The 72,089-nt window shown below is 35.4% G+C and overlaps 1 protein-coding gene across 1 annotated transcript; it reads right to left on the bottom strand.

Moving 5' to 3' along the window:
• Positions 1-16,832: 16,832 nt before the first annotated feature.
• Positions 16,833-68,207, bottom strand: LOC136027279 (LIM/homeobox protein Lhx9-like). The gene is made up of 6 exons (XM_065704371.1): positions 68,074-68,207; positions 47,389-47,735; positions 39,075-39,261; positions 37,253-37,520; positions 32,804-33,006; positions 16,833-17,107 (listed from the first exon to the last, which is right to left on the bottom strand). Exons 1-6 carry the CDS (start codon positions 68,113-68,115, stop codon positions 16,937-16,939), a joined length of 1,218 nt encoding a protein of 405 aa, XP_065560443.1. The 5' UTR covers positions 68,116-68,207; the 3' UTR covers positions 16,833-16,936.
• Between the last annotated feature and the right edge of the window lie 3,882 nt (positions 68,208-72,089).

Below are 72,089 nucleotides of genomic sequence, written 5' to 3'. Positions count from 1 at the left end.
CCGAAATACGGAGTAAAAAAATTACCTATTAATTGTTTTTAGTACCTGGCTGAATGGTCTTGCACGTGATTGTAACCTTGTAGGTGTGGTAACTTTAAATCTTCAAGAATTCTAAAGGGACCAAGCGCAGAAACCATTTTATGTTCTCTCTTGGACATTAGAGCCGATAAATTTTTCAGCAGGTATGATGGCAAAATACCCTAAAGTTAAATGGTTAAAATTTTTCATTGCTAAATAAAGCTGTTTTATTTGCCCCACTATGCAGAAACCTTGTTATAATACAGAACCCCCTACTTCTTCCCTTTATTTTTTTCCTGCAAAAGGGCTATATGTGCTAAAGGGCCCTAATGAAGGGGTTAAGGAGGGAGATAACCGCCCCGGGCACCAGCCTCGTAGGGGTGACAAAAACTTGATGCAAGAAGGCTCTTTTTTCTTCTGCTTTTTTAGTTTAATAGTCAGTTTGTCATCTTCGCAAAACGTTGCTTTCAAAATAGTTTTATTATCACCCCTTAGTCGTTTTAACATGGATCATAGCAATAGTAGCTTGAATTAGCTAAAAAATTTTTAACATACCTCTTAATAACCCATTAATCCTTCTACCATGATCAAAATTACTATAACATTGATAAATAATAATGTTAATAGGATTATCGTTATTAAAAATATTTTATTTTGTGGTTGGTGGGTGCAGTGAAGATGCAAAAAGTAAAATACCCAAGGTCTGGTTTGTTTTTCCACTGTTGAAACAAAAAATTGGAAGAATAGGAAGATAAGTCTGCGAACCAAGATTATAATATTAGAATTCGGCTTTCTAGGGCTATGACAAGAGAAAGAAAAATATGACTAGGACACGCCCTACGAATGAAGGATGGCAGATTTCCAAAAATTGTCCTTGCTAATCAACCGTCTAGGGCCAAACGAAAAGTAGGTCGTCCCTGAATTGGGTGGGAAGATTCATGAGAAAAGATTTAAGGGAAATGAAGCTTCCTGGGAGGGGTTGAATAGGGAGGCTTTTAGGAGATCAGGATGGAGGAGGAGCTTTTGTAGCTGTGTTTGTCTTAGGTGGCCTGGTGCTGCAGTGAGTTGTTAGCAATAGTAGTTATCACGTGATAAGTGATTTCCATAGAAATATTTACTTACAAATCCTTTGAAACGCATTATTTACTTTTCCTTTCACTTCTTGTTTCCATAATGCAAATATTATAAATGATGCTTGTTATTTCTATGTTTAACATGCTGAGGGGAATATCTAAAAGAAAGGGAGACAAGTTGAAATACCACCCCGGGTTTCAGAAGACCTTCCCAGGGCACTGGGTTCTCAGCAAAAAACAAAGGTTAAAATGCAAAAAAAAAATATCATGGAAACGAATTTGAATTGGGAACAAATTACTTACATGGGCGGGTTATATTTAGAAAACATCAAGTAAAAAATGTCCAACAGTTGATTTTACCCAAGTAAAGTAATAACATGTTCAGCAATGACTATTATATTTCATTGTATGGGAAATACATTACAAAACTTTAAGTGCCCGTCTGTTTAAGCGCTCCTTAATAATGACTGTGAAACTTTTTTTTTTTCAAGTTTTTGATTTTCTTTGAGACACCGTTTTCAAATGATGTCTTTATCCGAGCCTTTTGGGAAACAAGTGACACTTGCGTCGCTCCTTTAAAATCGCTAAATCATAATCTGAAATATTAATCTTCATACACCTGTACGACATAAAAAAAAAAACAACAAAAAAGAGCTCTGTTTTCGTTCGCACGGTACTTTGCATCTGACCAATCCGAGGGGATACTTACGAAGTAGCTTTTCGTATGGTAGAGGTATAAAGAAAGTAGCAGAGGTATGGATGCTGAATCAGTTGTAAGCTTGGGGTTTAATATGAAATGATTCAAGGCCCAGAAGGCCAGGACACGGATGAGTAAAGTCATAGCTCCGCGTCTACATTTGATAGACAGTGTGTAACCCTTGGACGGTACTTCCAATCTGACCGGTTACTGTTAGCTTGATCCATCATCTGTGGGTAAGCATAACACTTGAAAAGAACGATCATGTTTTTGAAGAAGAAAAGAAGGCAATTTATCAAGTCAAACTGCCTGGTTTTTCACAAAAAAGGCTTGAATCTCATTGAAATATCAAATAACGAAAAATGTAACATATGTGATTTAGAGCCTCTGTTTTTTAATATTTCTTGTTCAGCTCTGACCTATATTGGATGCTTTATGACGGGTAGATACAATAATAGTAAATCAGAAACATATTCCTAGCCTCATTCCTTTTCATTTCATGTGTTTAATATCAAACCTTAAGGTTGGTCTCACCCGGTGGTCAAGTGGTGGGAGTAGTGATGCCTCAATCTATTCCACGTGATGCCTATCACAGGATTCCACGATAGGCCTGCTTTTCACGGGAACCCTACCCTGTCATTCCAACGACAGCCAATAAGTGCATGTTACGTCATAAAGAATGTTTACTTTTGCTGTGTTACGTCATAGGGAATGTTTTCTAAGAGATGCAGGTGTCTGTTACGTACTAGGGAGGGTTTTTCAGCGTTAATGATGACGCAGTCCTGTGTGACTTGATGGATTTATTGGAAGTGACACAATCTCGCGTGACTTGCTAGACTTGGGGCCCGTGGCAAACCCCTGCTGGTAACTGACCACGGCCCACACGAACATGCCAAGTAATGGCGGTGTACACGCGAGATGTCACGAAATGGCAGCGCACATTTGGGCTGTTATGTAATGACGGTGAACAAGTGGGATGTAACGCAATCTTACACGTGGGTGTTATGTAATGACGGGAGTCACAGGTGGGATGTTACGTAATGACAGCACACTCGTGGGAATGTTACTTAATGAAGGTACACACATCGGTGTTGCATAATACTTTAAGAAATTCTTTTGTCTTCAGAATTTTTTCTTTTTCAATGCGTTGTTTTCTTTCAATGCGCTTTTTTTCTTCGAGATTTCACTTTTTTCAATGCGTTTTTTCTTTCAAGGTGTTTTTCTTTAGATTTCATTTTCTTTCACAAGGTTTTTCTCAGGGAACCTTTATATTCTAATGATTTTTCTCCCAATTAGGATTCGAAAGGGCCATTTCCATCCAATGGAATTTTCGTCCTAGACAGCTGGACCAGCAATCTATTTTTAATATTATGATTCAGAAAATAGATTCTACTAAACAACAAATTTCACACGCAGAGAAATCCCATGTCCTGCTTACTGGAATGATTAAGTTGTTGATTACGTGTTTCCTATGACTGCAATATGCTGAGGAGAAAATCGATTTCTAGAGTTTGGTTATATTGGAAGCGCACCTGCTTTCTAAGTAATGCTTAAGAAGGGTATTATAAATCCAGACAAAACAATACTTCCCTTCTTAGCGATATGATCCTAGCATTTTGGAGGGTTCTTCATAGAGAATTTCTAGAGATGTTTACTTAGAAAATAATAGAAACTTTCTCAAACATAGGAAAATATTCTGTCTTAGAGAATGTTTAAGGGTGTTTTCTTAGAGAATGATCTAAGTTTGCTTAAAATATAGGAAAATTGGGGCACAAGGCATGTCACTAAATTCCACATTTTGTTAATTTTTTCTTGGTATTATTTTCTCTCAATTCACAACCTGTGACACTCAATGTCTGACCTAACCCTTAGCCAGCAATTCCGGGGGGGCTAGCAACCAATCCTAGAGGGGGGTATGTTATTAGAGATAAATTTACACCAAATTAAGAGTTATTTCTAAGAGGTTTTAATGAAAATTTTTCTTCGTTTCTTTGAGCCATGGCTATGCATATTCATGCCACCATGACACTAGGTAGCTGATGTGCCCCCTAGCAAGCAATTCCTGTTGACCCCCAACCATCCAATTCACTAGGGAGCCTAGAAACCAATTGCAATGGGAACCTAGCAACGAATTCCAGCCGGAACCTCGAGCATCCAATTCCACTGGGGCCCTAGCAACCAATTCCATAGGAGGATGGTAAATTTCAACACCAGCTGATATCTAGAAAGATTCGATTCTCTTTTTAGAGGCAACAGGAAAAGGTGATAGAAAGGGATGCTTATTTTATCCATAATTTATTCTACCAACACGGTATACAGCGCTTCGTCGATTTTAGACTAGTCATCGCGGTGTAGAGATGCTGAAAGACCAAGAGATGTACTATGATAACCGAAATATGGCGAAGTGATTGAGCAGGCTATGGGATGATGATCAGACCATTGATAATCAAACATTACCTTTACTGTAGTGGCTTGCAAATCACTCGATACAGTAACATAAGCCAAGTTGGAAGTTTGCAAGGACTTATAACATATGTAAAATCCCACGCTTAATCCAAACAATGAAGAAATCACTCAATATACTCTTAATTAGCGTTGTACGTGGCGACGCTTGAAAATTTGGCTACGTACATCTGAAGATTCACCAAGAACTAGAAGCACACCTTTGGACGCTTAAGGCAAACTACTCCCCCAACTTGCACAAAGAACCACCAGCCCTTCTCCATAATAGCCGAAGCTCTATTATATAAAACTGTACACAATTTTTTCAAGCTTCAACCGAATCATTCACTCATATGAAGCGTCAAAATAAATTTCTATGTTGCCGTTTATTTTGTAGGACTGCCGTCATATTCAGAAACAAATACGCTACCTTAAGGAATTACTGCCTCTGAAACTGGGATTCAATATGAGTATATATTTTTAATAATTCTAAGTTAATTGACCATCTCAGAATTTTCACACAATAGCTTTTTGGACTCCTTCTGGCTGGAATTGTTGTTTTGCACGACGAAATAACTGAAAACGTCGCTTTGCTGTGGGACAGTCTTTCTGGCTAAAATAAACTTCTATGTTAACCGTTATTTAGTAGGACTATCTGCACATTTAGAAACCCAAGCGTGACCCCATGGCATTACTGCCCCTGAAACAGGAGGCTCAACATGCCTACGGTTTTTTCAGTAATTCTAAATCAATTCAACATCTCATAATTTTCACACAATAACTTTTTGGCCTTCTTTCGGCTAGAATTATTGTTTTGCACCAGAAAATGCTTGAAAACGCCACTTTGCTGTGGGACAGTCTGTTAGGTCAAAACGAATATTTATGTCAACCGTTAATTTTGTAGGACTACCTGCACCTTTAGAAACGAATGCGCCACCGTACACCGTTACTGACCTTCTGAAATAGGAGGCTCAATACAGGTATAGTTTTTTTTCGATAATTCTAAATCAATTGATTATTTCAGAATTTTCACAAAATAGCTTTTTGGCATTCTTTTGGTTAGAATCATTGTTTTGCACCACAAAATGCTTGAAAACGCCGCTTTGCTGTGGGACAGGCTTTTTGGCCAACATAAATATCTATGTTAACCGTTTATTTTGTAGGACTACCTGCATTTTCAGAAACAAATGCGCCACCGTACAGCATTATTGACCCTCTGAAAGAGGAGGCTTAATACGCGTATAATATCCCGTCATTATTCCTAAGCAATTTTTTCAAATATTATTTTAGTAAATTGATATCTAATTCAACTTACCTCGCTCCTGAACCCCGGTTACAACAGTTCCACCTCCGATTCTGTCGGTTTCAACCCCGGTTCAACCGATTCCAAATCTGGCTCCGGTTATATCAGTTCCATTTCCCCCACTAGCTTCCCCTATTTCCGCAATTTCGATTCTGCCAATTCCACTCCAAGTTCTGTCAATTCCAAGATTTTTTATGCAGCTGCCTCCGTGGTAATCTGTGGCTGGTCATTGACAATAGCTTTAGATCAGATTTGTATGTTTTCGATCAGCATAGTTTTACATTGAAAGAATAAACACTCACATGGGACTTGTTGCATGCTGATTTTTCTCTTCGTGAAACTCGTAAATTGATTTTTCTCCTCGTGAAAGTGATCTTAATCATGGAACTTCTTGTGTGCTGATTTTTGTTCGTGGAACTTGTTTGAAATTTGTTGCATGTAGATTTTTCTTTTCTTGAAACTTGTACATTGATTTTGGTTCTCGTGAAACTGATTTGGTCCTGAAACCTGTTGTGCGCTGATTTTTACTCGTGGAATTTGTTGCGTGCTGATTCTTGTTCGTGGAACTTGTCACGCACCGATTTTTGTTCGTCAAACTTCGTGCATGTTCACTTTTCTCTTCGTGAAACTTGTACGTTGATTTTTCTCCTCCTGAAACTGATTTTCTTCATGGAACTCTTTGTGTGCTGGTTTTTTTCCTGGAACTTGTGGCGTGCTGATTTTTGTTCGTGAAACTTGTTACTTGTTGTTTTTTCACTTGGTGAAACTTGTACATGGATTTTTCTCATCGTGAAACTGGTTTTGTTCATAGAACTTTTTGCGTGCTGATTTTTGTTCATGAAACTTGTTGCACGTTGATTTTTCTCTTCGGAAAACCTGTGCATTCTTAGTTCTCTTCGTGATACTGATTTTGTTCATGAACTTCTTGCGTTCTGGTTTTTGTTCTTGGAACTTGTTGAGTGCTTATTTCTGTTGGTCAGACTTGTTAAATGTTAATTTTCATCTTCATTAACTTTGTACATTGATTTTTCTCCTCGTGAAACAGATTTTATTCATGAAAATCGTTGCGTGTTGATTTTTGCTCGTGAAACTTGTAGCATGTTGTTTTTCCTCTTCGGGAAACTTGTACATTTATTTTTTTTTCTTCTCGTGAAGCCAATTTTATTTATGGAACTATGCAGATTTTTGTTTGTGTAACTTGTCGCATTCTCAATTTTGCTAGTGAAACTTGTTGCAAGTTGATTTTTTTTTTCTCTTCGTGAAACTAGTATATAGATTTTTCTCCTTGTGAAACTGATTTTGTTCATAGAAATTTTACTGTTCTGATTTTTGTTCATGGAGCTTGTTGCACCCTGATTTTTGTTCGTAAATTTTTTGTATGCTGATTATTGTTCGTGATTTATTGTATGTTGGTTTTTCTTCGTGAAACAAGTATATTAATTTTTCTCTTTGTGGAATTGATTTTGTTCATGGAACTTGTTGCGCGATGATTTTCGTTTTGAAACTTGTTGCTTGTTGATTTTCTCTCCAGAAAAATTGTGCATTGATTGTTTCTCCTCGTGAAACTTATTTTATTCATAGAGCTTGTTGTGTGATGATTTTCGTTCGTGAATAAAATCAGTTTCAAAAGGAGAAAAACCAATATACTAGTTTCATCAAGAGCAAAATCAATATGTTAATAAGTTTCATGAACCGAAATCAGCATACAAAAAGTTCCACGGATAAAAATCAGCATGCAGCAAGTCCCATGAAAATAATCAGTTTCGTGAGGAGAAAAATCATTGTACAAGTTTCACGAAGAGAAAAATCAACATGCAACAAGTTTCACAAACAAAAATCAGCGATCAACGAGTTCCACGAAGAAAAATCAGCACGCAACAAGTTCCATTCAACAAAATCAGTTCCACAATGTGAAAAATAAATAAATAAGTTTCACGAAAAGAAAAATCAACCTGCAACAAGTTATACAGACAAAAAATAAGCACGCTGCAAGCTCCACGAACAAAAATCAACAGGCAACAAGACCATTAACAAAATTAGTTTCACGAGAAAATCAACATGTAACAAGTTGCACGAACAAAAATCAGCCGGCAACAAATTACAAGAACAAAAACAAGCCTGAAACAAGCTCCACGAACAAAATCAGTTTTACGAGAAGAAAAATCAATGTACAAGTTCCATGAAGAGAAAATCAAAATACAACAAGTTTAACGAGGAAACAATAAGAACGCAGCAATTTCCATGAACAAGAATCGGCAAGCATCAAGTTCCATGAGCAAAATCAGTTTCACGAGGACAAGAAATCAATTTACTAAACGTTACACGAAAAAAAATCAGCACGCGACACGTTCCACGAGCAAAAACCAGCTTGCAACAAGTTCCATGTACAAATCAGTTTCACGAGGAGAAAAAATCATTGTTAAAGTTTCACGATAAGAAAAATCAACATGCAAAAAGTTTCATGAACATAAATCAGCGCACAACAAGTTGCACGAACAAAAATCAACATGCAACAAGTTCCATGAACAAAGTAAATTTCACGAAGAGAAACACTCAATTTTAAAGTTTCACGAAGTGAAAAATAAACATGGGACGAGTTTCATAAGCAAAAAAAAGTTAGCATGCAGCCAGTTCCATGAACAAAATCAATTTCACGAGGAAAATATGCTTTATACAAATTTCACGAAGAGAAAAACCAGCAAAGAACCATGTGAAAAAACCAGCAAAGAACCAAAGTTCCATGTGAGTATTTATTCTTCCAATATAAAATGATACCGATTAAAAACGTTTAATAAACTAGCTATTGTCAATGACCAGCCTTAGATAACCACGGAGGCAGCTACATAAAAAATCTTGTAATTGACAGAACTTGGAGCAGAAATAGTGGAAATAGAATTGTGGAATTGGTAACAGAAGTAGGGGAACTGGAACTGACGCAGTCAGAGCCAGATTTGGAATCGGTTGAACCGGGGTTGAAACCGACAGAATCGGAGTGTACGGTGGCGCATTCGTAGAAATAGAAAACATACAATCTGATCTAAAGCTATTGTCAATGACCAGCCACAGATTACCACGGAGGCAGCTGCATAAAAAATCTTGGAATTGACAAAAATTGGAGTGGAATTGGCAGAATCGAAATTGTGGAAATAGTGGAATTTGAATATCAATTGTCTGATCATCATCCCATAGCCTGCTTAATCACTTTGCCTTCTTTTGGTCATCATTGTACATCTTTAACTCCTTCAGCACCTCTACACCGTCATGACTAGTCGAAAATCGATCAAGCACTTTTTACAATGTCGGTAGATTGAATTCTGGACAAAATAAGCATACCTTTTTATCACCCTTTCCGGTTGCCTCAAAAAGAGAATCGAATCTTACTAGATATGCGCTGGCGCTGAAATTTGCCATCCGCCAGTGGAATTGGTTTCTAGGACCCCAGTGAAATGGGAAGTTAGGGGCTCCTACCGTGATTGTCCGTTAGGGTCCGAATGGAATTGATTTCTAGGTCCCCAGTGGAATTAGATGGTAGGGAGGGGGCTGCTGGAATCGCTCTCTAGTGGCTGGGTCAGCCGCATAATGTCATGATGTGGTGAAAATGCATAGCCATGGCTCAATGGAACGTATCATTTTCATTAAGACCTCTCAGAAAATAACTTTCAATTTCGTTTAAATTTATCTTTAATAATGAATCTCCCTTCTGGTGTTGGTTATTAGGCCCTCCCTTTTAAATTGCTCGCTAGCGGGTGGGTAAGCAATTGAGTGTCACTAGGCTGGGAATTGAGAGAAAATAATACCAAGAAAAAATAAACTAAATATAGAATTAAGTCGCATGTCTTGTGCCCCCATTTTGCTATATTTTGAACAAACTTAGATCATTCTCTAAGAAAACATCTCTAGAAATTCTCTAAGAAGGACCCCCCGAAAGGCTAGGATCAGATCGCTACGAAGTGAAGAATTGCTTTGTCTGGGTCTATAATACCCTTCTAAAGCATAACTTAGCAGGCAGGTGCACTTCAAATATAGCCCTCAGCATCTCAATTATTGTAGTCATAGGAAACAAGAAATCAATAGCTTAATTATTCAAGTCAGCGGAACATGGAAACTCTCGGCATGTGGAATTGGTTATTTCTTAGAATCTATTTCCCTAATCATAATATTCGAAATAGATTGCTGGTCCAGCTATCTAGGGTGCAGTTCTATTGGATGGAAATAGCCCTTTCGAATCCTAATGGGGAGAAAGATCATTAGAATATAAAGGCTCCTGTGATAAACGTTGTGAACGAAAATGAAATCTAAAAAAAACACCATGAAAGAAAAAGAAATCCCAAAGAAAAAGTTTCTTAAAGTATTGTGTAACAACGATGCGTTTACCGTCATTACGCAACATTCCCATGTGTGTGCTGTCATTATATAATACCCAAGTGTGCCCCCCCGTGATTACGCAACACCCACGTATAATATTGCGTGACATCCCACGTTTGCACCGTCATTACGTAACACCTCATATGTGCACTGGCATTACGTGACATTTCACATGTGCGCCGCCATTACGTGACACCCATGTATGCACCGCTGTTACGTAAAACCTGTGTGTGTACCGCAATTACATAACACCCGCTTGTGCACCGTGCGCAGTTACAAGCGGGGCCCCAAACGGGCCCCAAGTCGAGCATGTCACGTGAGATTGCGTAACTCCGAATAAATCCATCAAGCAACGCAAGATTACATCATCCTCAACGTAGAAAAACCCTCCTTGTTACATAAGAGACACCTGCATCTTTAAGAAAACATTCCCTATGACGTAACAAAGCAAAGATAAACACTTGCTGTGACGCAACATGCACCTGCTGGCTGTTGTTGGAATGACGGGATAGGACTCCCATGAAAAGCATGGCTCCTGTGGAATCCATGGATAGGGCTCCCGTGGATTGCAGGGGTAGGGCTCCCGTAGAATAGATTGTGAGGCATCACTACTGGTGGGTGAGTGGGATGACAGGTGGAAGGACAGCCTGGACATATTTTTGGGTACGGCGACCATCCTTATTGCTGAATTGAAGAGTCAAAACAGCTTCAATAAAACAACATCTAACTATGGGCTATTAAAGATTAATACAAAAAGTCACATTTATTTATCTCGATTCCGAGATTGTACACACAACGCCATTGCCAAGGGGGTAGGGGGTTTGAACCCCCCCCCTTCCCCAAAAATAATTGGACGACTCGTAAAAACGTAGCAAAAATGGACATAAACACATCTTTAATGCGTTTTTTCAGTTTTTTTGTGTACCCCCCCCAAAAAAAAAATCCTTCTGTTAAACACCCCCGGAGGAAAATCCTGGATATGGCCCTGTGTACACATAGGTTTGTTTTTTATTGGCAGTGTAGAATAGGTATTGTTAGTTACGCTGTGCGGATACATGAATATGAAGCTGTCAAAAATATTGTTTTTAAGCAAACCCACCGGGGTCAAACAAAAAAAAACGTTGTCCTCAGATGGAATTGGAAGTAGTTATGTGAAAGATTTAAAGAAATTTGAAATTCATGGGTGTGACATTGAAATTCAAGAGCGTAAAAATTAAAGAGTGTAAAAAATTCTGTTCTATCTTCTTTTCTGAAGAAAAGAAGATACCTTCTTTTCTGAAGAAAAGAAGATACCTTCTTTTCTGAAGACTTACCTCTGTTAGAATTGATTAGGATTAACGTTTATTATTATATTTTTTTTTTAATTAACAAATATCCTTAACTAAATTTCAGAATAAAGTATAACATTAAAAAGAGTAAAAGTTTATGTGTGGATAAGACTAAGATAATAAAAAGTCAAACACAAATAATATCAATGTTCTCTGTGTGTTACAATTGTTTCATTGGCAAAACTTTGGTTTTATCAAGTATGACATCAAAGAATATAACCAAGAATCCTTAAACGTATTCAGATGCTGCAAAATTCATAAGCATGAACGGATGATCACAAGCCTATACATACCAAAACCAAGAATCTAGCCCTCCTAAGCTAAAAACGTGCATTCAAAATGACCGTTTTAATCCAGTCAAAAGTCACTTGAGATCAGAGAATCAAAATAGAAGACCATTCGGACAGGGTACTGTAGCGCTAGTTTCCGGCTTGTCTAACGCGGAAAGGTTTTGGCGATTGACACTAATCTATGTTAAATACATACAAGTTTCATCGATCTTCAATGGTCCTTTAAGGAAAAGGTGATTTTGAGTTTGAAAGCCCAATGATTGGAAAAAGCAACTATTAGCCCTTTATAGCTTTAATATCTCTATACTGGATATCAAACAGTTCGTGGTAAAAAAAAAAAAAAAAAAAAAAAAAAAAAAAACTATAAGGAGCGACTCGGCCCAACAGTCCCCGAAACTATAAAAATATACTTTTCACAACGATAGATACAACAAAAGATTAGGATTTTTATGCTGGTTTAAAATGCATGAAATTCATTAAGTTCAATTTTGCCCATCAAAAGCTACGAGTATGAGAAAATTTGCCTGATTTTCGCAAAAGGGGGAAAACAACCCTAAAAAGTCGAGCGATCTTAATGAAAATCACACTATAAGATTGACCATATCTAACAACCTTACTGTACAAACCCTATTCAAACTAACAACCCTATTCAAGCTACTATCTACAAAAATGTGGAATTTTGTATTTTTTTGGCAGAAGAAAGATCACGGATGCGTGTTTTTTTTTTTTCGATGGACTATTGCATTGAAACAATGGTCCTGGAGTGATCCCGGGAGAGAGCTCGTTCAAACGAAAGCAAAAAGTTCTTGTGTCGTTTTTAAGAGAAAAAAGATTGGAGGGCAGCCCCCTCCCGAGCCCATTTTTCCCCAGAGACTTCCGATCAAAATTTTAAGATAGCCGTTTGACTCAGCACAGTAGTAAGGTCCAATAACTGTTCTCTATGGGATGACTTGACCCTCCATAGTCCTTGGGGAAAGGACTGTAAGTTACACAATTTGCCCATGGACTATTGTTCACACATAGTATTTGGTATTGGGAAATACACGGAAATCTTTGTGGTAATTTTCTGCGGGGACGGGGGAAGGAGTTTCCATGAGGAGAATTTCTCGTGGAGAGTACAGTTTCCTGGAGAAACTCTCCAGGAGAAAAGGTATACGGGGGGGGCTGGAAGAAGCAGGCTGGGAAACAGGGATTTCCTGGCATGAATAAAAAAATGGTCAATTTTTTTCAACTGAAAATAAGGAGCAAGAGTAAAACTTACAATGAACAGAAATTAGGCTATATTTTAGATTAACTGCCCTTCCTTTACCTTCGGTCTGTTTATTTTGAATGAGAAGCATTAAAAAAAATATTTAAGACTTTAACGTAAAGTGTGAGGGTCGAGGAAGGGTCAGCCTCACTCATATATAAAATCATTTCTGTTCGTTTGAACTTTAATATAGCTCCTTACTTTCAGCTGAAAAAACTGATTTTTTTTATTAATCTATTATAAGCTTCGTAAAATATCGCAGTTAATTTTTGATAGTCTTTTATGTCTAGCATAGATTTTTTACCATAGAAAGAGGATGATTGTTTTCTCGGGGTTTTCAGCGTGGAAATACTAAAAATAGGAGAAAAAACTTCCTAATAAGCTTAGAATACATAATAGCAGAAAGATACTCAACGTTCATATGCATGAGTCAATGAAATGTCTTCCACTAGAAAAAATACCGCGGATTTAGCATCAAAGGAAGCTCATAACGGCGTTCAAACTGGAAACGCTGTCTTTGACAATACGAAAGATATAACTAAAGATAGCTTATAAAAAGAGCACTTTTTGAGAGCTGAATCTAAAAGCGAGATGAATTTAAAAGAGTTTAGTTAATATTTGAATTGATTTCTGAACGTTTAGTCACATAGCTTGTCTAGTTTCTTTTAAAAATTAAAGAGAACTGACCCAGAAAGTAGTTTTTGAAGTATGGGACATCTGGATATAGTAAACTGATCCCAAGCTTTAGGCGGCCAAGGATAGGCATTTCCTTTCTGCACGGATTCTTTTTAATATTAAATAAAAAAAACAAGTTTTTTTTAATGAAAGTAAGGAGCGACATTAAAACTTAAAACGAACAGAAATTACTCCGTATATGAAAGGGGCTTTTCCTCCTCGACACCCCGCTCCTTACGCTAAAGTTTTTGATTGTTTTAAAAAGTAGAGTTGCGAGAAAGAATCAAACTTTAGCGCAAGGAGCGGGGTGTCGAGGAGGAAAAGCCCCTTTCATATACGGAGTAATTGCTGTTCGTTTTAAGTTTTAATGTCGCTCCTTACTTTCATTAAAAAAAACTTGTTTTTTTTTATTTAATTTCTGAAAGTTTTTGAATTAATGCATGTCTGATTTTGGCTCTCCGTACATAAATTACTAAAATGAAATTTGCATATTAATTCTTTTTTTGGCTAAATGGCTTTCTCTTAGTTTTGATCAGACGATTTTGAGAAATAAGGGGTGGGGAAGGAGGTCTAGTTGCCATCCAATTTTTCGGTTACTCAAAAAGGCAACTAGATCTTTTAATTTTTAACGAACGTTTTATTAGTAAAAAAAAAACGTAACTTAAGAATTAACTTACGTAACAAACGTACATAACTTACGTAACTTACGTTACGTTTTATCCCAATTCTTTAAGAATGACCCCTGAATCAGAAAGGCCGTAGAATAAATAGTTGAAATTATTTACAAAAATTTTTTAGCATAAACAGCGAAGTATTTATCTCCTCCTAAATACCTCGCTCTTTATGCTAAAGTATTTTTAGAACCCTTCATATGCGTAATAATCTCTGTTCGTTTTAAGTTTTAATGCTTCTCCTTACTTTCAATTGAAAAAACTTTTTCATGTTTATATTTTCATTGTTTTTTTTATAGTAATGCTAGAAAGTCCTGCGCCCTTTTCACTGAATTTCTCTTCCCCCATGAAATACTCCTCCAAGGAAAGATCCTCCCATATAGCCCCCTCCTCTGAACCCCACACCCAAACCAAAAAAATCCCCCTGATAACGTCGGTACACTTCCCAGTAACCATTACTGTATGTAAACATTGGTCAAAGTTTGTAACTTGCAGCCCCTCCCCCAGGGACTGTGGGGGGTAAGTCATCCCGAAAGATATAGTTATTATGGTTTTCGACTATGCGGAACAAAATGGCTATCTCAAAATTTTGATCCGTTGACTTTGGGAAAAAAAAATGAGTGTGGGAGGGGGCCTAGGTGCCCTCCAATTTTTTTGGTCACTTAAAAAGGGCACTAGAACTTTTCATTTCCGTTAGAATGAGCCCTCTTGCAACACTCTAGGACCACTTGGTCGATACGATGACCCCTGGGAAAAAAAACAACAAAAAACAAATAAACACGCACCCGTGATTTGTCTTCTGGCAAAAATTACGAAATTCCACATTTCTGTAGATTGGACCTTGGAATTTTTTATATAGAGTTCTCTGATACGCTGAATGCGATGGTGTAATTTTCGTTAAGATCCTATGACTTTTAGGGGGTGTTACCCCCTATTTTCCAAAATAAGGCAAATTTTCTCAGGCTCGTAACTTTTGATGACAAAGATTAAATTTGATGAAACTTATATATTTAAAATCAGCATAAAAATCCGATTCTTTTGATATATCTTTTAGTATCGAAATTCCGTTTTTTAGAGTTTCGTTTACTATTGAGCCGGGTCGCTCCTTACTACAGTTCGTTACCACGAACTGTTTGATTACCACGAACTGTTTGATCCCAAAGAAAGTAGCTGAGTAGTAGGTGAATAGTTGAGTAGTAAGTCAAAGGTCAAATAAAAGATACAAGTCAAGCATTCACTTTAAGATGCATGTTTTGAGAGCCTCTCCATAAAATTCCTTATCAAATATACTTTGAAACTTGCATCTTCTCAAATAATATTTACAACTGGCTTGTTTCAATATATATGTTTTATATGTTTTTTATTTTTTTTATGTTTTATATGTTTTAATCTATATTTACAGCTGAATTTAGACTAAAGACAAATTGTATCTGTTTTACCACATGCTCATAGAACAAGTTTAATCCCTCTCTTGGGGGTCAGGTTTTCTATGTCTACCCCAACCAGTGGGCCATTTCAACAACCTATATTTTTACCTTGTTTCGCCATGGCTATGGCAGTCTAATTTAGCTTCAAAGAAAATATACGTACGCTTCGAATTTTTCATTGCCACTGGAACAACTTACGACACAGCAGGACGGAGGTGTACCACTGGGTCTCGTTTGTCGGCAAGAACCTGGACAGGATTTTCTTCCTGTAGCTTGTCACATAAAGAAAACATTCCGGTTTTTAGACTAGTAAACCTTTGTGCAAGAGAACTGTTTACATAGATCACAAAGTTGCTGACAGATTTGATGAGATCATGCCGCTGCACTGTATATTATTTTTTTGATTTTTTCCCTGACGACTTCTAGCAAAAATCCTAGAAAATAGAAGCTTGGTTGGTCTATGCTATCGCTCAAGATTAAATAGCCTACAATGAGGAAGGAATTCATGTCGATTATAATCTTCCCCGATAGCCAGTTGTCTTCCAGCTAAATCATCATCTCAAGGTTTCTTTGTGATTAAGGTCAGTAAAGAATAACTTTTATTTAATATTTTAATTGGCACGAATTCAATGAAGCTTGAGCTTCAAGTCAGGGCAACACACGCCTTTCCTAAAATACCACTTTTCAGGATACAAAAAAAGAGCCCGACAATATAATTTTTAATTATAATTTTATATAGCTATAATTTATAATTTTAGGTCCATTTGTCGCAGTGTTATACTCCGCTAGACAAAAAACTGGCGAGGATTGCTCCTTTATTCTCCGCGATCTGAACTAGATAAGTTTTTAATCATCATAATAATCATATTCATAAGAATAATAATTATAATTATAATAATAATAGTAATAATAACAATAATAATAATAATAATAATAATAATTATAATAATAATAATAATAATCATATTCCACCTTTTTCTGGAACATCCTGGTTTTATATTAAATCTCATGTAGGCAATTAGCAAAACTGTTCAATGATTGATTGACATTTGCAAACTGAGAACATGTCAAAGCCGTCTAAGTCGTTCTGATGCAAATACTAAGTATACAAATACCGAACCACAAACACTGAACTACAACGTTATCTGTTTCCACGCTCTTTGAAAGTGTTTCGTTTTAAGATGTTATTCAAACTTTTTTCTTGATAATCCTATATGACAAGATTGTACTTGTAACTTATTATGGCAAAATCGCACATATTCTGATATCTTTTTCTAGTCCTAAGAGATAAGAATTTCAAATAAGTCTTGTATTCATCCAAAATCATAACATATAACATATCTATACCTAATCGCGTTATACTAAATTAAATAAATGAAAAAGTGGTGTCTATAAATATTAGCTGAGATATTCACAGGAGTTTGAAATTTCGTCTCGACTTTGATCATCGCTAAATACAACATAGGTTCCTTCATCTCCCGACTGATTTTCCGATGAGTTTTCATCTGGTTTAGGGTCTGTTTTATGAACTAGTCTTCGCCACTTAGCCCTGGCGTTTTGAAACCAGACCTAAAGAGAAAAATATTTATATATTACTATAGCCTTCATGCTATTCACGCTTAGCCATGACACATTTCTTAATATACAACAGAAGTTCCCAGCTCTTTTACACCCTCTCTTAGAACGGGCCACATATGTTTTGCTGAAATAATACATTGTGCCTGTGCAACACCATCTAAGAAGAAGCCCAACCAGACAGATTGTCCTGGGTGCGTAGCTGAGAGAGGTGCCCGAACCAAGATTCTTTTTTAATCAGTAGCTAGTCTGCATACATTTTTTCAGGGAAGAAGGTAATTTTCCCCAGTGCGGACCCGAACCTATGAAAGGCCCTGTGCACATGTCTGGTTAAGTAATAATGTATGATTAGATTAAACCATATTAAAACCATATTAAAGATATGTTTATATATGTGTACATATATTTAATATGTGTATACACATATTAAACCATATTAAAGATATGTTTAGAATAAACATATCTTTTTCTTGCACCCCTTGTCAGAGACCCTTGCCATACAGTATGAACTGCGTGGCCTTCACGAAACAAGATGTAGGGTTCTGCTTGGTAAACAACACAAAGCAAAAACCCAGTTTAGACCAAGGCATTAAAAAAAATATTTAAGCTTCAAAAGATGTGCTGAAAGAAAAAAAATAATCATTAGAAGAAATCTGAAGACATCGGGACCAGCTATAGGAAGTTGAAAATCTGACATCCTTCCGAGCCCAAAATACTACTTTGTGAGTGTGCTCCCATAATAAAAGCGTATCGATTATACTCGGAATTCGAAACTATTTACTTTTGATATATCCGAGTAAATTCATTTGCCTAGTACTTGAGCAATTTTTACAGATGGGTACCAGCATCTTCCAGAAAAACTTAACTTTGGTACCGAAAGGTGTATAGCAAGATTGACCAGAAAAAAATCAGCATTATCACTTTCATGTCTCTTTGACACTAAAAAAAAAAGTTGAAATATATATAGAAAATTGGACACATCCAAAAGTTGGCTCAAAAGTGGGGGTATAGGGGAGGCTAGCAACAAAAAGGGAATCAAACTTAGTTTTTATCGAATATAGCGGTTTTTAAATAGTCAGAACTATTGATTGCTCTTTGTCACTGAACAAAAAAGTATGCATAAGACTAAGAGCACAATTAGAAAATTAGCACCAAGTTGAGGAGTAAGTGTGATAATTATCCAAGCCCCGATTCTTGGTGGTTGGGTTTCCTTTTCTGGAACGTTTTTACGAATTAGTTAAGCAAAAAAAAGGAGGATTTTTTTCTATGAGTTTTATTTTTATTTTTGTAGTTTTATTTTTATTATGGTTAACACCAAAACAGAAAACAATTCAACTGAAGTAAAGATTAAAAAAAAAACAGAAAGGAAGAAAAAAAAGGAGAAGATAAAATAAGCTTGACTTAGCGTTGTTTTTTTCTTTATTGGTGTTTATCTTTAGTACATTTTCCTTTTTTTTTACTCCACTTGTAATTTTGTATCTTTAAAGTGGCAATCGAACACACACACTCACACACATATATATATCTATATATATAAAAATAAGTTGTCTGTGTGTCGAGTGACGTCATGTCTAAGAAAATCGTTCAAAGACAAATTTTTAATTGTAAGAAGATCGTGGACGGAAAAATGTTTAATTGTAAAATGACTGAAGAACCTACAATGGCAACAGCCGAGGAAGCTCCTCAAAAGACAAATTTTTAATTGTAAGAAGATCGTGGACGGAAAAATGTTTAATTGTAAAATGACTGAAGAACCTACAATGGCAACAGCCGAGGAAGCTGCTCAAAGAGTCTATGCCAAAAAACTTGCGGCTGATAGAGAAAGTAAGAAAAGAAAGCGTGCCGAGGAAAAAATTAAAAAAGGAAAAAAACTGAAAAATAAAGGAGAAAAACAAAACTAAAAAAATAAAAATAAAAAAACTAAAAAGGTAAAAACTACAAAAAAAACTAAAAAGAAAAAAAAACTAAAAAAACTAAAAAAAAAGGTAAAAACAAAAAAAAAAAACTAAAAAGAAAAAAAGGGAAAAACACAAAAATTTATTTCATCATATACCAATTCAAAAACGAATGTATATACAGACCGGGACACCGGGACACAAATGACGACCGGGACACAGGGAATATAAATGACGACCGGGACACAGGGACACAACTACAACGGGGACGCTGGGGACACAGGGGGATATATAAATGACGACGGGGACACAGGGAATGTTCGATTAGCAATCACCATCAACAAAGCTCAAGGGCAATCATTAGAATCATGAGGTATAACTAAAAAAAAAAACTAAAAAAAGGTAAAAAACTAAGAAAAAGACCAATTCAAAAACGAATGTATATACAGACCGGGACACAAATGACGACCGGGACACCGGGACACAGGGAATATAAATGACGACCGGGACAATAAAAGAGAAATTACAGACTGGGACACCGGGACACAAATGACGACCGGGACACAGGGAATATAAATGACGGCCGGGACACAGGGACACAACTACAACGGGGACGCCGGGGGCACAGGGGGATATATAAATGACGACGGCGACACAGGGAATGTTCGATTAGCAATCATCATCAACAAAGCTCAAGGGCAATCATTAGAATCATGAGGTATGGATCTGAATACGGATTGTTTTTCCCATGGATATGTTGCATGTTCAAGAGTCGGTAAACCTGACAATCTATTTATATGCACAGACAATGGGACAGCGAAGAATGTTGTATATTCGCAAGTTTTACATAGTTAAAAACATATATATATATATATATATATATATATATATATATATATAATATATATATATATATATATATATATATATATATATATATATATATATATATATATATATATATATATATATTTATAACTAGGTGTTGTTTACCTAGTTATAATTACCTAGTTATAAACTATTATAACTAGGTGTTGGGGTGGCACGAAGCGCCACCCCAACAGCTAGTATATATATATATATATATATATATATATATATATATATATATATATATATATATATATATATATATATATATATATATAACCTTGACAAGGCCTAGTTCAGGACTCTGTATGACAGGAGTTATATAAGAGGGCTGGGAAACTCAAATCTATGATCTGTCCTTCATGCTTGCGCCACTGTGTAGGCCTTAAAAAATTAAGCAGATTTTTTTTTTTACAGCTATACTTGGTTACAGCTATACTTCGTTAGACTATAGCTATACCTTGCCAGATTTTTTTTTTGTCTTTGCACCATCAATTGACACTTATATTAAAGGCAGTTTGAAATAAAATAATAAAAATATGACCCTGTACTTTTGATAGGAAATTTTTTCTACATGTGGCATTTTCCAAATTATCTTCATTTCTTCTGTGAACACGATTCCATTCACATATTAAAAAAAGGAAATTGTTTCTTTTGAGATCACTGATGTGCATCAACCATTGTTCACAAATACCAGCCACTATACTCACGAAACCGACAAAATATACTTAGGTTGTTGACTGGAAGTAAGATAAATATTTATGACTATTGTATTGTAATAACTGAGCAATGAAAAATAATGCATCTAAAGCTTGTTGTTTTTTTAATGCTTTGAAGATCGTGTGGGAGGATAAACTAGTAAGAGAAAACTTTAGGAATATTAAAGCAGATAAACTAGATTTGTGCTGTATTGATCAATGAGGTATGCTGCAGCACTGCGCAAATACACAATAAGATTTAAAGGACCTTATTACCGGGCAGTTATCCCCTTTAACCCCAATAACATTACCCGTTTTTTTGCAATTAAATAAAAAAAAAAAATTTTTAACTGAAAGTAAGGAGCGACATTAAAACGAACAGAAATTACTTCGTATATGAAAAAGGCTGCTTCCTCATCAACGCCCCGCTCTTCACGCTAAAGTTTTACTCTTTTTCTCAACTCTGCTTTTTAAAACAGTAAAAAACTTTAGCGTAAAGAGCGGGGCGTTGATGAGGAAGCAGCCTTTTTCATATACGAAGTAATTTCTGTTCGTTTTAAGTTTTAATGTCGCTCCTTACTTTCAGTTAAAAAAAACTTTTTTTTTATTTAATTTCTGAAAGTTTTTGAATCAATGCATGTTTTGATTTTGGCTCTCCGCAGATGAAAAATTAAAATGAAATTTGCATATTTATTTATTTATTTTGGCAAAATGGCTTTCTCATAATTTTGATCGAATTATTTTGAGAAAAAAGGAGCGGGGGAGGAGGCCTAGTTTCCCTCGATTTTTTGGTTACTTAAAAAGGCAACTAGAACTTTTAATTTTTTACGAATATTTTTATTAGTAAAAGATAGTAACTTACAAATTAGCTTACGTAACGAACTTTTGTATTCTCATGTTTTTGTTACATATATGAGGGGGTTCACCCCCTCGTCAGTACCTCGCTCTTTACACTAAAGCTTAAATTTTGTCCCAATTCCTTAAGAATGACCCCTGAATCACAAAAGCCGTAGAATAAATAGTTGAAATTACTAAAAATACCTTAGCGTAAAGAGCGAGGTATTAGGAGGAGGTGAGCCCCTCATAGGCGTAATAATTTCTGCTCGTTTTAAGTTTAATCCTGCTCCTTACTTCCAGTTCAAAAAATTTTTCATATTTATTTTTTCATTGTCTTTTTTTTTTTAATAATGCTAGAAACTCCTGCCTAGAGAAAATGCCTAGAAAAAAATTCCTAGAAAAAAATGGAAATTTTCTTCCCCCATGAAAAATTCATCGATGGAAAGTTCCCCCAACATATCCCCCTCTTCTCAACCCCTCCCCCCAACCCAAAAATCCCCCTGAAAACGTCTGTAAACTTCCTAATAACCATTACTATATGTAAGCAATGGTCAAAGTTTGTAACTTGTAGTCCCTCCAACGGGGACTGTGGGGGAGTAAGTCGTACCCAAAGACATAGTTATAAGGTTTCTTGACTACGCTGAATAAAATGGCTTTCTCAGAATTTTGATCCGGTGACTTTGGGAAAATAATTAGCATGAGAGGGGGCCTAGGTGCCCTCCAATTTTTTTGGTCACTTAAAAAGGGCACTAGAACTTTTCATTTCCTTTTGAATGAGCTCTCACAACATTCTAGGACGACTGGGTCAATAAGATCACCCCTGGAAAAAAAACAAACAAACAAACAAACACGCATCCGTGATTTGCCTTCTCGCAAAAAATACAAAATTCCACATTTTTGTAGATAGGAGCTTGAAACTTCTACAATAGGGTTCTCTATTACGCTGAATCGGATGGTGTAATTTTCTTTAAGATTGTATGACTTTTAGGGTGTGTTTTCCCCTTTTTACTAAAATATGGTAAATTTTCTCAGGCTCGTAACTTTTGATGGGTAAGACTAAACTTGATGAAACTTATATATTTAAAATCAGCATTAAAATGCGATTCTTTTGATGTAGCCATTGGTATCAAAATTCCATTTTTTAGAGTTTTGGTTACTATTGAGCCGGATCGCTCCTTACTACAGTTTGTTACCACGAACTGTTTGATAACAGTGTAATTATACTGCGGCTTTTTACTCTGAGCCCAAATATAGTAATTTGAATTTTCCTATCAATTCCAGTGTTCTTGTAATATACTTTCGGAATTTTTTGGATTTTGTATTTTTGGATTTTGGATTTGAATTTTTGGAATTTGGGTTTTTGGAATTTGAATGAATGGATCCAAAATTTTATTCGGTAAAACAATCAAGTGGCTTACGTCTAGGCATTTTGGACGTCTGAACAGGATATTATAGAACTTAGTACAATATTATTGTGATGAAACAATTTTTGTCTTCAATAGTATATGCTGTAAAACAAATTCCAATACCAGCAGAAACCACCACCGGTAAATAACAAGATGCAGTAAAAGCACAAGTAGAGAAGAAAATGTATACAGCCAAAAGTCTAACAGGGATCAAAGGATTTTTGAGAAGAGACTGAGGGTACCTTAATCAGACCTTAGGGGGGAAATCCCATCCATCCCACTTGTGATCAGCTTTAAGCAGCTATTCATGGGTGGTCTATTAGCTGCTCCCCTCCTATTCTGAAAACGTTTGCTTGGAACAAGAAGCTTCCGTGTTTTCATTTACTGATGCTCGGAGCAGGGCCGCATTCAGGAATTTTTTCGGGGGGGGTGTAAAAAACTTTAAAAACACATCAAAAATTTGGGTACAATCCTAGTTTAGCAACTTTTCACTATCTTGGATAGGGGTTAGGTTAGAAAAATGAAACTTTCAGTAATGAATCCAGGACCAAAAATATACTCTATTTCTTAACTTCTATGTCAACCCTTTCCTGATTTCTATGGCTTAGAAATTTGTCTACTTCACATGTCTTACCTATTGAAATTTTGACAAGAAAACATTTTACCTTAATTTTCAGTTAGGCTTATCTGTTTCTTTTGCTCTGGCTTTAGTTCTGAAAATGCAATTTGTATTATTTAAGTAGAATTTAAAGCCATTTTGATGTCAGTTTCAAATATTAGGAAATGTATTTGCATATATTTAAAACCTTATAAATTGGGATTGAGCAAAGTTGTGAAGCTGAAAACAGTTTTTTTGTCCTTCATTCAAGCAGAAGATATATTTTGCAAGGTTTGACCCTATAATACATAAGTTTTTAAAGGACATCAAAGGTCAAGACCCTCTAGAAGGAGAAGGAGTGGAGGTAGATACTTCAAAATACCTTACCAGGACGTATTTTAGCCCGTAGACGCATCCCTGAGAGTTTGATTTTCCTAACCTAACCCCTTTCCGATATAGTGAGAAGTAGCTAAACTAGAATTTTAAACTAAAATTCTGAAAAAAAATTTCCTTGCAAATGAATCACTGTTCTAAATGAAGATAGAGTTAGAACATATTCATTTTTTTACTTTTTTGAAGTCAGAAAAGATTTCAGGGGGTAGGTCAAAACCCCCTAACCCCTCCCCCTGGATACGGCCTTGACTACGAGTATTAGGACGTTGATTTTAGTGCGCATGCAAGCACATAATTCTAAAGTATGTAGAAAGTACAAGAACATACGGAACATAACAACCTTGAGGTCTCAGGGAGGGTACGGGTCTAAAAAATCACGCCCTTCTAATCATGCTTAGAGCCTCTTCTGAAAAAGTTCCTTGCAAATGAATGACTTTTAAATGAAGATACAGTTAGAACAAATTTAACATTAACTAGGAGCCTGGAATAATGTAAAAACTGTGTCTTTGATAAGCTTTCGATAGTAAACGGTAAACTGTGCTTCTCTCCTTGACAAAGTAAAAAAGGTAGCTTTTAATAGTGAGATAAATCTGAGATGGTAGTTTTGATTTTGCCGCATTTCTGTTATCATCGCTAAGAAAAAACTTTTATGGAATATATAGGACAAATCTCGTGAAAATCAAGATTAATTTTTCTTGTATTATCCCGCAATCGGTCGCCAGATATCAAAAGACGTTAAATATACATTTAAAATACATTTATATATATATATATATACATATATATATATATATATATATATATATATATATATATATATATATAATGATATATATATATATATATATATATATATATATATATATATATATATATATATATATATATATATATATATATATATATATATATATATATATATATATATATATATATATATATATATATATATATATATATATATATATATATATAATGATATATATATATATATATATATATATATATATATATATATATATATATATATATATATATATATATATATATATATATATATATATATATATGTATATATATTTATATTTAGTTTGCGTTTAAATGAACCCTCTTCCGATCAAACTATTGCTTTTATACCATAAGCCCTGGGGGAGAAAATAAACGTGCATCCGTGTTTTTTTTCTGGCAAAAGTACGAAATTCCACATTTGTTCAGGTAATACCTTGAATCCTCTACATCAGGGTATCAACAAGCTGTATCAGGTGGTGTTATTTTTAGTAAGATCCCTAAACCTTTTGGGTGTGTTTCCTCCTTTTTGAAGATCAGGCAAAGTTTCTCATGTTCTTTGCTTCTGACGAGTAATATTAAATCGAATGAATTTTATATTATACTAGCTGTTGGGGTGGCGCTTCGCGCCACCCCAACACCTAGCTGGTGGGGGCGCTTCGCGCCCCCCAAGCCCCCCCGCGCGCGTAAGTCGTTACGCGCCATATTAGTTACGCGCCATTGTAGTTGTGTCCCTATGTCCCACCTGTGAATATAGATATATATATATATATATATATATATATATATATATATATATATATATATATATATATATATATATATATATATATATATATATATATATATATATATATATATATATATATATATATATATGTGTGTGTGTGTGTGTGTGTTTTTAACTACGTAAAACTTGCGAATATATAACATTCTTCGCTGTGCATATAAATTTGTCTGTGCATATAAATAGATTGTCAGGTTTACCGACTCTTGAACATGAAACATATAATTGTCCATGGGAAAAACAATCCGTATTCAGATCTATACCTCATGATTCTAATGATTGCCCTTGAGCTTTGTTGATGGTGATTGCTAATCGAACATTCCCTGTGTCGCCGTCGTCATTTATATATCCCCCTGTGCCCCCCGGCTTCCCCGTTGTAGTTGTGTCCCTATGTCCCGGTCGTCATTTATATTCCCTGTGTCCCGGTCGTCATCTGTGTCCCGGTGTCCCAGTCTGTAATTTCTCTTTGAGTGTCCCGGTCGTCATTTATATTCTCTGTGTCCCGGTCGTCATTTGTGTACCGGTGTCCCGGTCTGTATATACATTCGTTTTTGAATTGGTCTTTTTTTTTAGTTTTTAGTTTTTTACCTTTTTTTAGTTTTTTTAGTTATACCTCATGTTTCTAATGATTGCCCTTGAGCTTTGTTGATGGTGATTGGTAATCGAACATTTCCTGTGTCCCCGTCGTCATTTATATATTCCCCTGTGCCCCCCGGCGTCCCCGTTGTAGTCGTGTCCCTGTGTCCTGGTCGTCATTTATGTTCCCTGTGTCCCGGTCGTCATTTGTGTCCCGGTGTCCCGGTCTGTATATACATTCGTTTTTGAATTGGTATATGATGAAATAAATTTTTGTGTTTTTCCCCTGTTTTTCTTTTTAGTTTTTTTTTTGGTTCTTACCTTTTTTTAGTTTTTTAGTTTTTTTTCTTTTTTCTTTTTAGTTTTTTTTTTTGGAGTTTTTACCTTTTTAGTTTTTTTATTTTTATTTTTTTTAGTTTTGTTTTTCTCCTTTATTTTTCAGTTTTTTTTCCTTTTTTTATTTTTTCCTCGGCACGCTTTCTTTTCTTACTTTCTCTATCAGCCGCAAGTTTTTTGGCATAGAATCTTTGAGCAGCTTTCTCGGCTGTTGCCATTGTAGGTTCTTCAGTCATTTTACAGTTAAACATTTTTCCGTCCACGATCTTCTTACAATTAAAAATTTGTCTTTTGAGCAGCTTCCTCGGCTGTTGCCATTGTAGGTTCTTCAGTCATTTTACAATTAAACATTTTTCCGTCCACGATCTTCTTACAATTAAAAATTTGTCTTTGAACGATTTTCTTAAATACCTTTAATGACGTCATCGTCATAACAAACATGACGACAACTAACTTCATGACGACATGATGACATGACGTCACTTGACAGACCCACAGACAACTTATTTTTATATATATAGACAACCAGCAAGAACAACCAGTGCCTTTGATGTATCTATTGGTGTCAAAATTCCGTTTTTTAGAGTTTAGGTTACTATTGGGTCGAGTCCAGGGCCGTTTCCAGAATTTTTGTTCTAAGGGGTATTTTTTCGGGGGGATGTTACAAAAAACTTATTAAACGCATAAAAATTTATTTACATGCATTTTTGTTATGTTTTTAAGAGTTGGACAAAGATGTCACGTGGGAGGTTTCAAACCCTTTACTCCTCCACTGGATAAGACCATGGTCGAGTCACTCCTTAGTTACAGTCCATTTTCACGAACTGTTTGATTTACTGTGTTTGGTTATACCGGTGTCCTTGTTTGTACCTATCCAACTTATCAATGAATGAAAACATTTTTTTCTCTCGGTTGTTACTTTTTACTCAGTATATCTAAATTTTGCATGGAGTTTTATCAGTATAATTCCAGGTTATTATAATTCCAGTACAATTCCTGGACTAAAATTTCCAGGTTCATTGCCTAAGGAGCCAGCCTCATTGGGACATAAAAATGCCAAAAAATGGACACATTTTGTAAATTTGTGACAAAAACGGAACATTTCACAACTGGTTATATAGTCAAAAAAATGTCACTTTTCACAATCTGACTTGCGTACTTTCACACTAAATCAAGTTTTATGAAGGTTTCATATGGATTTTTTTTATTATTATATTTCATGTTAGTTGGCCGTTTTGAAAGAAGTTTGCTAAGTGTCTTTTGGGCAATTATACAACGAGCAAAAAATGAACTCTAGCTTTTTAGATTTCAAGATGGACACATTTTAGCTAGAAAAAGGCATATTTCTGGATGGTACGTGAACACGTGTTAAAACAAAATGCCTAGAGAAACAGAGTCGGAAATAATAATTATTTTTATTGGCTAATCGTCTCAGGTGAAAAGGAGGAGCTACATGCCTGTTCCACACTAGAAAATAAAGGATATATATTTCTTGAGAATAGTTATCTCTTGGCACCTAAAGGCAATTAAGGCTCTGTTGGAATATTTCTAGAGATCCCAAAGGAGACAGGTTTTGACGGATAACAAGACAAGATGACAGCCTGCTTGGGTTTGTCAGACAGGCTTATCAACAAAAGGCTGGGCCAAAATACTGAATAACCAATATGGGCAGAAACGGCAAAGAAATGGAAGAAAACACGCAACAAACCCGATAAGGAATTTAACATATTATCGTCTGAGTGCATTTTCGAATTCAGCACACAAATTTTTAAAAAATTATACCAAATTGCTTTTGCCCCCCCCCCCCAAAAAAAAAAAGAATTCGCTGCTAGTTTAATTGGTTGACCTGGACAGAAGAACATTTTTGGGGCGAAGTATCTTTCTCAGCTTTATGGTGGAAGAGGATTAGGTTGAATCCAAATCTAGAAGGAAAATCGGTTGAGAAAGTAGCTCCTAGGGGATACTAGATTATCCACTGTCTTGGCGGCTTCATTTTAGCTTCATTTTAAGAGACAAGTTAGAATGATGGTACCAGTCGTTTAATTTGAGGATAAGAAACTCCTTTGTCTTAATATTTGTTTAAACCTTTGTTTTAACCTTTGTTTGTTTACTGCATTGAATATAAACATACAGCCATTAAACGGTTTATTAGTCTCCATGATAATCCCTTGAAGGGATGCATTTGAAGCCTCTTCGTTCTTTCAGGCGGTCTCATAGGCTACTGTGACGCTGGTTAAGGGATTTGGTTTGGTAGGTTATCCCCCAATGACATCATCAATATATTCGAGAAAAAAAAGTCAGACTAAGACACTGGGAGCGCCATGCCTTAGTGGACAACCGAATGCGTAAAAACACACAGAGCAACCTTCAGAAAACGACCGAAGGCTGTTCAAAGGTATTTCAAGGGATTTATACTTCTTTAGCAGGCCTCTAGGTTATACTCTATCGATATCCTTTAAAACCTCAAAACATGGGGCAGTCCCCTAAAACGTCGATGTCTTTCAATTGATGCAAAGTCCAGCAAAGCCAAAAAATTTATTCTGCTACAGTCAAGGATGTAGTAGAGAAGCTCAAGAGTGCCAAATTGAATGAATTACAGTTGACCTCGATTATTTCATACAGTTCTATAAGCACGAGTAAAATTAACCTCGGGACAAATGAAAGAGAATAACATAAAAGAAAACATAACGCAAAGGAAGAAAAGAAGGCTGAGAACTATCGGAGAGACGATTGCTGTAATAAAGTCATTAAAGCTGAATTCGTAATAGAACCTGTAAAAGAAGGACCCATCCTTCACATAATCCTGTGATCATTCACATAATGTGAATTATGTGATCATTCACTTGCGATGATTCATTCACATAATGTTTTCAGTCTCTGCATCCAGACTGTATCAACTGCACTAATTCAAAAGGTTTTCTGGATTTTTTTTTTCTAGACTTTACATTTACAGACAATCCAGTCAAACCAAAAAAGGTCCGATTGGTTGATTTTATATTCTTCGATCTTATTTTGGTTTTAAAGCCATTTAATAAACCTTTTCCCCAAAATACACTATATTCTCTTTTCTCAATCACAGAAATAGTTAGGAAACAAATGTATTAAAGTAAAAAAAAAAAATCGTTGTCAATTAAGAAAAAGGTAAATGTTTACTTTCGTTCCAAGTGCTCTAAAGTGCGTATTACTACATATAGCAAGATTCTGATGATCGCATATTGTTTCTTATCATTATTAGAGAAGCGCGTCCATTTTTTAGCGTTCTAAAATCCCCTCCAACGAGACTAAAAATGCTTAATGTGGGCTTGCTTACAGGTAACATTGCCTATAGAGCGAAGTGTATTAGTCCATAAGCCCCGCGGGCAGCGGGGCAAGGTCTGTATTCTATATTTAATAAACCTCGTTTTTTTTTAGTTTTATCACTCTTTGTTGAATAAATATAGAATACAGTCCTCACCCCGCTGACCACAGGGCGTATGGACTACTACGCTTCGCTCCATAGGTAATGTTACCTGTAAGAAAGCCCACCTTATTCATTTTTAGTTTCCCCCATGGAAGAGGAGGGTCAACCAGAAACGGATGCGCTTCTCCAATAATGACAAGGAAACAATATGCGACCGTCAGAATCTTTATATATGCAGTAATACAAACTTTAGAGCATTTGGAACGAAAGTAAACATTTACCAAAATCAATTTTTTCTATTGTACAAGCAACTGTACAATAGAAACTTTAATACATAAAGTTTTATACATTAAAAATAATAAAAAAATTATTTTTTTGAGTCTCCTGCAAAATTTACGTTACGCGACATAATGCCTTTTGAACTGGTTCGGGCAAATTAAAGAAACAATGTTTTCTATGTTTATATTTGGACCACTCCGTAACTAGAAACGTTGGGTCTATAGTAATCTCTCAGCGCAAAATGTTGTATGGAAATCTCACTACTCATTGTTCGTGAGAGGTCGCGCTGATGAAAATAGTTTTTGATTTAACCAAACTCAACAAATGAAGGAACTGGCCAAACTTTGGTGTGAGGCCGATCATATTACAGGGCACATTTAGGTTGTTTCGTGATAAAGAAAAAGTTAGGCTACTAAAAGTCAGTCTGGTCCAAAACTTTTTTTGTTAGTTTGTCAGCCAATAAAGATGCTTCATTGGACGGCTGATCGTTAATGACCAAACACCTTTAAATAAAAACAAAATGATTAAAAATGGAAAGGACGGTCAATGAACAGCATCTTCATCCACACCAAGGAGGTAGAAGCTCCAATAAAAATTCTAGGACCAAGGGCCAGAAGGTTCTGAACCTTCCCATGTTACATGCTTATACAAGCCTCTGGTCCAACCTCAATATCTCTGGTTCTCTGTAAGTCAGAAACTGCAAAGCCCCTTGAACCATAAAGATAATTTCAGGATACTTGTTAAATACTTTTAAATACCTAACCTACCCAAAATACCATCTCTATATATTAAATATTTAGGTAAAATGTACCTGCATAGTAGTTTATCTCTCTCAGGCTAAGCTGATTATCTCCGAGTGCACACAGAGATACAGAATAACTGGTTTTATTACAGAGAGAAAGTGTGGTCGCTGTATTCAATAAGTACCAATGTCATAGTGTTTTAGCCCACTGCTTTATTTTCAGCTATTTAATTCGATTAAGAATTAATAAAATTAACTTATTTTATATTCGGTTGACTGAGAAGCTTTTTTTACTTGGCAGAAGCTTTCAAATGCAGTTATTGTTACTACTGTACAAGCCAAATCAGCTTCATTTCTCCGACGACTAACAAAAAACAGGTGAATACGATTAGGAAACCCTTTTGGATCACTTAGCTTGTAACAACTATCGAAAGCAGAAATCAATGCATTAAAACCGGTTGATATAGCTTTTTTTTCTATGTACTAAAACTTAGACAGTAGATAACTATCTTTAACCGGATTAACTTTTTGTAAACTATGTTTCTATCATTTATCGAGTATTTTTGCAACTTGTAAAGACATTTCGAAATCAACCAAACATATGATTTGAGTGGACATCAAAATCTGTAGAATTTTTCTATGGCGCCTTCAGAAGCAAAACATTTAGTGATCTAAGGATAACAAGCAAGAAGGTGACATTTCAACCTTTGTCACAGTTGTCACTTAAAAACAACAATTGTAGGCAAAAGAGGTGCATCTTTATGCTGATCTTTATGCTGACTTTATTGAGTATTCAGCACCTCATACCACACTGTCACACAATCTTCTCGTCCTAACATCTGTCCCCTGTAGACAAAGCTGTATCCAGGTGGGGTACCCGGTTGGATCCTCTCCCCCACCAGCAAAAAAAGCCTGACTCGTACAGAAGTAACGAAAATAAAAGTAAACAAGTTTTTGTTACGGTTTCGGAAGTTTTTTGTAAAATCCCCCACCCTTATAAAATCCTGAATACGTCCGTATCTGTAGATATGGTTTTGCTATGGGTAGGCCTACTATCCATTGGCACAACATACGGGTTAGATTTGTCACACATGGCATATCTTACATTTTTTTAAAGGTAAATTAGAAACCGAAAATGTTCACCATCATGGTCCCCCCTTTACCATAATATTCATTCTACAAGCCAAGGAAACCTACAAATTGAATATTATAGTAGAATAAATTGAAGATTCCTCTTTCAAATGAAAAGGCGTCGTAATCCCACGGTGCAGTGTAACATTCATCATTTCAATGTGTGATTTAAACTCCCCTTTTATCTAAATGCTTTGACATTAAATTAGCCCTTAACACTTTTCATTGTTTATTTTTACTTATCTTTTTATTGGTCGTGACCAAACAGGCTTATTGTTCATTTGAGGTAACAGAGGCGGATAGGCTACTTCTAGCTCATGAGCTTTCAGTTCATGAACTTTGTTTTGGACGGGGGCCATTTCATTTCAATTTATTTCAATGAAAATACCTTAAAGGGGTGTTTTTCAACGAAAATATCAAAAAATTAATTTCTAGAAAACTTTAGGGGGGGGGCAAAAGTCTGGGGCATGTGGGCAAATCCCCACTACATAATTATGAATTATGAAGCAAAAATGAAGCCATATTATTCAGCTACACGTTATTTTTGCATATTCCTTCCTGTTTAAATCTTTTATCAAAAATTATTGTTTATTTCTAAAGTTACAAGAAATTTGAGTTCGAACCAAAGAGAAGAAGAGAGATTACTGCACTACACTAGCCAATCACATTAACCCCTAAGTGTGTCAAAAAACGAAGCCAAATAACCCCATCCTTTTGCCCGTCGTTGTTTTTACCTCGTGAAATTTTAAGCAAAACCTGGTGTTGCTACGTGAAATTTCTTCATTGAAATTCTTAGAAAGTCGAAAGAATGAAGTTTTGAGACATTACATTTTTCACATGTAACATCTCCATTCCCATTTTTCACCACGCGTCCCATCAGAAATACCTAGAGCTGTCTGAAATAACTGTACGACTACTGATAATCAACTTATCTTTTGAAATTACAAACAACTGACCTGTAAGACTCTTTTCGAAAGGCCAGTCTTTTGAGAAAGCTGTTTAAGGTCTTTGGCATCGGGGTTGTGATTTGTCTGAAAATAGCTCTTAAGCATCCGTAGTTGATGGTGCTTAAAAGAAGTCCTCATCCTTTTTGTCCGTTGCTGAGAGCAGGAGCCATCATAGTTGGTATCACTTGAGTAAGGATCCATTAAAGAAGGGTCTGAGGAAACAAGGAGTAACAATAAATTAAATTTAAACTGTGATTTGGATAGCTAGAAAAATAGTTAGGGTACGACGATGACCTTAAGTAATTAAGAGAATGGTACTCACGTATTATCCAGAACACACTCGAGAAGCTAATTTAGGTTCATCATAATGAAATATACAAAAATAGGATAAAAATATAATATTTTAGAAACAAAACTATGAAAACTACAGCAGAAAATTATGGAAAGCAGGCCGCCCAGAGAGGATTATACCTAACCTAACCACCTCTATATATTAAATATTTAATTAAAATATATCTGCATCATCGTTTATTTCACGATAGAACGAGCTAGTTATAACCAAAGTCGGGAGTAAAAACCGGTTTACTCAGTTCAAACAAAGCAAACTTCTTCAGTGTGTTCTGGATAATACGTAAGTACCAAAGGAATAAATAAATAAAGATATGTTTTACTTTTACTCATATAAGCTCTTTTGTCTTAGTGAGGACTGTTAACTGGATATTAAATAGGACATAACGGTTATAATCTTTTATTGTAACATAAATTCTGCCAAAGGACATAAAATATCCTGATTTTGTACAAGACTTGGAACTATCAGGAACTATCCTGATAGTTCCTGATAGTTGATATATAGATTCTGCAACTATCAGGAAATATCCATTCAATTGATTTTAGCAGATTAACGGGACTGCCAAGAATTTTTTAATGATATCTTGAAAACAGAACATTTATTTATTTGTTTGCAGAAAATCAGACCTCGAGTTTTCCAAGTCGCAATTCACAGAGACAAGTCCCAGTATTAGGCTACGTGAGCATGAGGGGCCTTAAGTTGGTAGTAAAATTTAAATATTTCCCCCCCCCCATCTATAGGCAAAGCCAAAAGTAACCAAACGAAACGGCATTGATAAAAATATTGCCGATTTTGGGGAAAAAGATGTCTTTTGCAAGCCTTTACCCCCTCCCCACTCACATTTGAAAGAAAATTGGCAAATTCTTTCCTTGATTAAACATTTCAACGGGCTCTAATGGACACTGAGACTTAGAAAAAAAATCAGTCCGTCTGAGACTTAGCCAAATTACAAATTTGTTAAATTTTTGGGGTGGGATAGGTCCAACCCCTTCGTCAAGCTTTTCAATTTCCTGCAACACTCATGCATATATACAAAGTCCATCTACGTAAAAGTATATAACATCTTATTAGAATAATCTTGTCAAGCATAATCACCCTGACTTAACATTTAAACAAATTTTAATATACGCCATGGTGTATATTTTAAGTGGGTTTCCGAAATGATGAACTTTATTTTTTCAACAGCACTTGGTAAAGATAGTAGTTCCAATCGTAGATTTTTTTTTTTTTTTTTTTTTTTTTTTTTTTTTTTTTTTTTTTTTTTTTTATATATATATAGTTATATAATCAAAATTGTTCTATTATTTCGTCTGTAATTAACACAGTGGTGTAAATTCATGAAAATTTAAGCGGAATGGAGAAATTTTTTAATCTAGGGGGCCAATCGTCGATTTTTACATTTTTCAATGAAAATTCCTATAATGAGTGTTTTTACCCATAAGTCTTTTTTTCGAAACCTAGAAGTGCAAAAATCTAGTAGACCCATGCCCGTTATCCTTCCTCTCAATGGATACTGAATGGGGGTGGGGGCACTGGGGGAGCACTTGAGCTTTACCCGATGTGTTTACCCCCCAGGCTTAGGAAAATAATGCTTTAGGTATTTTCAGTAAAAAACTGCCCCCCCCCACATAAATTAGAAAAATACATTTTGCCCCCTCCTAATTTTTACATTATTATCATCATCTCAAAAAGTAAATTATAATACTTTTACAGTTTACAGACCAAAGGGTTAACAGCTTTCAAATTGTGCACACCATGTGATGCGTTCCACGTTCGTCAAAAGCGTGGCAAGTGTGGCGCGAAGAGATGTGACAGAATTGTGCCATGTGTGATAGAACAAACGGTACTTCATTACTTCAATTAGTGAAGAGGATTAGGCAAGTCCACAATGCAGACAAAACCATATTAAAATAAATGAAAAACCATTTATTTAGACATATTTCGTTAAGTAAATATGATTCTTTTTTTTCGCCTTCAGTTACAACCAATCTTATCCTACGCCTAAAATATCGATGATAAAAATGGCAGTCAGGTAAAACTACAATGTAGAAGCTTTAACGAGCAAAACAGAGGATTTATTTTATAGTTGGGATATTACTTTCTGTGTATAACTATTCGAAATTGTGAGCAATTTACATGGCAGCTATACTTGCTAAGAAGTTCCGTTACGATGAGTATTTTTATGGATACTCAACGATTGCGTATACACAATCGTGACAACCTAATCCCTTTGAACAAGTCACTCATCGTGTTGTGTTTACAACATTGCAGTTTCCTTGCTACTGGCCGGGAAAAGATAAAAATGATAACATCAAACCAGCTTGGTTTGGTGTTATCATTGCTTGGTTGGTTTGGTTTGATGCAAGTTTGGTTTGATGCAACGATCAAACCAAGCTTGGTGCATCGTTAGGCTAAATGGACCATAAAGCCATCCGTCGAAAACAGAGCAGAATGGCTTTAGTCGAACCAGAAATGAAAAAATTAATAAGAACCAGGTATATCGTACTCAAAAGATGCATATCTGTATGTTTGGAGACCCACAAGTTCCCTGAAATCTTTTTTTTTCAATTTTACGGACACTTCTTATACAAACTGTCATTGTCCCCCCCCCCCCTTCCAAAAAAAAATTGTGTATATGCCTGGTCCATATTGTCTTATATTTAGCTTACCCTGACAGCGCAAATAAAGAATGTTTTAATTGCAATATCAGTTGCGTCATTTGGGAGGCAGGGGGAGACTTACCCCATCTAGATTTAAAAAACAACTTTTTGCGGGTACTTTCGCTGAAAAATACTTTTTTTTGGCATTCTCATTGAAAAATGACACACTTAACCCTAGATTTTGAAAAATATACTTTGACCCCCCCATGAATTTTCATGAATGGTGCAACACAGATCAAAAATCAATCAAAGGGTAAGAATTAAAAGGAACAAGCAAAATGGATAATATATTTACCACTTAAAATTACAAAACTTATCCTTATATACATAGTCTCTTTTTAACTAATGTTTAAAAGCAAAAATGTTGTAATTCCACTGCCAGCATTTACACCAAAATCACCATGTCTATCAACACTACGGATCGCTATACATAATGTGCCGTACTCTTATACCCCATCACAGAGGCGCCATTTGGACCAAATCTTGGGGTGGGCATGACCTCCATCTTGCCCCCCCCCCGAATCACTTCGTGTCGCGTAATCATCTAGGAAATGGCCATTTGACAGAACTCAAGAATTTTATTATGTGTCTAACCTACTTTCAAAGTTTACAATGATTAATAGCAAATAGCATAATTACCCCCAAGATCGTCAAGTAATTATGCGCTTTGTTTAATAGGCGTGCAGTAATTTCAAATCAATTGGACAGAATGGATAATGCTGGGCGTAAGGGCCCTTTGTGGTGGAAGCTTGGGCCCCCTGGAAAATCTGGGATGTGCATTTAACCACCTCTGACCCCCCCCCCCCCAAATGGTGCCTCTGCCCCACCATCGACCCATCATAGACTTAACAACATTATAGGCTTCAAAACAAGCTAGTACACTGACCCAGTATAAATTTATTAAGTTAGCATGCACAGACTGGCACAAACGCGTGTAGCGGTCCAACGCCTTGTGTCCCAAGGATACGTGTGGGAGGTTTTTAAACTATAGTCATTATACCAGTCTAAAACTCTATCATTTTAGCGTGTGCGAAATGACCTACTACGTACCTCTCTGTATAATGGAAGGTCTGGAGGGACAAGATCTATTTTTACAATTGGCTAGAAACTTATTGAAATAAAAAAAAAAAAATGGGCTATTCACCGCTTTGGAAAAACCGCATTGTGGAGAGTTATATAAGAATAATCTCTATGCATCTGCTCAGGGGCACAGCTCCAGCATTTTTATTGGGGGGACAAGGAGGGTCTCCATCCACAGAGTCAAGGGACATAGGCTATATAATAATCTTTTCTCCAACTTAATGGAGGGGTAACTGCCCCCCTAAGACAACACCACTACAACTACTGACACTAGATTGGGCTAATATCTGGCCCATCTTGTTGGCGAAAACAAAACAAGGACATGCTCAAATAACCTGTAACAGCTGAATCAACTTGAATGAAACGTACCCATTGAATCAAGTTTTGCTCTCCGTTTCCTTGGCCTTCCTTTCTGTGGTGCTGATAGATTTTGCAGATTCATCGTAGCATTTGGGTAGAACTGCGTAGGTACTGTACTAGGTAAGAAAGACATGTAAGATGGAAAGGAGGTACAATTTATAGGTAATAAAGCTGGCAAAGGAGACTGTGTCATTGGATGTTGAGCGGTTGGACTAGAGACAAATTGGCTTTCTGACGGAAAGGGGGTTTTTTGGCCGTCATGTTGGCTCAGGACATCCTGCAATATAAAATAAGAATCATAAGGTAATTCAAAGGAAGCGGCAATACTCTTGACCTAAATCGGTATGAATAAACACGAATATTCACAAGAAAGTATAACTAAAACAGGGAACAAATACTAAACTAAAAACTCAGCTGAATAAACCGCAGAGAAATAGAGAGATTACTTGTGAAAAATCTGTTAAAACATATTTTTCGATCTTTTAACTGGTTTAAAATTATACCCAGCGGAACATTTGAGCCAGTAAATGAACAAATGAATGTGAGAGTAAACGAATAAATGACAAGATAAAATTAATCAGGACTGACTAAGGAGGTGCTGCCAGCCACATGGACTTTGGTACTTTTATATATTTTGGGCTGTAGTACTCATTGACAAAGCCTTAATATATAGAAAATAAATATTTTATAAGGCCTTTAAAATAATTTCGGTTTCTAAAAGTATTTTGAACCGAATAAATGTGTTCTTGAAATGCGAAGTTATTGCCCGATTTTTCTCGTGTGAGCTTAATGGATAATATGTAGATTACAGTACGCCCCAGACGTAAGCCAATGAAATTAAAACACCCTCTTTGCTACGAATTTATTGGAAAGTAACCCTCTTTTTCTCTCTGTTCACACTCTTCCTAGATAACCTATAGGGGGGGAGACTACTAAAAAATATACTAAAAAAAGAAAAGTAACATGAAGTGTTGTTCTTAATTCACCCTGGGTAAACTGAACACATATACAGTTGAAATATGGTTGTATCAGGTATAGTGACAAAGTTATAATCATAAATTACAATTTTTATTTTTTATAGAAAAAAAAGTGAGTCTTCCAAGTAGGCAAGAGACTGCAAAAAAAAATAACCTTCGATAACCAATATTTTTACTATACTCTTCACTTGTTTGGCACTTATTTTGAATATTTGTGCGTCTATGTCCTTGTCTATGTCCATGTCTTTTTCTATGTCTATGTCTTAAAAGGGGTAATGGTTTCTTAGGCCCCCCCCCCAAAAAAAACAGTGCTATGCAATTAAAAAATATTTATTTTCAGGTAGCCTAATATCTAAACATCACCAACAGTTATTATAACTAAATTAAGGATCAATAAGGGGGCTTTATCTGGAGGCTCTGGTGCGGTTTCTTGAAAAATCAGTGTGTTAGGTAGAAGAGATTACTGGATCTATTCCAATTAAACTGATACTTAAAAGCGGAAATACCTAGTTTCTTTTTTGAATTGTGTTACGTTATCTATAGTATAAAATAGCAATTAACTGCAGTTTTGCATCTACCTGTGGTGTAGCGAGGAATTTTCTGGGTCTATGCAGAAGCCAAGTTTCCCGTCAACTTCTTTATACCTGACACACCGCTGGCGACACAGCAATGTTTAACTATTGATCGATCAACGAGAAATGTGATGGCAGAGATGATTTTTTCAAAAGCCTTAAGTGATCATATCAGAGTCATTATAATCGGTACAATTAAGATATCAATTTCGTAGCATGAAAGACACGCTACTGGAGCGGAGCCAAGTTAATGAATTACTGAAAGTTTTTCAAAGCATATACCTGATAGTGCTGCTGACACAGAAGCCTAGACCCAAAAAGACAGAAGCTATCTCCCTTTTGTAGCTTTACTTCACAAGTCTGGCAACTAAAACAGTCAACGTGAAACACAAGCTCTTTAGCACGCAAGACCATCTCATTCGGATTGAGAACGGCATTACACTTTCCACAACGCCTGCACCTAAAAAGCCTGAAAAAATAAAAAATAAGATTAAAAATAGAAATAAAAGATGAAAAATATAAATAAAGGATCAGAAATATAAATAAAGGATCAAAAATATAAATATAGGATCAAAAATATAAATTAAGAATCATCAAAGGCATTCTCAAGCATGAGCATTAATGAATGTCAATAAGAATGGTCGTTGGAGAGGGCCTTAGATCCAAAATTTTTTCTCAGGAGCCAGAAAAGCACTCATCAGTTACGTACACAGTAGGGGGCTTTAATGGAGTTCTATTAATCAAGAAAATCACAATTAAGCAAGTAAAAATAGGCAACAGATTTGACAAATATGTTTATTGCACCTGTTTTCCATAGATTCTTGCCTCTCCCCCCACCCAAAGTGAAAGCTTAAAGGGGTGTAAAAATAGGTTAGTGGATATAGGGGGGATACCTTTTTGCACATTATCATTGAAATAAAAATTGTTTCTGCCCCCCGCCCTGATACTAAGAAAATACATTTCTCCCAGGACCTTGCCCAGGGGGATACCGAGTTCGAACGCTCTTCCCCCCGCAATTTTTTCCTGGCCGGTACAAAAGTACCAAAAATACATGTAAACAAATCTTTATTTTATTTTGTAGAATTATTTTTGTGACTCCTCCCTTTGAACAAAATTTCTGGATGCAGCCCTTTTGGGACTTCTGAATGTAGTCCAGAATAGGAATATGAAACGCCACTATAAATATTGATAAGAACCATTTAAATTTCAAATAACAGTATACTTGACTGCCATAAAAGTTTTCGTTATATTTTTCTAAATTAACACCGGAATTTAACCGATACATTATTTTTTTTTTTTTTTACAGCTAAACCTACCCCTAATAAAAAAAAAGGAAAACGATTCCTATCTCATATTAACATTTGTGATTTGACTATTTTATTTGGCGTACATTCAAACGATGATGCAATTAGCAAAAGGAAGTCAAAGTTTTAACATTTATTATTTATATAATCTAACTTATAAAAAGAATCACGTAGCAGTTCGATCAGTTCATCCATAAAATTTACAACAAGTAAAATTCAAGTCTTTTATTCATACAGGGAAAAACGCTATCCTTTCCAAAGAATCATTGATGCGAATCATCATCTGTTGTTGCTTCTATATACCATCAAATAAAAAAACAAGTTCTTTGGACTGAAATTGAGGAGAGACATTAAAACTTAAAACGAACAGAAACTATTCCGTTTATGAAAGGGCCTGTCCCCTCCTCAACACCCCGCTCTTCACGCTAGGGTGCGACTATTTCTCACAACTCTAATTTTTAAAACAATAAAAAACTTAAGCGTAAAGAGCGAGGCGTTGAGGAGGTGAAAGCCCATTTCAAATACGGAATAATTTCTGCTCAATTTAAGTTATAATGTTGCTCCTGAACACAGCTTAGATAACAATAGTATCCAAGTGCGTTACCACGCACTTTGTCCCAAAAATAAAGCAAGTTTTCATAACTGTATTGGTATCTAAGCTGTACCCCTGAATCACAAAAAGCTTAATTATAATAGCCTAAATAGCCATTATGAAAGTACTAAAAAAAAACCTAGCGTAAAGAGCGAGGTATTAACGAGGGACGAACCTCCTCATATACATAATAATTTCTGTTCGTTTTAAGCATTAATGTTACTCCTTTCTTTCAGTTAAAAAAACTTGTATTTTTCATTTTATTTTTGATCGTTTTATTTAAATAATGCTGGGAAATCCGGCACCCCCTTCATGGAGAATTCCCTTCCTCGTGAAAAATTTCTTCATGGAAAAATCCTCCCGCGTAACCTTCTCCCCTCAGGCACCAAGGGGAAAAACAGCCTGAAAATGTCTGTATACTTCCCAATAACCAATACTATATGCAAATAATGGCCATAGTTCACAACTTGCAGCCCTTTCCCCGGGGACTGTGGGGATTTGTCATCCTCAAAGACATAGTTAATAGATTTTTTCGACTATCGGTGACTTTGGGGGAAAATGAGCGTAGGAGGGGGCCTAGTTGCTCTCCAGCTTTTTGGTCACTTAAAAAGGGCACTAGAACTTCAATTTCCGTTTGAATAAGCAATCTCACGATATTCTAGGACCACTGGTTCGATACGTTCACCCCTGGGGGAAAATGCATTTTTGCCAGAAGAAATCTCTTCTGGCAAAAAATACAAATCCCACATTTTTGCAGATAGAAGTTTGAAACCCTTGCAGTCGGCTCTCCGATACGCTGAATCTGATGGTGTGATTTTCATTAAGATTCTATGACTTTTAGGGGACGTCTCCCCCTTTTTCGAAAATAAGGCAATTTTCTCAGGCTCATAATTTTTTATGTATAAACCTAGACTTGATAAAACTTATATATTTGAAATTAGCATAAAAATCTGATTCTTTTGATCCATCTGTTGGTATTAAAATTCCGTTTTTTAAAGTTTCGGTTACTATTGAGCCGGGTCGCTCCATGCATACAGTTCTTTACCACAAGCTGTTTAATATGGATTTTTGCGACAAACGAATATCTGCTTAAGACCAAATATATTTGTCACAAGGAGTCAATGCCTTTTTCTAATACCAATAGGTTTTTGCCATAACAATGAAGATTATCTTCGCACAATAATATTGTTGTCATTTTTTGTGGCGGTGTAGACTTTTTAGTCCCTCTCTCTCAATTTTGAAAAATGCCTTTTTAGTGAGTACTAGCTGTTGGGGTGGCGCTTCGCGCCACCCCAACACCTAGTTGGTGGGGGCGCTTCGCGCCCCCCCCCCAAGCCCCCCCGCGCGCGTAAGTCGTTACGCGCCATAATAGTTACGCGCCATTGTAGTTGTGTCCCTATGTCCCACCTGTGAATATAGATAGATATATATATATGGTTTTAACTACGTAAAACTTGCGAATATACAACATTCTTTGCTGTCCCATTGTCTTTGCATATAAATAGATTGTCAGGTTTACCGACTCTTGAACATGCAACATATAATGGTCCATGGGAAAACAATCTGTATTCAGATCTATACCTCATGATTCTAATGATTGCCCTTGAGCTTTGTTGATGGTGATTGCTAATCGACCATTCCCTGTCCCGGTGTCCCGGTCGTCATTTACATCCCCCTGTTTCCCCCGGTGTCCCCGTTGTAGTTGTGTCCCTGTGTCCCGGTCGTCATTTATATTCCCTGTGTCCCGGTCGTCATTTGTATCCCGGTGTCCCGGTCTGTATATACATTCGTTTTTTAGTTTTGTTTTTCTCCTTTATTTTTTTCCTTTTTTTTTCTGTTTTAGCTTATTTAGATTTTTAGATTTTTTAGTTTTTTTATTAGTTTTTAGTTTTTTTTTCTTTTTAGTTTTTTTGTCCCGGTCGTCATTTATATCCCCCTGTTTCCCCCGGTGTCCCCGTTGTAGTTGTGTCCCTGTGTCCCGGTCGTCATTTATATTCCCTGTGTCCCGGTCGTCATTTATATTCCCTGTGTCCCGGTCGTCATTTGTATCCCGGTGTACCGGTCTGTATATACATTCGTTTTTTAGTTTTGTTTTTCTCCTTTATTTTTTTCCTTTTTTTTTCTTTTTTAGTTTATTTAGATTTTTAGATTTTTTAGTTTTTTTATTAGTTTTTAGTTTTTTTTTCTTTTTAGTTTTTTTGTAGTTTTTACCTTCTTTTTAGTTTTGTTAATTTTTTTTTTTTACTTATGTCCTGGTCGTCATTTATACTCCCTGTGTCCCGGTGCTTTGTTGATTGCTAATCGAACATTCCTTTTGTCCTGGTCGCTTTCTCTTTGTTTACCTTTATTTTAGCTTATTTTTCAGTTTTTTCCTTTTTTTTAGTTTTTAGTTTTTTTAGTTTTTTTTAGTTTTTTTTTTTTTAGCTTTTTTATTTTTTTTAGTTTTTTTAGTTTTTTAGCTTTTTTATTTTTTTTATTAGTTTTTAGTTTTTTTTTTTTTGTAGTTTTTGCCTTTTTTTAGTTTTTTTAGTTTTTTAGCTTTTTTATTTTTTTATTAGTTTTTAGTTTTTTTTGTAGTTTTTGCCTTTTTTTAGTTTTTTCAGTTTTGACGTCACCTGATCCAGTTTTTTCAGGTGACGTCACCTGATCCACGATCCACAGATCCACAGACAACTTATTTTTATATATATAGATAGTTTTTTTTTTTTACTTATGTCCTGGTCGTCATTTATACTCCCTGTGTCCCGGTGCTTTGTTGATTGCTAATCGAACATTCCTTTTGTCCTGGTCGCTTTCTCTTTGAGTGTCGTCATTTATTAGTTTTTTCCTTTTTTTCTTTTTAGTTTTTTATTGGTTTTTACCTTTATTTTAGCTTATTTTTCAGTTTTTTCCTTTTTTTTAGTTTTTTTTTATTTTTTATTTTTTTTAGTTTTTTACCTTTTTTTAGTTTTTTTAGTTTTTTTAGTTTTTTAGCTTTTTTACTTTTTTTTATTAGTTTTTAGTTTTTTTTTGTAGTTTTTGCCTTTTTTTAGTTTTTTCAGTTTTTTTTTTAGTTTTTTATTGGTTTTTACCTTTATAGTTTTTTTAGTTTTTTAGCTTTTTTTTTTTTTATTAGTTTTTAGTTTTTTTTTGTAGTTTTTGCCTTTTTTTAGTTTTTTCAGTTTTGACGTCACCTGATCCAGTTTTTTCAGGTGACGTCACCTGATCCATCCACAGACAGACAACTTATTTTTATATATATAGATTTCAAATAATATTTTATTTTGTATTTATATTGAAAAGTGAAAACTTTGCCCGGCCTCTTGGACAGTGAAAAATACATTTACCCCCCCCCCCCTCTCTCTAGTTATTTTGAATTGACGCCATTTCAAATTTCTTCGCTTCACCATTTCTTTGCTGCTTCGACAAAATAAAAATCGTTTCAGCTGTATGAAATTTTTGTTTCCACTAAAACTCATGATGTTTTCTTTAGGTCAAGAAAACCATTTGACTGAAAATGAAGACGGTAAACCGTATTCCCGCTATGATGTTCCAATTATACCTTATGTTCTGTAGTTCTGATTGCATTAAATATAGCCCTATATAAATCACCTCCAACTGAACGCACACTCTAAACGTTACAGTTTTAAGGATTAGTACATAATCAAGCCATATTCTGATTTTTTTTTCAAGACGTCAAAAAGTGCATTTTGCAGTGACATTTTTTTCGTGGTGGAGGGGGATGCTTTTGAACAATATCAGGAGATATTCAGAGACATTCTGTCTGAGTTAATTCAAAAGGCGGTATGAGACAATTTTTGGAAAACGTAGACATACAACATATCTCCTCAAACTAGTCAAATTCTATGGATATCTATTTTTGATTCTTAGAAATTTAGAAGTGTATACTATTCCCGAAGTGTATGATACACCTTTATTGCATTGACCCCAAAAAAATTGGTAATTGGGATTTCCATATCAAAGTTGTTCGGCCATATCTTAGATTCCTAGAATAATCTTTACTGTAAACAGTTTGTCCTTAATAAATAGGGCCTGCGTTTCAAAAGGACCCCCCCCCCCAACAGAAAATTCACCCGCACAAAATTATCCCTTTCATGAAAAATTTTTCCAAACGCAAAATTGTGCAACGAAAGAGACAGTGCAAAATAGGTACCTCAAAATGTCGATCAGATGTCCTAAATTGTAACAAAAGGACCAGATATCAAAAAAGGATCCAGGACAGGGGATTGTTGGTCTCGAGGTTGTTGGTTGGTGGCTCGCTTTTGGAATTAGTTTTTTTGTCTTATATAGTTTTTAATTCTGTTAAATTTTTATTTCATATATTGTTGGTTTTCCCCACTGTTAGATTTTTAATTCTTCCTGTTTGGGCTTTTGTTTCTTTTTACTTTCCACGTTGTCTTTTTTTATTGTAATTCGATTTGTTTCGTTTGTATTTTTGCATTGAACTATTTTCTCGAGACTTGTCTTATAGCCCTGAAGAAGGGAAGTGGTTGTCCTCCTGCGATATTTGTCTTGTGTCTTCCAGTATTTTTGCCGACTTTATAAAAACCCCATTCTCGATTTTCTTTCTTCGGTTTTTTCTTCTTTGTTTACTTAGACTATTACTTGATTGTCTGGGATATGAAATTCAGTCCATTTTAAATTTGCTTTTTGCTCACTTAATGATGGACTCCATGTTATTATTTTATCTAATGTTTTTTTTTCATAGAGTTAACTTTATTAATTTGGGTTTTAATTTCTTTTTGCTTTCCGCGTTGTTAATTTTATCAGGCTTGTTCGTTCTCATTTTTGCTCAGAAAATGTGAACATATGTCCTTGAGACATTCTCAAGTTTTTTTTTTTTTTTCTTGAGAAAAATCTTTTTTCTTCTCAAAGAGACTCTTAAGTTTTTAATTTTTCTATTTTGGGTTTTGTCTCTTTTTAATTTCCACGTTGCCTGTTTTCGTCTTTTTAATTTTTATTCGGCTTGTTTCATTCTTATTTTTGCTCAGAAACTACGAACATACATCCTTGAGACTTTCTCAAGAATTTTACCTTGAGTAAAATCCTTTTTCCTTTTCTAGGAGACCTTTAGATTTTTTAATTCTTCAAATTTAGGTTTTATCTATTTTTACTTTCTGCTATGTCTTTTTTGTCTTTTTATTTTTATCTGGTTTGTTTCATTTGCATTTTTCGAAAGAAAGCATGATGAACTGTTTGATTACATTCATTTTCTTCTTCTTTTCACTGAAAAAGCCCTGTTACATCTCATTAAAAAGGGAGACATCTGGTCCTTTTGTTACTCCTTATGACATGTGATCGACATTTCGAGGTAGGCCTAGAACTACCCATATGTAATTTCTCTGTGACTGCTCAATTTTACATGTGGGGGAATTTTTCATGATGGGGATTTCCTGGAAAAAATTTCCAGGGAGATTTTTCAGGTGGAAAACACCTAGAACCCTCGAATAATAATTAAGAAAAATTTTGACTTCCTGTAAAATTTTTGCGAAAATTTAAGAAAAAGAAAATATTGCGAAAATATACGCGTGAAACTTGCAGAAAAACTCAAGCCTTCCGCTTTCCTGTTAAATTATAGCTTTAAAATATGTAATATTATAAATCATTATATTAAAATTAAATATAGTAAAAGTAAAATAATTATTATAGTAAAAGTAAATAATACGATAGTGAAATTCGCAATATTATAAGTGGTTTGGATATCAGTAAGAAATAAATTAAGCAATCAGTGTGGCTATATTTAATGAAATTTTACAAACAGAATTTCATTCTAATCTACAAATAAAATAACTGAAATAGAGAAAATTATCAAAATATATTGAGTTGATCTATTGCTTTGGGTCAATCTTAAACAGGCAACACGCGTTTTTCCTTTAAAATCCAGAGACAATCAGCAGTACTAGGTACAACTTTCCGATTGGAGGCAATGGGACTTGGTGGGCTGAACTGCAACTCAGTTTGGGGAGTTCCTCCATAACAATAATAACAGCATACCAATAAACTCTATTTTATTGCTAAACTCTATGGTAAAAATGTTCTGATCTTTATTTAAAAGCGAAAAAAACAAAGAAAGAAAAAAAAAATCTCTGGAAATACTAGCCATTACTTTGGTATGCACTATGAAATTGGTTCACATAATGAAACTACTACTGCTCTATTATTACTAAACTCCAAGGCAAAACAGTTCTGATCCTTATTTAAAACGAAACATAAAAATAAAAAAAAATTCTGGGAATACTAGCCATTACTTTGGTGTACACTATGAAATTGGTTCACATAATGGAAGATACAATATTAATATACAATTTTTTTTTCAGAAGCTTATATATTCGAGCAAAACTCGGTGTCTACATTTAACAATAATAAAATGTACTAAATAGATGTTTCAGAAACCTATTTGTGGTCCTATTGAAATAGCACTCTTTTCTACGGACAATTACAATGAAAGAAATGAAAGAAATAATAAAATGGTAATAATAAAGCCAAAGGTTGCCCACTTTCAGCAATCTTTTGCAACATATTGTACAGTACGGGTAGCAAAAATATGCCAAGCGGGGTGCGAGACAATACAGCACGGCGGGGGTATGGCTAAGCGTGGGAGGGAGTGTATCACATGTCGTGGAGTAAGTGGTGCTCCCAGATGTACACCAGGAGGCGGAGATTGGGTAACCTCTCGGATGAGCAGAAAATAAGTAAATACCTGCAATAATCCTCCTTGCAGTAAATCATATTCTCTTTGGAAAAGCACGAATTTGAAGAAGCAAGTGTCCTACAACATAATACGCACTTCAAGCAGTCCGCATGCCAAACTTTATCCACGGCTGACAAATAGTACCGATCAGTTATTAAAGAATTACACCCGCCACATCTGAGTTCGGGCTTATTAGTTGGCACTGTTGGCCGCGCAGTATTATCGTACGACCTATCGCTCTTCACTGGTTGACCTTGATGCAAATAGGTGTTTGATGACCATTGAATTGATTGATGCTCTGGAATATCTGGAGAAAGGCCGCATGGAATCCGTGATTCAAGCTTTTCATGTTGATGCTGAAAAAAAAAGATAAATTGCTCGATTTTGGAGAATAATTCACAGCTTTATACATTTTGTTTTTATTGCCTTATACTCAGACATATCTTCTTAAGTTGAAAGATTCAGTAGCGAAGCAAACCAAAGCCTTCATTTTAACTGTCAGAGCGCCAACATCAACGCATAGCGGAATACAGATATTTTCACTGGACTCGTGAAGTAAGTTTTATCACCTGCAGCGACCATAATATTAGAGCAGCCGATGAAGTAGCCCTACTGTGAAAATAACCGATTTCCTTTTAGAGCAAAAGTGAACTCTGTCTATGCTTTCTGCTTTTATTTCCAAGGCTGAGCTATTTTTCTCAATATTAATTCATTTAAACAATGAAAGTGAGCCAAGACCCCTTAACTTAGAGTTGGTTTAGTTTCAAATGTTTGGCAAATACTTGTCTCATTGCATATTAAAAACTGAAAGCAAGCAATTCGAAGTTAATCTTTTGAATTTGGGAACTATGTACCAAAACTTGACCATTATAATCACTTATGTTTTCCATACAGTTTTGACTTTATTCTGTGTTTTTTAGAATTATGGTCCTGGAATCACGTACTTTAATGTAAGTTCTTCAACTTTTCTGACGTCATTATCCGACTATTAAAAGGGAAGAGAATGAACATAGCAATATTTGAGGGGTTACTCTCTTTCAGAGATCATCAGCACCAGGTGGCGCATACCAAGCGTGACAGACAGGGCCTTATCAAGGATTTTTGTTTAGGGGGGAGGGTATTTTTCCGGGCGATTTTACAAAAAGAAACAAACTCATCGCATAAAAATTTATTTATATGTATTTTGTTACGTTTTTACGAGTTGGACAGACGTTTCAAACGGGGGGGGGGATATGGCCTTGGTTGTAGAACTGTGTCAAGTGCTTTGAGGAGTGTTCCAAGTGTTTTCGAAAATTTGCAGAGCGTGTTGGAGCTGCACCAAGCGTGGCAGAACTGTGCGGTAAACGCTGCGTTGCGATTTACACCAGGCGGCTGGAAGTTAGCGCCTCCTCAGTAATATTGTAAAGAGCTGATGTCGCATTCTATGTATATGTTTAAAACATTTTTTTGCTTGAAATGGCATGTTGACAATTTCGAAGACAAGAATTATCAAGATAAGTGATATTATAATTTTTGCTGCACAGAAAGTGCTCTTTCTCGGGTTCCTGAGACAGATGGCCCAAAGTCACCTTTATCAAAACATAATAGCATCGAGTACGGGAAGTAACAATAAAAGCATAAAAGAAATAAAATAATAAGAGAGACGGATTCAGAAAATTTCCCGCTTGAATGATTGCTTATGTAAGGAAGGTGGAAGGAAAGGAACAATTGAACAAGGGGGTATCCTAAGCTACGTAAAGATGTATTCAGTGAAGAGTAATTGTGGTGTACCACTCAAACATTTCAAGGACTGTTTAGGTGACGTTGCTGAATAAATTCAATTTGTTTTGCAGGAATTTAACCACTTGATTCATTGACGCAACCAAGTGGGCGGTAAAAAAGGGGTGCTAAGCTTTACAAGTGACAGAACAAAAAGTTTGGGTAGTTGTATATTATAGTGACCACACTATCGTTTTTGATTTGTTGTGAAGCCAGTTTCTCTGTGTGCACCTGGAGATAATTAGCTTAGCCTGAGTGAGATGAACTACTATGCAGGTAGATTTTAAACAAATATTTAACATATAGAGTTCGTTAAGTTAGGTATTTCATAGAATGCGTTCTAGGCAGCCTGCTTTTCATAATTCTCTGTTTAATTTCCATAGCTTTGTAACTAAACTATTATAGTTTCGTCATATTTTAATATATTCAATTAAGATTAACCTAAATTCGCTTCTTGAATGTGGTCGCTATAACACACAAGCAACATAGATTGGGAAGGATAGTAAGATTTTTAGGCAGGATATTGATGAGTTCAATCCTTTAAAAAGTACGATTGGGTTTGATTGACATTTTCATCCTCAAGTTTTATTTAAAGAAAGAAGGTCCATCTACAGAGCTTAGAAACTCCTCCACCCTATTCCCGTCCTTGAGTTGGATGTAGTGATAAATTTTAACTGTTATTCAAAAGCTGCTGGCTTTCAAAAGAAAAGGCAAAAATTACACAAAATCCCCAAAAAGGAACAGAACAAAACAGACACGCGCTCATTGTAGCTATAAGAACCGTGCAACCCCCCCCCCCCCCCCTGCAAATCAAGAATTAAACGATCTTGTCTTAATTTTTTATAAATTCAATTATGCCTGTTTTTGGTGTGTGTTTTTTTTAAGTTGCACACCATACCAATATTTCAGCCACTTCCCTCTCCTCTTCACACATAAAAAGACCGAATGTGTTCCTGACAATCATTTAAAGAGAAACACGCTGAAATTACATCCCTATTAATATAACCCAAAATATGTATATTAACTAATCCCACACAAGAAAGTATCTTAAAGATTTTATTCTATTGTACAGACATGTGCTCATTGGAGCCTTAAGATCCGTACATACCCTCCTGCAAATCAAGAATTTAACAACCTTGTAATAATTTCTTATAAATTCAATTTGCCCGTTTTTGGTGTTTCTTTTTCGAAGCTGTATACCATACCAATATTTCAGGCCCCTCCCTCTCATCTTCACATAAGAAAATTTGTTCCTGACATTGATTTAAATAGAAATGCACTGAAAGTTTGTATTCCACCAAATAAGTTTCAAGTATTTTCGAATAATCAGATCTTTTTTGAAATATTAAATTTTGATTGCCTTTAAAACAATCATTTAGTCCACAAATTAGGTCAATTAAGACCACGAGCCTAAAGCCAGCCAAATACCTCACACTCAACACCTCTTAGTCTTTAAACTCCACCGAGTAACTTGATCAACTTTTCCATGCTTCGACGGACAGCCTGTTATCCTCTTTCCCACCGTTGTTTAGGAGTTAATACATGAATACAGAACAATTACTTAGTGGGGGTTTACTTAATCCCCTTCAAAGACCAAAAGTGCTGAATGAAACAGTTCTCTCTCCAACGATCAGAAGGGGCATTCCGTGCATTGAACTAGGGGTAACATATAAGGTGAAAAAATGTTACATTTCTAGGAGAATCTGAGGCATCCTTAATCGCATGGATCGGATTACATGAAAAACTTAATTTTCATTTTGCTCATGTCTTTTATGTTAGCATTAACAGCTACCCGAGTTAGCTGCTAAGGCTTTGCGTAAATGTGAATGCGGTATCTGATGTAATATTAATCTTTAATTCGTGGATTTTGGAAAAAAATGGGTTATTTTTGTTGAGAATACTTCTTCCCTATATGTTCGTGAATTGACGCCGCTGTCCGGAATATAAAATGTTCATTAGTTGCCACAATGGAATGGTTATAGGACTCTTATCGGGGGATAACAGGTCAAACCAGTCTATGGTAACGGTATACCCAGGGTGTTTCCAGACTATATTCTGGAGATAACCTGGGATAGGTTGGATATTATCCTGGAATATCATTTCGGGACCGAAGTTTTCGCATAATGACCTGGCAACTACACAACTTTGATTTTTAAAGTCAGACAATTGTGCTAAGAAGGGGAACTATCAGATACCAGTGTTCGAAACTTTGGTAATTATCACTAGGTAGAGCAGCTGTTTCTAATATACTCTTTTTCCTAGTCGCCTAAAAGAGCCAGAATCTTGCCAATTTTTTTTCTTTGCTTACCGCGAAATAGAAATTCGTTATTGTCATGTTCTTTTGCTTTATTATTTTTAAGTTAAAATGGTAGTGTTGATGTTCTATAAACGACCTATCTGTAAACTTTTGTAGAAAAAAAAAAGAAACAAACATTATTAAGAATAAAGGCTGTTTTTCCATCTGACAACTCGTATAGCAAATAAGTCATCTATCGGGCTTATCGAGAAAAGAAATGGCTCGATATAAGTAATTATTATCCAAAAATTTCTGACCTACTGAATGCAAAGATGTTAGATAAAGACCAAAGTTACAACACCCACGCAAATTAAAACAAACACTAAATGGCGTGATACAGGACAGGCACGTGCGGATGCCTCGGGGTCCAGGACCCACCCTCAAATCTTAAATTTTTCGAATTTCTGGGTACTATTTTTTCAATATTTCCTGTTCCGGGTAAACGAAATTTTGTGCGCGTGCCTGCAGTAGGAGTAAATGTTTTGTTTTTGTAGGTATATTTATATAGAATGTTTACGATGATTACCTATAATACACATTTCAGGACTAGTAGTCTCAAACGCTACGGTTTGGAAGAATCAAACTATCGAATGGCAATTATTTACTATTTACCGTGCAAGGGAAGACCAGAGTAAATCAAGGAATTTAGAGAGTATTGTGGGGAAAAATAAAGAACTCCACTTTCACATAAAGAACTTTCCACATTATTTGAATACATTTTACATGACTTGAACTGAAAGGAAGGGGGGTGGAGCTGGTACTGACAGTTTAAAAATATTCCCAGCTCAGCAATGAAATTCCAAGCCCTTGAAGAAAGATTTGGGAATACATTAAAAGTCACAACCTTGTAGGCCTACACCTTGCATAAGTACCCCCTTGATTGTGATTCCCCAGTTTTTAATACTTTTTGCATAATGAATTCGCCCGAATTAAAAACACTAAAGTCTTAACATAACCTTTGTTTTATGATGGGAGTGATAAGTAGATAGCGGGCATTTAAAGCCTTTTTTTATCGGCGATAAAATGGTGAATTCAAAATTGTAGAACCTGTTGCAATTTCAAAAAGGTATAATAAATCCTACATTGCTTGTTGCAGTTATCATCAAAGCAAACCTTTAATGTAGTAGCTATGTACCTATTCGATGCAATGACCATATGAACCCGAATGGATGGACATCTTTTGTGGCTATACTGTTGACAACAAGATTTATTTAAGATATGAAATTTGGAAGAAAGGTCTAAAACAGGGTCGTATGTAGGATTTTTTCGGGGGGTTTTTCAAAAAGCATCAAAAATTTAATTGATTTTTGTTATGTTTTTATGAGTCAGACAAACGTTTTGGGGATGGTTCAAACTCTCAAGCCCCTCCCCTCCTGGATACGGTCTTGGCCTGAAATAGTACGTATCTGTTTTGTCAGTAGAAAATTTTACAACGGGCTTTTATTTATAGTCGTATGAGTGCACTGGGGGAATCCATCAAGGATTACTTGGGGATTACTTGAAAAATTTATAGAAAACATCGAAAAGAACAAATATTTAGCAGCAAACCACTCATCCAAAAACTCCTAAACCATCAAAAATTTGCATTTGGTACACCTATTTCTCAGAAACAACTGCATAGATGGGAGATAGGGAAAACTCACCCTGAGGTCAGTGCAAATGATCATTTTAGCAAAATTTGGTAAACAATTAAACTAAACGCTTAAGTCTTGAGACAATTTTGACCCCCTCCCCTTTCAACCTTAAATTTGTGGATATACACCGCGGCTACGCTATTTGAAATGGCGCTGTGATGCAGGGCAAGTATTTTACACGATAAAAATTAAATCAAAAATACCTTTTACGCTTATTTATTACCATTTAGAACAACTGATTACACCAGGAATCAATTGGTATCTAACATGTAGAAAAAAACTTTTAAATCAAATCATTGATTTTTTAAATATTTCTGGAAACTAGGAAAGGGCGAATATGGTAAAAACCAAAACAGAAACCTGGGCTCTTGAAAACCAAATTCTATGCGTAAATTCGTGATTGTGAATTGATAGCGCTGTGAAAAATGCCGACTTCATTTGTGAAGAAAGAAAACAGTCTTCCTTTCTCCTTTTGTCCTTCTTTTTTTTCTTTTAGATATTATTTATTATTCATCATTTATTTTTTATTATGTATTATTTAATATATATATTGTTATTTATTATCTTTTATAGTTTTTATTTGTGTTCGGTTTTGTGGTGTGTTTTTGTTTGTGTTTGTGTTGCGTCATTGGTGATTTCTTTTTTCACTATATTATAAAATTAAATATAGAATTTAGTATTAAATTATGGTAGGTGTATTCTTTACACTAGACATGCTGATTTTTTTCTGACAATCACAGCTGGTAGCCAATACCTCCTTTGAAATGGACAAGCCACTGGAAATGTAACCTGAAAAGAGCATCAGGTAAAGGGATATTTGTCATTTTTGAAAAAAAAAAATAGATACGTTGCATTTTTTGCACAACGCCAAAACAGTGTAGTTTAAAACCAAAGAGGAATTGACTTGTCTGCTGAAAACGTAAAACCCTGTTATAGTCTGATAACTATCAGGATCGTAAAGGAAGGAAGGGCCGATTTTTGTCAAAGCTTTCCCACCGTTGCTACTATCAGATTGTGATTTAAACTTCCTTCACGTTTCTGTCTTGCTTTAGGTTTGAAATGTGACAGGGAAAAAATCTGGACGAAAGATCGGACTTTTGCATGTCAGTCTGATATTAGCTTCATAATATGATACAGTGCGATACTTGACAACTCTGATGTTTTGAGAAATTAAGGTGAACTTGGCCAGTTCAGTAATCGGAATTGCATACGTCTTTGAAGATAGGTCAGACAAGTTTGGTGACTTGCAGTTTCACAAACCTATTCTCTATTTATTTAAACAGAGATTACTCACAATTTGTATATTAAAGTTAAAAAATATATTAGACATACTGGACCAAGTGTTCAAATAATGCAATTCTTAGATTGTAAATATCGAGGGTGTGCTGACTTTGCGCCACTCGGCGTAACGACAAGTCCCCAAAACTCTAGGCCTACTCCTCAAAACTCTTGGTACAGTTCCACCACGCTTGCCATGCACCATCTGGTGTAAGTGATTTCTGAGAGAGAGCGACCCCTTGGTAATCATAAAACCTCATCTCTTGGTTTTTGGACACCCAGACAGGAAACTAGGAATGGTCACGGTGGTGTTCATTCATGAAAATGTGTAGGAGGGGGACAAAATGTATTTTATGAAATCTATGGGGTCAATTCTTTGGTTTTTAGCTATTCAATGAGTTATTTTTCAATTAAAAATAAGGCATTTTTCAATTAAAATACCGAGGAATAGGTATTTTTCAAAACCAAGGGGAAGGAGAGGCAAAAAATTGGGAGAAGTCAAACACTAAACCCCCCTGTCCTAATTGATGCCCCTGACTAGACATGCAAAGAATAAGGCAATAGTATTCAATTAAAATCATGTTAGTCCCCCGTTATATGTAGTGGTCAATTCAAGAAAACGTAGAGGGCGCAAAATATGCGCTTAAAATCTACGGGGACAATATTTTTTTCAATACTTCCCGTGGAAATACTAAAAAAGTGTGTTTTTTAATCTAGGAAGGAGAAAAAATTAGAAGGTAAAAATACTCCCCCTCATCCGGTGGATACCTCTGATTATGTGATGTTTGTGTTGCTGTTACTATCCGGCATGTTATTATGAGTAATAAAAATTATGATAGAGAACTTGAATTTGAGAACATAAGATCTCAATATTTGGTGCTTTTACTCTAAAAAGTGATGCAGAGCCACCTGGTAGGGTCAGGCTAATATCTACTCACCTATTGAGGTGATTTATTGGAGGGACTACTGACTAAGTTCTATTCTAGTTCCGCAGTTCTAGCCTATATATTGTTGGTGATGTTTGTGATTTTGCTCTTTTTATATTTTCAGGATATTATTTAGGATATTAGTATTATTGAATTATTTCTTCTAATGGACTTCTTTGAATGCTGCGCTATTATTTTTTATCCTTCTACTACCACTGTTTTTAACATTGTAACGTTCCAAGTTGCAACTTCATAATGCGTAATTCAATGAAATGCCCGTAAAATTGAACCGGTAAAGAGAAAGCAAAGCATATTAAGAAATTTCGTATAGAAATTCTGGCAAATTCACCCAGTGTAAAATTTCCCCTAAAAACTCCACCCCCTGGAAACTTCCCTCTCCATGAAAAATTTTCCCAGCAGAAAATTCGTCTTCCCCTCCCACGCGAAAAATATATGCATACTTCCAAATGAAAAATATAAAACAATGGGCAAATTTTATAACTCAAAAACCTTTCTCCAAGGGATTTAGGGAGTTATTTTATGTCCAACGGCATAGTTATTGGGCCTTTCAAGTATAAAAGCAATCTCAAAATTTTGATCGGACGATTTTGGGAAAAAAGTGGCATGGGAGGGGGTCTAGTTGCCCTACAATTTTTTGAGTCACTTAAAAAGGGCACTAGAACTAGAATGAACCATCTCCAGAATTTCTAGGTCCATTGTGTCGATACGATCACCCCTGGAAAAAAAACAAATAAACACGCATCCGTGATCTTTCTTCTGGCAAAAATTGCAAATTCCACATTTTTACGGATATGAGCTTGAAACTTCTAGAGTTTGATACACGGAATCTGATGATGTGTTTTTCACTAAAACTCTATGACTTCTAGGGGTTAGACTCAATGAAACTTATATATTTAAAATCAGCATAATAAGCCAATACTTTTGATATATCTATTGGCATCAAAATTCCATGTTTTAGAGTTTTGGTTACTATTGAGCCGGGTCACTCTTTACTTACAGTTCGTTACAACGAACTGTTTGATTATCCAAAAAAATCTAAATAGATATCATTTGATATTGATAGTTTTTCTGCGTTACAAAAAGTATTGTATTTATAAAACTTTACAGTTTCATTAAATGTAATTAAACGAATAGCAAAGGTTTTTCAACTAAAATAAGGAGCAAGTTTAAAACTTAAAATCAATATAAATTACCCTGTATATAAAGGGGACGTCTTCTTCTCAACCCTTTGTTCACTAAACAGAAGTTTTTTAGTGCTTTAAAATCTTAAAAAGCCAAAATTCACAGTAAAGAGTAGGGAGTTAAAAAGCAGAAAGTCCCCTTCATACAAAACATATTATGTTCAAATCGGTGCCAAATCGGTTCCTTGCTTTCTCATTTGATTTCGTATTGTTTTCCAAATAATATCCAAGCCTATCCAAGATATAATTTGAGATACCAGTCCCTTAATCCCTGGTTAATTACTTTTAAAAAGTCTAAATCAATAACTTTACGTTCATTAGTACCGTTTTACGTTTAAATGTGTAATTTCAATTTTGGATAAAACTTAAATACACTTAAAAAGTTAGCAATGAATAGTAGTTTTGGTTTAAAGTCGTTGTTATTATTACTACTAAAGACATTCGGGTGGATGAAAAAGAGTATTATTGTTCGTATGGATGGAAATTATGCGAGACTTTTGATCTGCTACATAATTGAAGCCATCACAACCTCTACAATAGGATTTTTCTTATCGATAAATACATTACATACACGATAAATACATCGTTTAAATACAATGAACTAATTCATATAAACAGAAAAAGAAAAATATTTCCATTTAAAATTGCTGAAAACTAAGTTCCTAGCAGTATTTGCAACCCCAAAGAAGTTTCCTGGCGGGGCTGATGATGACCTGCCTTGCCTTTCCCACCTATGTGCCTTTAGATATGGGATTATAATATTTTAGATGCAAAGAGAAAAAAATTAATTAATTCCTATTCCCTTATCTATTTCAACATTTATCTGAAGCCTCAAGAAGAGCAAGTAGTATGTCCATTAAAATGTACTTTTACAGGAATCTACCCTACCCCCATTACAGAGTACCCAGATTGTTTAAATTGGTCAAAAGCCAACAAACCAATTTAGTCTTGCCCAAAAAGTCCTAAGTAACAGTAAGATCCAAGTGGCGTATGCAAAACGCAATCTTCCTAAAAGCAAACCAAATGACATTGCATGTATCCAGGTCATCGAAGTAGCATATTTTTATTATCTCGAATACGTCTGAGGGGATGAAGTGACAACTTTCAGGGATTGTTAGAGAAAGAGGGCGATTGGTGGGACAGGAGGACTTTTGTCCTGGAAGGGCAGGTTAAACAGTTTCTGTCTGCGATCAGTCAAAATGCTTTTGCAGTACAAACTTTATGGGGCGATTACCCTTAACATCTCCACGCGTAAAATTGAGTCGGCAATGAGAAAGCATTACATAAGAAGAATTTTGTTTAAAGATTCTGGCAAATTCCCCTAGTATGAATTACTCCTTAAAAATTTACCCCCTGGAAACTACCCTTCCCATGAAAATTTATCCCCCTGGAAAAGCCACCATCAGAAAATACCCCAGCCCCCCCCCCCAAAAAAAAAATGTGTGCATACCTCCCAATAACAAATACTACACGTAAACAATGATGAAATGTTGTAGCTTGAAGACCTTCCCACACAGGCTATGGGGGTCATGATATCTCCAAAGGCATAGTTATTCGGCCTTCCAACTATGCTGAATAAAATGGCTATCTCAAAATTTTGATCAAACCATTTTGAGATTCCCTTTAGAATAAACCCTCTCACGACATTTTAGGAACACTGGGTCGATACGATATCCCCTGGGAAAAACAAACAAATAAACACGCATCCGGGCTCTTTCTTTCTGTGCAATTTTTTTTTCAGATAGGGGCTTGAAACCTCTACAGAAGGGATCACTGATATACTGAATCTGATTATGTGATTTTCATTAAGATTCTGTGATTTTAGGGGTTTTCCCTTTTTTTCGAAAACCAGATAAATTTTCTCAGGTTCGTAGCCTTTGAGGGGTAAGACTAAACATAATGAAACTTACATGTTTAAAAGCAGAGTAAGAATTCGATTCTTTTGGTATTTCTGCTGGTATCAAAACACCATTTATTAGGGTTTCGATCATTATTGAGCCAAGTCGCTCCTTACTTACATTCCACAAACTGTTTGAAATTACTATGCATACATATTTTAATTAAATATTGAATATATTGGGTCGGTCAGGTTAGGGCGACCTGCTTACCATTATTCTCTGTTTTGGTCTCCATAATCTAGTTAGTAAAGTATTATATTTTCATCATGTTTCGATTTGTTTCATTAGGATTAACCTAACTTCACTGCTCGAGTTTGGTTTCTATAATGGACAAGTAGGCCTACCTGATTTTACTTCTGCTAGTTCGGGTTTTTACTTCTGTTGGAAAAATATTTTGTTTTAGAAAATATTCTTCATATTAACATTAAAAAATAACTGATTGAGATTATTATATGTGCGCAGTAAAGTAAAAATGACAATTTAGCGTTGGAATTAAAGGATTATTCTTATTAATGAGGATACCCTCTTTCCTTTATGTGAGGAAAAAAAATATTCGTAGAACAAAATAAAAACAAACAGAAAAGAACTATTTTTAATAAAATTTCTTCCAAATACGACTCAAGATGAACTTTGAAATTTAAAAGCAGCAGCAATTACCATAAACAGGAAGGGAGTTTTTCTACCTTAAATTACCGAATCGTGACCTTTAAAGGGTTATATTACTTTACTGAAAACTCACTGAAAAAACAACCAACGCCTTATCGACTTGAAAAAACGAGGTGTTTCCATGTCCTCGGCGACAAAAAATTAGTTGGTCTCAGCAAAACGTCAAGTCACTTAAATGTGAAGAGTTCAAAGGATCAAGGGGGAACACCGACCACCTCCAGCTCAGGATGATTTTTAATCGTTGTAAGCTTCAACATTGTTTTTGTTTGTATTTAAATTGTATTCAAAAAAAATATTTTTTTATAATTAAGGGTCAGGGGGATGATGCTATTATGTGGGCTAATTTCTATTTTTAGCTTTGAGTTTGAGGTTTACTCCCCCTCTCCCAGAAAGGTGACGAGTCATAGTTTTGCTTCTTTCATTTATTTCATATGCTTAAAAGTAATGTAACTAAGTTTCAAAACACATGGTCACTGGAAGGAAGATTTAACTTAAAATGAAAAAAAATTCCATTAAAGAAGAACATGAAAGATGGCTAAGTTAAATAAAATCAGCGGAAATAAAACAAGAATAATCCTATAATAAAACTAAATAGGCACAATAATAGGCCAAAGTTTACTAGCAAGTTGGCAATGTGTCGTTAATAGTAAAAGCAATACAGTAACAGAAATGCAAAAAAGGGACTAACAAAAAGCGAGACAAAGACAGGTTTAGTCTATATGAAAGCAAAATATATGGCTTATGCAAAACAGTATTGCCAAGAATAAGATAGTCAACTAAATCTTCGACTTGTCGACAGCAGATTGACAGAAGTTGAATTTGTGTAACTTAATACCATCGCAACTCCCCTCTTATTGACGTTTGCCTTATGGCTGGATAAGACGGATGACCCGTGCTTAAATCCGCTTTTTACTTGGAACATTTCCTTTGATAGGAAGAAATATGCAAAAGTTGGAAATTAAGCCTACAAAAAGGCTGATCATTTCAAACCTTTACAAGGTATTTTTAAAAGAAAAGAAGTTAAGAATTAGAGTCGGAGTCAAAGGAATATTTCTAAAAGGAACACTTTGCTGGAGTAGATAAATTAAAGCGCCGAGACCCTATAGGCAAGTGTGTATTCTCCTGATGAGCCCTTGTGTTGGGTGGTCACCTTTGAATTATTTGTTCGATTTATAGTTTGAAATATTCGGTACCTGAAGACTTATACTTACTTACGACACGACTGCCTGTCCATGGACTATTCTTACCGGTTGATTGTGTATGTCTATTCTGTTCAACCTATGTAATTGGATGGCTGAGTAGGGTTAAGGCCTCGTTCCATCACTTAAGTACGAGAACAGTCTTCATTTCTCCTTCTGTCTTTTTTTGTATTTCATTAATTTATTATTTTTTATAGTTTATATTTTTTTTTTTTTTGGTTTTGTGATGTGTGTCTATTTCTGTGTTTGTGCTGTTGCATTGGTCATTTCTTTTTTCACTATATGTTTACTAGCAAATGTACCGGCTCAGTTCCCTCAGCTCACTACGGTCATAGCTCGGGGCTTTGGTTTTCGTCCACTTGATGTCATCCCGTCACAAATCCATTATCCATTCTGTCCAGTTTTTTTTAAGGCTTATTATTTTTTTCTACGGCCTATGTCCATTCCCATGGTTCCAAAATCATCTATCCGCTTCTAGGCGTTTTGATTTATTTTTCAATGCACAGGAAAAAATGTACAAACACAATTGATAATGTATATACAGATATAACCATACTTAAAGGAAACAGAAGTTATACATAAAGCAAACCTAGAAAAAAACTGAAAAATAAATAAACTGAAAAATCAAACTTGATTAGATGCAATGCCGCATCAAGAGGGGGCGAAGAGGGGAGGGTATTGAACCCCACTCAGAAAAACTTGTCCGACTTGTAAAAAAGTAACAAAAATGCATACAACCAAGTTTCGATCCGTTTTTTCTAAGTTTTTTACGTGCCCTCCCCCCTCCCCTACACAAAAATCCTGCATATGGCCCTCTTTAGGAGCTTTTAAATTACGGAGAACAAAAGTACGAATCAGTAATATATTTTTCTTACTTCTGCTTAGCCATGCCCCCTCCCATCCCCCCCCCCAAAAAAAGTATTCAATTATTTTAAGCCTTTGTATCCCTCTAACACAGTGCATTGAAAAAGAGCTACTATTACTTGATAATAAAACTTATTTGTATCTCATTCTATTTTCTTTGACCTGCTGCGTCACATCTATAGTTGTACGACAGATTCGGTGGAAGAAAGACAGAACAAAATATTAAAGATACACCTATTGACTCTTCAACTGAAAATCAAAAGCACTTCAACTCACTGAACTGCGGAAGACACATTAGGAGAGCAGCTGCCTTCAATTCATATCATCTGCTACCCCCTGATCCGACTCAGTTGAGTTGAATTTTGCACGAATTCAGAAGCAAGCAAAGCCTATTGACGCACGTCACCTCTACTTCATGCAAGATGATCATCACATCTGCACTCCCTCTAACACCTGTTAGCAGAACAGGGGAATAAGTCCGAAAAATAACAAAACTTCTACTGCTGCTGGAATTTGTGTGTTATAAAGAAGGAGCAGCTATATTTTCAGAAAGCACAGAAGATTAGCTGGTATAATCACTAGATAGTAGTGATTTTCCTCAATAATCTAGTGACCTGTGTGCAAATTTAGTGTTTTTTTACTGTAAAAAAAAACACTATAAATAGTGATAAAAAACACTATAAAGTAAAAATAGTAAACAGGTAAAAAAATAAAAAAAAAATGTAAAAATGATATAAGTAAAAAAAAACACTATAAATAGTGGTAAATCACTAGGGGTGGCAACCCTGTATATTGCTATTTGTCTTTTAGTAACTGGTGTCTAGCTAAGTTATTTGCACGTAGGCGATACATAGAACTAGAATTTTTATACGGTAAACAATATGTGACGCTCCCGAATAGGAACAAAACCTCACCAAAAAGATTTTTTGTAGTTGACCGAAAAAATCTCTTCGTGGGTTCGAACCATATCGTTCACTGAGAAATTATTATCACGTTGGATGCTTGATTTACCCCATCAAATAACTTCAAACTACATAACATACAAAGGAAGTGATTCTAATTAAGGTCGTATCCAAGGGGGTCAGGGGGTTGAATCAGCCCCACTATCCCTGAATGTTTGTTCAACTCGTGAAAATGTATAAAAAAAAAATCTCGAAACGTTTTTTAATTTAGTTTTGTATCCTCCCCGAAAAAAAAATCCTGGATAGGTTCTTGCTCCTAATATAGCCGGAGAAATCCAATCAATAAAGCAACATCTTTAGTCTTTCTTCTCTAATTCATTTGTTGGCTTAATACTTAAATCCATATTTAAAAGATGGTTACATTGTTTTGTTTTTGTTTTTGTTTTTTTTTTAATAAAATATAGTAAGTAGTTCAGCTAACTATAATTGTGTAATTAGTTCTAATCTCATTAACATAGGTATTCCCTGGCGTGCTTCATCTGTGAAGTTTAGGCTCAACAATATCCTTTTAAAATTCATTTTATTTCTAAATTTCTATTTATTTCTTGTTCGCCAAGCAACATCCTGAACACATTTTCACTGTTTCTGCTAAGGGATTCAAGCCTGACTTGGAAACTTGACACCCCTCAAGCAGAGCAGGAGTTAAATTTGCTATGGGCAGGGGGTAACTTCCCCCAGATACCATTTTGCCTCCCCCCTCTCCAGCTGAAATTTAGCGTCTTCAAAAATATTTTCAAAACTAAGATAGGCCTATATAATTTAAGCATCTACAGAAAGAGATTAGTTTTTTCAGTGCATCTTTGCCTTTATGGTATTACATGGTTCATTTTGCATTCTTCGCTGTCATTATAATTTGACTTGGGAAAATCAGTTCCAACTGTTTTCCTCCCCCAGGATTTTGACAAAATTAAACCACGGCCCTCAAGGAAGCAATTTTATATTGTGTGTATTTTCAGTTTTTATCAAATCACAAAGACGAGTGTAAAGATAAAGATAAATATCTTGTAGAGGTCAATAAAAATATCTTCTAGATAATACAAATATCTTCTAGATAAAGACCTTCCAGAGCCATATAGGGCATTAAATTGAAATTTCAGTTGCTGGGGCTTTTACACGGACAAGAAGCAAGCCTGTTGCCCAATCTTACTGCAACGGGGATTGATCCATGAACCTCGTATTACGAAGAGCATCAAGGTAAAATTGGTGCAAACAGTATTACTGGCTTTCATATAAAGTGAATATACCACTCGATGCCTTTTTTAATGCTGTTGACAAATATAATAGTCGCTTCTACCGCAAATTCAGATTTAAGCACTTTTCGACCTCTTAAAAATGACCTATATATGGGGTCATTACAAATCTGTAATAGTTTAGAAACAAATTTGGGCTATAAATTTACACATCAGGGGGATGGGGGTAAAGCATAGCACATATTAAATAAGTAAACTAACCATTGCTGTATTTTTTTATGTGTTTGCGCTGTTGCACTGGTGATCTCTCTTCTCATTAAAATTCGATAAACACATAAAAAACATCAATGGTTAGTTTACGTATTTAATATATGCTATGCTTTACCCCCACCCCCCTGATGTGCAAATATATAGCCCAAATTTATTTCTAAACTATTACAGATTTGTAATGACCCCATATATAGGTCATTTTTAAGAAGTCAAAAAGTGCTTGAATTTGCGGTAAAAGCGATTATTATATTTGTAAAGAGCATAAAAAAGGCATCGAGTGGTATATTGTATAAATTGTATTGTTTGTGTTATTTCGTTTTTCTTTCCTTAATGTTTTTACTCCGCTTAATTTGTCAAAACAAGCGGGTAACAAATAAATTATTATTATTAAATTATTATATTTACTTTATATGAAAGCCAGTAATACTGTTTGCACCAATTTTACCAGCCTCAGTCCATTCTGCTACCAAAAAGTAACAGATATGAATAACAGTCCAGCTATAACAGTCCCAATTGTTTTGCTGATTACGGAATATACAGAGCGTTGGCTATATATACAAACATACCGGTTGCTTAAATAATTTATAGTGTTATGAATATGTTACATGCGCGTTATAAATATTCCCACAGTTTTGTATATTTCTAAATTGATTTTCATTATTTTCTTAAGGTTTTTAATGACCCTCCTCCCAAAAAATATTCTTGAGCATAACACCTCTCCCCCCGAAAAAAAAACTTTTGATACGACCCTGCCTACAATAGACCACTAAAATCATGAGTCTCCGCATATGCCTATATTATTTCCCGCTTAAGGAATTATGGCTTAGGACTGTAACTGCATATATACATTCATATAAACTTCTTAATATTCACTTCTCGTACAAGTCTAGGAAATTTGTTTCTAGATTACAAATGAGCGTTTATCCGCCTTTCTTTTGCTTCCAAACAAATTTCCTCGAACTGATTTCTAAACATGGGCATAAACCGGCAACGTATTTTCGGCATGACGCAGCCGCACAAACTATGAATATAAAATATTTTAGTAAAATTATATTTTAATGTGTTTTTAATGTGTTAGTAGTAGTAGTAGTAGTAGTCTTTACACCTCTTCTAAAGCGTAAACGCGTTATAAAGTATAATGGACGCCCAGATCCTAAGGGGGTACGCAGACCATTTTTTAAATAGGGTAGGAGGGAGGGGGAGACTTGCCATAATAAAAACAAACAGTTATATAGAAAATTACAAACTACATTAAAAGTATAAAATTCACGAGATTTCGTAGGGCACGTGGTCCCAGCCTCTTCCCTTGCGTAAATACTAAGTCCCTAATTCAGTAAGTAAGTTTTCTGTACAGTTCCCAGTGCTTTTGCTTTGATTGGCTCAGAAGTAATTGAACTGCTCAAAAAGCAGCATGAATGGCAGAACATCATTCATAGAATAGCTCCAGAACCGATCTCTCCCTCAAAAGCCCATACACTTCTCTAATTCCTTCAGATTTTTTCTTAATATTTCCTATAATGCCAGCCCCGCACCCTCCCTAAAGGAATTACAAGCTTGCGTATTTGTTCTAGGGATTTTATTTAAAAGCATATTTGAAAGTAAAAAAGCGACCAAATATCGCCCATTCTAAGGAATCTTATACACCATGTGGTGCATACCACAGGCAGAAGATGCCACATGTGGCACGAAGTACTTCTTAGATGGTATGAAGAGGCTCATCATGGTTGAAGCTGATCATGTGTGGTGCAACAAATCGCGCTCCTTGGTGTACACCAGATAGAAGAATATGGATGACCCCTCGGGAGAGACTAAACGTGGATATAAGCAGGACACTGCCGCTATGTTTTATTTTGGTACAGGTTTTGTCTTGCAAAAAGATTTTGTTTCCAGGCACTGAATATGTAATGTTTTAACATGGTATTTATTTTTATAGTTTTTCATTGAAAAGACATGCAGAGGTGGTAGTTAAAGCAAGATTTCTATTTTGATTATTGCCACTCCCTTATTAAAATACTTGTTCCTTTGTTTTCTACTCATTTGGAAAGGTAATTTGGTCCATGAGTAATTCAAACCAGTAAGATGTTGTACCTTCATTTACTTCTTTGACATTTAAAAAATGTCCTGTCAAAAAAAAGATTTTGTGCATGTCTGCGTACTAAGATTCGAACTCAGTTGCTGATCTATGATATCAGTGCATTGACAAATGCACTGTTGATTTTCCCTTGATATACATTCGAGATAGTTCAAATTATGTACTTCTTGAATAACAATTAACACATGTTATCATATTTAGAACTCTCAAAAGTGTTGACAAAATATTGAAATAATTTTTTGCCTCTCAATCCCCCCCCCTCCCACTGCCTTCCAAGAGAAAAAATCATCTATTTACATTCCTTAAAATTTGCCTGCATAAATTTATTTGAATGTAAAAATATGATATTTGCGGAAACATGTGGATTTTCACAGACAATCACGACAGTTGGCCATTTTTAAACAAAAAGTAAGTTCTGTGCACAGGCCGACGGTATGAAGCTATAATTTTAAAGTAACTCCGTCGGGTAGTAAACAGGTATTAAAAAATTACATTGGTGTTCTATAATTCTGTTTTAAAAAGTTTGCTTTAATCCCGTTGGTTTATTTTTGTGGTGTATTTTTCTAAGTCAAGCATGTTTTTCCTTAAACGGATATCAGAAAGATAAGCTAAATAGCCCCGGCTTTTTTAGCACTCGTTGTATTTATTTGTTGTTCCTATGTTAGATTTCAAGCCAGTAAATAGAACGCAAAACCTGATTGCTTCGTTTGTGTGAAATTTTGAGCCAGTAAAAAGAATTTTAAAGGTTTGAGTGACATTTTTGCAAGTCCAGTATCTGTTTCTCAATGGACATTCCATACACTCCTAAATACTGGTGACATGCAAAATCATAGCTACGATTCAGATTGTTTTTTTATTTCTATAGGGGAACGGGTAGAAAACCCTATGCTATTAAAAGTCAGAATAGGGAATCTAACAATCGGGATTGTAGATACACATTCATAGGCTACTATGATCAGAAAGAATAAAGGTGGATACGAGTTTTATATTGGAGAGGGGGGGGGGGGTGAAAACCTTTTGGAATTCCCTTGATTTAAAAGTCAAATAATTATTATCTAAAGTATTCTGAACTTCAACGAATAGTTTGCAGCGGCCTTAATTGGGGGAACGGAGAACCCGCCTTTTTTTAGGATTTTCATTGAAAACAACTACTTTGCCCTTCCCCTATATTCTGAAGCATTCACACATACACACACACTCCTATGTCACCTTGAACTGGCGCCACTGATAGTTTTTGTAACATGGTGGAGGCAAACTATAAGAATAATGTGGACTTATGATAAAAATAAGCTGTATCTACAGAGCCTTAGAAGACAGTCCATCTTACATATTCCTTTGGATTACCTAAGGATGGACAACTTCCCATTATTATTATCTGATTGAACAGCAAGGGCTTATCCATGATTTTTATTCGGGGAGTTCTATTTTTGAAGAAAAGAGTCACATATGGAAAATTCACGGCGCATATACAATTCGGGGTAAATGTTCGACCATCGGGGGGGGGGGCATAAAGTAAAGTGATGCACTTTTGGAAATAATATAAGCTAAGTAATTATTTTAGAATCCTTTAAGTCCTTTTCAGAATTGTATAGTGTTGCAGTCTGAAGGGGCTAACCACCCAATCTATACTAACAAAATAAATATTTTTCACAGGACTCATTTTCAATAGTTGATGGCAAAAGAAAAGCACGGTTTTCGTGCGAACCCTAAACTTTTATGTCATTTGCAAATAATTAATGCAACCTTTTTTATTAGACTGCTTTGGAATGTAAAGAATAGAGATAGCCTCTAAATTTAACAAAGAAGGCATATTCTGGTTGTAAGTTACATCTTGAAAATTCGATGGTACTTCCTTGTTAGCTAGTACACACTCGAAAATTTGGATCGAGAAGATCAGACTGGGTGAGGGCTAAGTGGAGGCTGTACTGGGAAGCTAAGCCAACATAATTACATCACTCACCACCAGCGAGAACCTACAGGAAGATCTACCACCTTATCTCGCTGGCAAATGCGATTTAAGGTAATAACTGTTTTTCACGGTCTTTATACCAGACAATTAACTTCGGCTCGGTGGAAAAACTACATTGTAGCCATATCTTAATTAAACTTTTAATTGGTATTTTTGTTTAGGTTGGGATACATATTTAATATAATGATTTTTGGGCGGCCCCCTTCCATAATTTTTTGTTATGGTTTCCAACTATTATATTTTGCTACTAAAATATTACATTTTCATCATGATTTAGTATATTTCATTGTGATTCAACTAGATTCAATTCTTGAGTGTGTACTAGCTAATAAGGTAGTATCGATTCAAGCAAAGGGCAAATCAGTTAGAAGGGTCAAGTAGGCTAAACAATATTCTTCAGATCCAGTAAGATGTGATTGTTCAGCCTATTTTCCGAAATTTCTTTCAAATACCACTCCGTTTTCTGCTATTTCATGACGTATTTACTTACCCAAGCTAATGTCTGCATTGGTTGTCCGTCAAAAATTCCCATACCCCTTTGAACTCTATAGTAGGGCAATCACAATAACCTTCGACTTTTTGACATTCACTGCGCAAGTATCAGCATAAACTGTTTGTAAAAGTGGCCTACCAGCTGAAGAAAGACAGACGCCTAAAAAACACCCAGAAGGCGGAGCTACAGAACTCCAGGAGGTGGGAACTTTCGAGCGGGCGTATATTTTCCTCAATGCAATTAATGTGACCCGAAAAATCCTTGATGGTCTCAGATTTTAAGGGTCTTGTCCCTGTGTCCTAATTTTCGAAAATATGCGTTTGCATAACCGAAATAAAGCAACAAATGTGTTACTCTAAAATCTAACGACTTAGCCTGACATTTAAAACAGAGAAAACTTTGCTGCTAAAGTATTCATTTCTACAGATATTCGTTAAAAGAACCTGTATAGAGTGTGGGGTAAACCCAATAGTTATTTTTAAGACAATGTCCCCCAGAGCTTTGAAAGTCTTACTAATTACAGGGTGAAAAATAACCATGGGAGTATGCCTAAGTTTCGACCAGGCCTTGGTTTACCAACAGGCTCACTAGGCCTTGGCTTGGGGGTACACAATGCCATTGGGCGCAATAAATTATCACTGAGTGATTTTTTCTTAACAAAAAACTGTATTGATGTGATTAATCTTCAAAGTGCCAGGTGCACCCCACCTTTGCGCCACCTATTCACAGAAAAGTGATTTTAAAACAACACACAAATTCCATGTCCACTTATAAACTATTAGAAATCTCCCGAGAATGGAAGCTTGGAGTTTAATGTCACCTCTCTCTTTCATTAATTTCAGCTTATCAGTTGCTTTGTGCTCAGTAGTTCAACTATCTCCGAACTTTTGGAGATTTCCCAGAAATTCTTACAAAATGGAGCCACAAAAGCGCTTGAGCCTAGTAGTTTCAACGTTTTAAATCTGGCCCTGCTTTCACCGGTACCCTCCCCCCTATCAAGCACCAGTTCCTTATCTAGCCCTGGTATGGACTACAGCGTTCGTTTAGACCAGTTTAAGATAACAAATGCCCGTATGACACCCACTTTTTTCAATCAAAGTACCTCATTTTCCTTTTTCTGAAAGACGTCTCTTTAATCAGAAATATTTTTGATTGAGCTACTATTTACCATGTTTAAATTCTCTTGGCTAACGCTGATAAACAAAATAGGACACTTGAAACTATTTTCGCCAAATCTTAATTCTTAGAAAATAACAAAATCCACCTTTCAGAATTCCCCTGGTGCAAAATGGCAAAATACCAACTGTTGATTGCTAACATGGCTGTATCCAGGAGGGGCTTCCCGGTTTGAAGCTGCACCCCCAAAACTTTCTACGAGTCTTAAAAAAGTAGCAAAATTACATGTAAGCAAATTTTTGGCAACAAAAACCTTAATAATTACCCCCCGATAAAAATCTTTGATACAGGTTTAAAAGACAAACATCCCTATGAAAGGGCACTTACCTAAGTTTAAATAAAAACCTAAACTAGCCCAAGTAAAATCAGATACTTGTCTGTTATACCAACCACACTCAAGAAGTGAACTTAGATGAATCCTAATGAAATATAGCAAAATATAAGGAAAATATAATACCTTAGTAACAAAATTGCGGAAAGTACAACAGAGAATTATGAAAAGCAGGCCGCCCACAATGGATTATATTAAAATACCTGACTATCCAACTCTATATGTTAAATTTTTAATAAACCTGCATAGTTGTTTACCAAACTCAGGCTAAGCTGATTATCTCTAAGTGTACACAGAGAAACCAATTTTAAACAGATGAAGAATGACTGTGTGGTCATTATAGTATCTGAGTAGCCTACGAATGAAAGAAATATAACTTAAATTCTATAGTATGAACCAGGAACGAGTGAACCTGGGGCCCAGGGCCTCTTACTGCCAAGAATCCAAAAACTTCCTGAATTTCTGGGCCCTTCTTATTCAAGTAATTAAATAAAGGTTATTTCCCATTATCACCCCCCCCCCCTATGAAATTCTCCGTACGTTTCGGTTGTTATCAAATTTAAAGGATGTCAGATATTGAAGATCAGCCATCCTTATGTAATGCGGGATGAATCATATTCTGCCTTATGCAGTTTTTTACATCCTGCTTTAAAGATTAACTGCTTATAGAAAGAAAAGACAATTACTTTTGGGTATAATCGTTTTTCAAATTATGCAAAACCACATAATCAACATTTTGGCGAAAATATAATTCCTTGTCATTTTCAGACCTTATTGTAAGAAGAAAAAAATATGAGAGAATAAAGCTAACAATTAATTTTATGAATCCATTCAAATAAATATCAATATGAACGATTTGAATAAAGAATCAAATATTTATTTAGATCGATATATATTAGCGATTCAGATAATGTCCAAGAAATTGAACTATGCAGATGTATCTGTCATAAAACAAAAAAAAAAATGTTTCCGGAATAAGAGGACATAGCCATGATTTTGCTTGTGGAGAGCTTCATTGCGTTGATTCCCTCCGGAAAACGTCAATTTAAATCCGTTGTATTACAAGAGTTAATTTTCAGGTTCCTGACATGGCGGGGTTGAGCACCCCTCCCCCTCCCTTACCGGAATCCTTTTCTAAGCCACTGCCTACTCAATTGGTAATTGTACAACCATAGTGCTGCTAAATTGTCGAAAGTCACCTGAGTTATTAATTAATTATAAACATTTTCCCGAGGATGAAATTTCTCATTTGAATTAATTTTATCGTGTTTTTTATATTTTAAGACAGACGCATTTGCAAATGTAATAGATAGAGAGCAGCATTAGAAAATAATGATTTTTGTATGAAAAGTTTCAACCTTGTTCTTTGTTCTTAGCAGATAACTTTTCATTTTGAATCAATCAATCCTCCTTTTTAATAGAAAGCAGAGGTCTATTACACTTTCTAACATGTTCCACATTAATATTTATACAATATACCACCTTGGAAACCTTATCATCAAGTAAAGTTGGTGAACCTAGTAAATGGAAACATTGCGAAAATGTACTATACTTCCTGTTTCGTCACGTTTGCTCAGGTCAAATTTTCCCCCCTGATGAGCCTTTTACTTCCTAAAATCTCTCTGTTCAAGATGAGATTTTCTTACTTGCAAAATGGATATGGATACGGTTTCTGCATCTGCAAATAGGACAGAATTGAAATAAGTAAAAAACAAGAAATCATTGAAGAAAAAAAATTTCTTCATCGAAAAACATGAAAAACTAATCATCACAAAATAAAATAGGACTAAGTGTGTTTTATAATAATATTCGTACTGTAGCTAAATATATAGGTCAAATCAGTTGTAGGGGGAATCCGCTCCAGGAATTTAATTATTTTCATTTTTACTTTCAATATTTTAATAAAGACTTTAATATAGCTCCCAATTCTCTTATTTTGAGTTGAAATACCCAATAAGGGCTAATAACAACCTATTCCTTGCGTTTTGGTTTAATTATAATTAATCCTAATAAATTATGATTACTTTGGATAAATAAGCTTTTGAGGAAAGGGATTCTGTTTGAATGATTGGCCAGATTGGGAAGAGGCAGGATAACCCATAACATAGACCTGCCTCTATGTACAATATCATGCTGACTTCTCACTATTTTTATTTTTCTAAGTATTTCTTTTAACAAGCTCCAAAAACAGAATTGACATAAGTGTGCTGAGGATTTTTACTGTTATTAGTCACGTTTCACTTGAAGTCAGCGCTACTTTTGTGACATTTCACGTGAAGTCAGCGCTACTTGTGTGAGATTTATCTCTTTACCAGTATGCTGTATGAAACGTCTGCTGCAACTAGGATAAAGTGAGTCCGAACAGAAAATATATATTTTTCTCAAAACTTAGAAATTTAATGCTCACATATAAGCGGTACCAACCCATACTCTTTATCCATTGTTATCAGTTTTATCATGCAGCACTAAGAGACCGAGCTTCACATGGTGAAAATGATTTCAGACA

The sequence above is a fragment of the Artemia franciscana genome, chromosome 1, assembly GCF_032884065.1.
Source record: "Artemia franciscana chromosome 1, ASM3288406v1, whole genome shotgun sequence".
In the NCBI taxonomy this organism is placed as follows: Eukaryota; Metazoa; Arthropoda; class Branchiopoda; order Anostraca; family Artemiidae; genus Artemia; species Artemia franciscana.
Note: the sequence above shows the minus strand (reverse complement) of the source record. Positions and strands in the feature narration are given on the sequence as shown.

Coding starts and splice junctions, on each gene's coding strand:
- LOC136027279 (XM_065704371.1), bottom strand. CDS start 68,115: ATGGGAATTTTTGACGGACAACCAATGCAGACATTAGCTTGG. Junction 47,736..68,073: donor CAATGCAGACATTAGCTTGG/GTAAGTAAATAC, acceptor TTTTTTTTTCAG/CATCAACATGAAAAGCTTGA. Junction 39,262..47,388: donor TGCAAGGAGGATTATTGCAG/GTATTTACTTAT, acceptor TTATTTTTTCAG/GCTTTTTAGGTGCAGGCGTT.